The 72,089-nt window shown below is 40.1% G+C and overlaps 1 long non-coding RNA gene and 1 other non-coding gene across 2 annotated transcripts; one reads left to right on the forward strand and one right to left on the reverse strand.

Annotated features, from left to right (window-relative positions):
* Positions 1–24,556: 24,556 nt before the first annotated feature.
* LOC117276088 (small nucleolar RNA R71) lies at positions 24,557–24,660 on the forward strand. Its single transcript, XR_004506309.1, has one exon. It is a non-coding gene; the product is annotated as a small nucleolar RNA R71 (small nucleolar RNA).
* Positions 24,661–44,002: 19,342 nt separating this feature from the next.
* Positions 44,003–45,884, reverse strand: LOC117281800 (uncharacterized). The gene is made up of 2 exons (XR_004512427.2): positions 44,714–45,884; positions 44,003–44,384 (listed from the first exon to the last, which is right to left on the reverse strand). It is a non-coding gene; the product is annotated as an uncharacterized lncRNA (long non-coding RNA).
* Between the last annotated feature and the right edge of the window lie 26,205 nt (positions 45,885–72,089).

Raw genomic sequence — 72,089 nt, forward strand, 5'->3', positions numbered from 1 at the left:
GGTAATGTCATTGACTTCTGTGTTAGAGTAAGTGAGCGGGTTGTGAAATATGTGAGGTACTTTTGAGTCAAATCTTGAGGCGAGGATGTTACGTTAGAGTGCTTAATATATTTTAAATATTCTTGGTGTGATGAGTAAGGAGAGTTGTTTAAAAAGGTCGTGTTTATGTCGTGTCTATATGAAGTGTAGTTTGATAACTCGAGGACGAGCCATGGTGTAAGTGTGGGGTGTTGATGGTAGGCTATAATTATGCATTTTAATCGCTTATTGCACTCTAGTTCACTACACTTTACTTGTTTTGAGCTTTAATTGATAGTGTTTTGCACTTATTCTTAGTAAAAGCCCAAGGGATTAAGCCGGGATCGTATTCGGGGATCGAGAACCAAGTCTGGACGTCAAAAATCGAGATTCAATCCGTACTCTGAGAAAAGTAAATAACCGCGGTGTGTGGGGCGGTGCGTGGGGCACCGCGGCTGCCTATTTCTCTAGTACTTGTCAGAACCAACTCTCTGGATTTTCCCAATAATGCCCCGCATGGCGCGTCGCCCCATGCGACGCGCCTGTGTAATATTTACATAGTGAAAATCCAATTTCGGCTAGGAAAATATGATTTCGTCTAGACCCAACCCTACTTAGTATAAATACATGGAAAAACGTTATTTTCTGGACTTTTGACACATATTCAACCTAAGGAGGCGAAGGAGGATTTGGAAGAACACAAGCACAAGGATTTTATCATTCCTTCCTCACTCAAGACACGAGTTTGGATTGAATTTATATTTTCCTATACTTTAATTTTATATGTGATGAATTGCTCCATATCTTTGGAGTAGTTCTCTTCAGGGTTTGATGGATTTGGTGTATTGATGATTTTTTTGTGGATTATAACTCTAGTTTTATGTATTGAAGTGTTTTTGGATGATTTAACTGTTGCATCTATATCCACTTGTTCTTGTAATCGAGAGAAGCATAACTTGCAATGTCTTTGCATTACACTGTTGGTTGAGTTCATTAATTCTTCTTAGTAATCAAAAGAGGCGAGTTGAATCATTGATTAAACCTACTTAGGAGGATAATCGAGAGAGGTTCTTCTAAAGATCAATCCACTACGCATTCTTGCATATCTTCATATGCTTAACTTGGTTCATCTTGTGAGGTTAAGACTTATTCGAGAGAGGCGTTTTTGCTGAATGTTTGAATTAATAATTGAGTGAATTCGAGAGACTCTCTTAAACGTTAGAAGTGAATTACCTAGAGTTAGATCCCAAATAATTATCTTGCACCTATCCTATCAACCCCTATTTTCTCCCATTGATAACTTTCTTGCTTACCTTTGTTGTGATTGTCATTAGTCAACAGCTTTAGATTATTAGTTAATTGTAGTTAGAAATCATATAAACATCAATTGTTCATTCTTTTGGATAGTGATCTAGCTAGAAACTATGAGAATACTGTTTAAATCCAATCCTTGTGTATACGATATTATACTATACTATATTTGATTAGCGAGCATAATTTAAGTGTGTGTTTCGAGCACGTCATATGGGCTCATGACTTGTACTACCAGTTCTAAGGATACTTGCATTAAAATTGGTTGTAGCTTATTTTATATATATTGTTTATTTCACATTTTAGTTGTAACTTATATTATCTGGCTTACCTAGAGGATTATGTTACGTTCAATCATGACTTAGTGGGATATTGGGTCATGAAAGGTTGGTATCATAGCTCTAGGTTCATAGGTTCTACGAGTCGTGAGCATGTGTCTACTACAGTCTTCCGGATCGATATGATGACGTCCATACCTATCTTTGAAAGGCTATAGAGCATTTACGAAGCTTCCCTTCTTTCTTTCCTTATCGTGCGTCCCTGTTTTAGCTTGAAGCCTGCAATTATGATTCTTCCTAATCGTCACTATGTGATGCTGAGCACCAAGTATCAGTGTGCACCGACGGTTTGTGATGTTGTGGATGGACTACAAAAGGGTTATGGATGCTTGATTATTGTCGCGATGTTTTGTCTAATATTAGAAGAAGATGCACTGATAGATCTTTCATTTGTTAATTTGTGGAATGAAGCGGATTCTTGTATTTGGGTGATGAGTACGGACTTAAGATGGATTAATTGGTTACCTAATTATGATGACCATGGTGGGGTCATGTGAAGGTGTTGATTTGAGGCTAGCCGGTGGGCTATCTCAATCGTGAAGATTTGAGGTCGTGTGTCTCGTATAAGGTTTCTATTCAGAGGAATGCATATATTATCATTTCAAAGTATTTGAGGAAGTTAGCATTATGGTCACCACTGAGAGTATGTACTTGCAGAGTCGTTGGAGTGTTTTATGACTGGAGTCACATGGGTTTATGAATTATTCAGCTGATTAATAGTGCGAGACTGGGGCAGCTACAAAGGAAGAGTGTTATCGGTTACAAGCGATGCATTTTATGGCTTCGAGTCAAGTGGAGGAGCTTGTTACCGACGATCGGATTGCATGGTCATGCGTTATATTAGTTCTTGGATTAGGATTGCCTTGCAGATTGACTATGATTTGAGAAAGATTTCATCGAGGATGATTTAGAGCAAGGTGAATGACTGCCGAGAAGGTTCGGATGAGTTCAAGACTCATATGTGCTATTTAAGGATTTTTCGGATTTGTGTCTGGCTAGGACTTGAGATCTCAATTAGATGGTGTATAGACTTGCGGTACTTCTATATCATTATCGACGCTACATGGAAGTATTAGAGAAATGCAAGAAACGTCTTCGGGTTCGCAGAAGGTTCCTTTAGAGCGACCATTTCGGGTTCAGTTACTTCTAGGTATGGCAGTCTGTATGACTTGGGTGAGTTAGAGGGAAATTAATCTTTATGATTTGATTATGTGTTAATGGGTTTCGAAGAATTCACAATCGTTATGGCAACAATTCGAAGTTGATGTCTTTTACGGGTAGAGAGGGTGTGTTGAGTGTGGTGATGACCTCCCCGATTGAGTTAAATGGAAGATTCTTGGTTGATTAGGTATTCCACATGCTTGTGGTTTAGAGTTGATTATGAGGTTTTCTTATTTTTCGTAAATTAGCATGATGGTTGCGGTGTGCCGTGTGAAGTCGGATGTTGCGAGTACAAGGTTGTGTTTTACTTTCAAAAGGAAGGTCATGAGGTTTAGAGGGCATGGACGATTTAAGATGTTTAAGAGAATGCTGGAACTATTTAGTATCGCCTAAGGAGTGTGTGTATGTTTGGAGACGCATTGTATTTTGACTTGCGGATGCTTGACTAGTGTTACGGTGATCGCCTGGTTTTGAGCTACCGAGGTTCAGGTTTTGCTATGTGGCGCAGAAGATCTATGTGAGTATTTTCCGTAAGATGATGGATTATGAGTGATGTATCTTTCATTTGATTAGAGGAGTTGGGATCAGATAAAGATATTTCAGTATTCATGAGGTATAGAGACTGGATGATCTCGTAGGCGGACTATTCCTTAGTTACGAACTGTTTAGATATGATAAGAATTGGATAGCTGAGGGTATGTATAATAGATAGGTTGCTAAGGACTTGGAAGGTTATATGTCTGTTTAGGAATGATCGGATTTGGTTTGGGGGCAATTTGTATGCCTAATGAGGATATGTATTCCATATCAGATCGGGTTTGCTCACTCTTACACAATTGTTACCGTAGGTATATCAACGAGCGGAATGGATGTTATTTGTGCCTTGGTCTATGTTATGTGTTTCTCTCTTATGCTAGGACGGGTTGTGACGCTATTTGGTGATTCGCACGCATTATACAATCTTGTTTAGGCCTTGTGGCGATATATTGGGAAGATGTGTCACGACCCAAAATCTCACATGTCATGATGGCGCCTATCGCAATACTAGGCAAGCAGACAATTCACAAATAACCACGCAACTTTAATTTTAAACATACTGAAATAAAATTAAATAGTAAAAATCTCATAATTTACTGATTAGAAAATACCGCAACTCAATACAAAATCTCCCAAAATTCGGGTGTCACTAAGTACATGAGCATCTAAATGACAACATAGCCTGACTGCTAAAACACTGTCTAGAAAGATAAAATAGTACAAATAAACTGAAAAGAAGGAGAGTCAAGGTCTGTGAATGCCAAGGCAGATACCTCAATAGTCTCCAATAGATAAAGCTCCAAAGCTAGCAACCGCCGTACCCGGAAGTACCTGGATCTGCACACGGAGTGTAAAGTGTAGTAAACTTTGGCCTGAAAGCAGTGACGATCTCAACAGATACAGTCCAAATACAAATTTTAAACAGTATAGAAATATAGACATGCTTTCAAGTTTAACAGTTTAAGTTCAACAGGGATGAAATATTCCAAGTGTGACTGATATGAAGAATGATACATCACAACACCTACATGTCAATTACACATGCCAACTGTAATGCAACACAATGATAAAGTCATATGCATACTCTCAGAGTATTAACTCTCACTCAACACGCTCAATCACTCAGTCCTCCCAAATCACTCGGCACTCGTGCTAGGCATTCGCACTTAGTAGGTACCTGCGCTCATTGCTGGTATGTCAGACTCCGAAGGGGTGAATCCTGCCAAAGCGCTAATATAAGCCAATCATGGCATGGATCAAGAAAGCCAGTTGCGGCGTGCAGCCTGATCCCATAAATATCACTCACAATCAGGCCATCGGCCTCACTCAGTCATCAATCTCTCCAATCTCTCGGGCTCACAAATCTCATGACAATCAGCCAAACAATGATAATATAATGTATCAATATATTGCAACGAAGGCTGAAATATGATATGCAAATGATAGATGTGACTGAGTACATAATTGCAAATTAAGCAAGTAATTCAACAATAAAACGACCTCTGTGGGTCCCAACAGTACCAGCATATAGCATAAACATGGTTTTTAACATGAAGCACAGTTCAATCCTCTAACACATGGAGAATACGTGGATAATACCAAGATTATATGACTACACAGTTCCGCGGAATCAACCGAGTCACAATTTCTACAGTGCACGCCCACACGCCCGTGACCCATCATGTGCGTCACCTCAACACCAACCACATAACACGTAATTCAGGGATTCATACCCTCAGAACCAAGTTTAGAAGTGTTATTTACCTCAAACTGTGTAATTCTCTACTCCAACAAGCCCTTGTCTCGCGAATCGGCCTCCGAACGAGTCGAATCTAGCCACAAACAACTCGATACCATCAACAAAAGTAATAGGAATCAATTCCATATGATAAAGCTAAGTTCTTTAACAAAAGTCAAATAGTCCACTTAAAAGGTCAACCTCGGGCCCACATCTCAAAATCCGATAAAATTAACAAAATCCAAACACCCATTCAACCACGAGTCCAACCATACCAAAATTACTCCATTCCGATCACAACTCGACCTTCAATTCCTCAAATTAAAGCCTATGAGGTTTCTACAATTTTTCCCAAATTTTCCAACCCAAAACACTAATTAAATAATAAAACCAATGACAAATTTATGTATATTAACCAAATCCGAGTTAGAATCACTTACCCTAATCAATTCCTTGAAACTCCCTCCAAGAATTGCCTCAATCCGAGTTCCCAAAGTCCAAATATGAAATAATACTTTAACCCAAATTTTTTAAATCTTATATTTTGCCCAGATGTTCCTCTTCGCGGACGCGATCCAACTCACGCGTTCGCGATTAACTCACTCCCCAAGCATTGCGATCGCAGAACCCTTCTCGCGAACGCATAGCAGAGATTCCCCAGCTGCCTATAACACTCGTCGCGATCGCGTCTCCTTCTCCGTGATCGTGAAAGAGGACACCAGCAACAGAAAAATCAACAGTTCCCCAAAGTTTAAAATGCGCCGAACATGATCCGGATCACACCCGAAGCCCCGGGACCTTAACAACACATGCCAACAAGTCCTAAAACATCATATGAACTCGCTCAAAGCCTAAAATCACATCAAATAACACTAAAACCACGAATCGCGCATCGATTCAAGCCCAATTAACTTATGAACTTCTAACTTCAAAAACTAATGCTGAAACATACCAACTCCGATTGACCCCAAATTTTGTACACATGTCATAAATGACACAATGGCTGTATTCCAACTTCCAAAACCAAAATTCGGGACTGGTAACCACAAAGTCAACTCTCGATCAAACCTCTCAACTCTCCAAACTTCAACTTTTTCAACTTTCGCCAATTCAAGCCAAAAACATCTATGGACCTCCAATTCAATATCCGGTCACACTCCTAAGTCCAAAATTACCATAAGGAGCTATCAGATCCATCAAAACTCTTTTTTGAAGTCAATTACACATAAGTCAATATCCGGTCAACTCTTTCAACTTAGGCTTTCAACCTTGGAATTAAGTATCCCAACTCAGTCCGAAATATCCCCGGAACTAAACTAACTACTCGCCAAGTCACATAACAATAAATGAGCATGAAATAAGAAATAAATGGGGGAATGAGGCTATAATACTCAAAACGACCGACCGGGTCATTACAAGATGGCTCCCGTGATGTTGATTTGCTTATTGTACCTTAGCTATGTTTTGACGAGCGCAAAACACACACTTAAATATGCTCGCTAGTCGAATATAGTATAATATAATATCGTATCCACAGGGATTGGAGTTTAATAGTATTTTCGTTGTTTATAGCTTGGTTTCTATCCAAGATGATCAACAATTAAGAATTATGTGATTAAAAACTAAAATTAACTAAGAATCTAGAGCTAATTGACTAAGACAATTGCAACAAAAATAAGAAATAAAGATATCAATGGGAGAAAATAGGGGTTGATTGGATAGGTGCAAGATAATACTTTACAGTTGTTGATTGGGAATTAACTTGTAACGACCCGGCCGGTCGTTTTGAGTATTATAACCCTGCTTCCTCCTTTACTGCTCAAATTGTACTTTATAGATGTTGTGTGAATTGCAGGGGTAATTAGTTCGGGTCCGGTGAGGTTTTGGAATGAATTGGAACACTTAGTTCCAAGGTTTAAAGCTTAAGTTAAAATAGTGACCGGATGTCGACTTATGTATAAACGACCTCGGAATTTAATTCTGATGATTGTAATAGCTCCGTATGGTGATTTTGGACTTAGGAGCGTGTCCGAAAAATTATTTGGAGGTCCGTAGTGGGATTAGACTTGAAATGCCGAAAATTGAATTTTTGGGAAGTTTGACCGGGGAGTTGACTTTTTTAATATCAAGGTCGGAATCCAATTTTGGAAATTTGAATAGCTCTGTTATGTCGTTTATGAATTGTGTGCAAAATTTGAGGTCAATCGGACGTGAATTGATAGGTTCCGGAGTCGTTTGTAGAAACTAGAAATCTCAAAGTTCATTAGGCTTGAATTATGATGTAATTCATGGTTTTAGTATTGTTTGAGGTGATTTGAGGGTTCAACTAAGTCCCTATGATATTTTAGGACTTGTTGGTATATTTGGTTGAGGTCCCGAGGGGATCGGGTGAGTTTTGGATGGTTAACGGATCATTTTTTGGCCTTGGTGAGATTGTTGATATTTGTTGTTGCATTTTTCGGATTTTCTCTTTTGCGTTCGGGAGTGGACCCTCGCGTTCGCGAAGAGGAATTTGTGGCAGGCAGGATTTACTCTTCGCATTCACGAGCAGGTCTCGCGTTCGCGAAGAGAAGATGGGTTGTGCATCGCGTTCGCGCATGAGATATCGCGTTCGCGAAGGGAAACATAGTGGGCTTGGGTTTTGCCTTCGAATTCGCGAAGGGGAGCTCGCGTTCGCGAAGAAGGGATCTTTTAAACATCGCTTTGCGAAGAGCAAATGTTGGGAAGCACATTTTGTGCTTCGCGAACGTGAGGGACATGTCGCGTTCGCGAAGAAGAGAGGTCTGGACAGAAAGTTTAAGTTCAGAAAATGGGACTTCGTCCCATTTTACATTTTTAACGATTTGGAGCTCGGATTAAGGCGATTTTTGGGAGATTTTCAGAGGAAACAACGGGGTAAGTGTTCTTAACTCAATATTGGTTAAAATTACCCGAATCCATGTTTGTTTTTATCATTTAATTGATGAATTAAGTTGGAAAAGTTTGAAAACACATTTAGATTAAATTGAGGATTTGAAGGCTGAGTTGTGGTCGGATTTGAGTAATTTTGGTATGGTTGGACTCACTGTTGAATGGGGGTTCGGATTTTATAAGTTTTATCGAATTCCTAAATGTGGGCCCCACGGTTATTTTTGGGGCGTAATTTTGGATTTTGTGAAAATATTAGTATTTTGATATGGAATTAAGTCCTATAAATTTTGTGGGCTGAATCAAATTAATTGTGGTAGATTCGAGCCGTTCGGGAGTTGATACATGCATAATGGGATTTCTGGAGCATTGTTTAGCTTGCTCGATATTGAATTCGGCTTGTTCGAGGTAAGTAACTCTTCTAATCTTGGAGTTGAGGGTATGAACCCTGAATATATGTATTTTGTGAATTGTTGGGAGGTGACGTACATGCTATGTGACGGGCGTGTGGGCGTGCACTATAGAAATTGTGACATAATTGTTTCTGTGAAATTTTATAGTTAAATAATCTTGGTATTTTCCATGCAGTTTTATGTGTTAAAGAAATTGAGCTAAAAAGCATATTAAAAATCATGTTGAGGTTATGTGCCAGTATTGTTGGGACCCACAGAGGTCATATTATTGTGAATTATTGTGTTAAATTGAAAAATTCATACTCAGTCATATTCATTTCATTGCATATCATAACTCAGTTTTATGACTGTATTTTGATGCATATAAATGTTTTGGGCCGAATGCCCTATTTTAATGAGATGCCCGAGTGGCTTGAGAGGTTTATGACTGAGTGAGGCCGAGGGCCTGATTTATGATGCATATTCATGGGATCGGGCTGCACGCCGCAGCATGTTTCATATTTATGGGAACAGGTTGCACGCCGTAGCATGTTTGATATCGGCCGAGGGCCTGATTTGTGAGGATGAGTGTGGATCGGGTTCTGCCCGCCTGCAGCATATTTATGACTGAGTGAGGCCGAGGGCCTGATTTGTGAGGATGAGTGTGGATCGGGGCTGCCCGCCTGCAGCATACTTTATTATTATAGCACGTGAGTTATCCGTGCAGCACGTGAGTTGTCCGTGCAGATTATAGCGCTGGGGCTGTAGGAGCCCCTCCTGAGTCTGTACACACCCCCAGTGAGCGCAGGTACCTACTGAGTGTGAGTGCCGAGTGACTGGGAGGCATGAGTGATTGTGAGGTATGCCCGAGTGGCAAGAGTGATTGTGAGCTATGCCCGAGTAGCACGAGTGACTGTGATATTTTGCCCGAGGGGCTGTATATGAGTGATGTTCTGCCCGAGGGGCTATTTATGATCTTATCATTGAGTTGCATTGCATTGGCATGCACACATGACATATATGCATAGAGATGTATTTTCTCACGTTGTACTGCATCACATCATTCATGATTTTCACATATTATTGAAAGATGGCATAGTGATGCATTTTTTTTACACGAGTTATTCGGAAGGAAAATGAAACATCTTATTTACTATTGACAAGATTTTGGGAGAAATTTATTGTTTTCAAAATATTCATATTTTTGGCAACTCCAACAAATGATTTGGTTTATTGTTTCACTGATGTATTTGAAACAAAGAACTACTATTTTTGAAATCATGATTTGGCTGGGTATTTTATCCCTGAGTTACTTCTGGCATTATTTGCTTTATGTTGTAATAGATTGTTTTGGACTATTGGTTTTGGACCCGACCTTGGTGGAAGCTCGTCACTACTTTCAACCTACGGCTAGGTTTGTTACTTACTCAGTACATGGGGTCGGTTGTACTGATACTACACTTCTGCACATTGTGTGCAGATGTTGGCTGTTGTTGTTGCTGTGCTCAATGGTTGAGGGACTTCAAGATGTACCTGCGTTCCTGTTGTAGCTGCCTTTTGTTCAGGGTAGCCTTAGATTTATAAAAGCTCTGTTTATGTATTATTCAAACAGACTATTTATTATTTCATTTCCGCTTTGTATATTCTATTCTTAGAAACTCATGATTTGTACTACCAGTTCTTGAGGAATGTATAAGGTTAAGATAATTATTTACTTAAATTTCTTCAATAATTGTTATTGGAATTGGATAGTTGAAAGTTGGCTTACCTAGCGGGTTGGGTTAGGTACCATCACGACTAGTTGGATTTTGTGTCGTGATAAGGTGGTATCATAGCTCTAGGTTCATAGGTTCTACAAATCATGAGCAAGTGTCTAGTAGAGTCTTGCGGATCGGTATGATGACATCCATACATATCTTCGAGAGGCTATAGGGCATTTAGGATATATACTTTCCATTTTTCTTTCCTTATCGTGCGAGATTGATTCAGCTTCAAATATAAACTCCTTGAATTCCTTCCACGTATTCGTATGCACACATGAGCGCTCAGTATCAGCTGTGCATCATCGGATTATGATTCTATGAACGAGGTTCGAGGTGAGTATTCTGTGTTTTGGTGATGGGCCAATCTAGAGGACTTGAGGCCAGGTGTAGACCGCAGCTTAGGCTCTGTAGCTTCAGTTGTAACCTGTACATTTAGATTCATATGTCTGGTAATGACCCTACAGAGGAATTTGTGGCTCGATGAGTTGTGGAATGGCGGTATGATGGGTATGATGTGACCGCGGTATGTGTTAAGACGATTTGAATGTGACGAGAAGTGTTTCCTTGAAATGTAAAGAAATGGCCATGGGATGCTTGATTTTCGTTTTAATGTGATGCATAGTCTCGAGTATGAATGTTTTGAAGGATCTTTTATATTGTTAAATTATGGGGTAAATTAAATTCTCATATCTAGGTAATGAGTTTGGACGCAGATTGTCTAAGTGATTGCACAGTAATTGTGACTGCGAAAAGATATAACAAGATACCAGATTGAGGCTAAGCAGGGGGATTATCCCCTGCGGAGTAATCTATGTAGGAGTATTTCTTATGATGTGAGTGGAGAGTTTCTTTTCTTGCCGACGGGGTGTATGGGTGGAGATTTGAATCTGAATCTGGTTGAGAAAGTTGACTTGTGTGTTAAGAGAATGAATACGAGCTTAGCGGATGATTGAGTTATTTTTATGGTTGGCGTTGTATGAACTTGGGAAGAAGTTTTGTTGGACTGACTGTGGCATTATGGCAGTAAGAGAGTATTGGTATTGTGAGTTATGAAATATTTTAATCTATGGCTTTGAGCCAAGTGGGGGAGTCTACTATTGACAATTTGATCTCATGGTTAGGTGTTAAATTTTAATTTTGGTCTGAGGCATACTTGTGGGTTAGCTATGACTTGCAGAAGTTGAGATTGAGGATGACTCGAATAAGGAAATTTCTGGTTAAGGATTATATTTCACGTATGAGTAAATGAAATTCGCGGGATGAGTGAGTTGTTATTGGTGAATGATGTAGTGCGCATGGAGTATGAATTTGATATGTGGTGTTAAAGTAGAGTTACTTCTTTAAGTGTTGTGGTGCTAATGGGGCACGTGTCTTTTGGCCTATTTGGGCGGTGCAATTAGATTTGAGCAAAGTGGGTGACTCCCGAGAAAGAAAATTTCAGTAGGTTTGAGAATTATATATAGCAAGTGAGAATGTTTCCGGACTTGTGTATGGATTTTACATTTTTGTGTAAGGAAGGTAAGAAGAACAATTTCAAATTCACGTAAGGTAATTCTCAGAGTGAGTGTTATAGTTGTAGTATTTTTAAAGGTGTTTAAGAACAATACAATTGCTTTTGGGTTGTAGGGCGTTGTGGTTCTATGCTAATGTTTGTGGGGTAAGTTGTGGTTAAAGATCATGGTATTTTAGCATGAAGAAGTATCAATCTGAAGACAAATTCGGAAGGGACTTGGAGAAATAGGACAGCTTGGTAGTAGGTTGGATCAGTATGGTAATGGATATGATCGGTTCTTTGAGTGCTTATGATGTGGGGGTTTTCTACAGGTGCTTTGTGGCAATACACCTGGACTTGGCGACCTGCGTGGCTTGGTCGAGTTAGAGGAATTTAGTTTTAAGGGCTTGATTATGTGCAAATGGATTTCAAAGTATTCTTGATGGTTTCTACCGGTGTGGAGAACGTGTTATGTATTTTGATTTCCTCCTGGAAAGAAGCAAGATAAAGGTTTCTAACTAAAATGGTATGTAAATTATTGGTGACTCAAAGTTGATAATAAGATTCTTGTGCTTTTCACATGATGGCAATATAGATGTTACGTGTTGTATGAAAGCTAAATTTTCATGTACAAGGTGGCAGTACAGTCTTGAAGAGAAGGTAACGAATGTTGGACAACATGGACGATTTCAAATAACTAGATAAATACTATTACTACTTGGTGTTGTATGAGAAAGGGGCGGACTTCAGAAGGCGCATTGTATTTTTTTGCTTACGGATGTATAAATAAGTATTGCGGTACTCACATGGTTGATAGACTGCTGATATTCAAATTTTATCAAATGGCACGGAAGAACTTTTAAAGTATTTCTCATAGTATGAGAGAGTTATTAGGCATTCGGGCGGTGGAGATGGAATCAAATATGGTGATTCGCGTGTTCTATGGATTTGGAGATTGGGAGTTCTCAGGAGCGGATTGTTTCATGGTTGTGGACTGTGAAGTTGTTGCCAGAGCTAGCCATATGATAGAATGTGTTATGATTCAGTCATTATGGATTTTCAGAAGTATTGTTATCTATTTGTGGGTACCCCAAGTTGATTTGGGGGTCCATAGGTAGGCCCAATTAAAATGTGTATTCTATACCGAGCTGGAATGGTTGGCTCCATATTGCTATTATTGAGGGATGTGTCATTTGGTTGATGTCGAACTTATTCGTGTTCTTAAATGATCTATGAGTTATTCCTTTATGCTACGAGGAGTTGTGATTCATTTGTTATGTGCATAGATGGTGCGGTTCTATTTGAGCTTTATAGCGGAATTTGAGTGTGATGAGTAATTGGGTATTGCATGATCGATAGTGTAATGGTTATGTCCTTTCAAGTTTTGTGTGGTATTTTTGTCATTTGCCTCTCCGTTGTTATTAAATTGGAGCAGGGTGGCTCGGAGTATATAATATAAACCACGTGTTAGAATCGGGTGATGGTTCTACGGTGTATGATGAATTTTTAGCATTTCATTGTGGAAGTACTTGTTAATCTGGTGGGGCAGTTCTCTTATTTGAGCCATTTTCCATGACTGGGTACATTTGAATTGTTGCGTATTAGTGCACGAATGGCACGAGTTGTGGCTCCGAGTTATATTGGTACGGTATGTCTGTGGAGCAGTTATGTTTAGTAATATAAGGACATTGGACCTGGAATGGGTACTATCAGGTTTAATTTTGGTATATTCAGGAGTATAATATTGAAAGTCGGTTCAGAAAGTGATTATGGTTCCGGTTGGGGCAAGAGACCTCCATGACTTGTTGGTCTGATAAAGGGTTACGAGATTCTGCGTGTTTCTTTTATTATCAACAATGTACGAAGGTTTTGGGATGAGGTTTGATTCGATATGGGTTTAATACCAGTATGCGGTTGGTTTTGGAGTAGTCACTGTGATTAGGAATGGTGCTATGAGCATGCGAGTTGTGTAATATGCTGGGTGATTATATCCGTGGTTATAGTTATAGCTCGATGCAGCTTATTCGGACATATACAGTGTGTAAATGTAAGATTCGTGTCTTGAAAGAAATTTTAAAGGTTGGAAATTAAACTCCAAGGTTTATGGGCTAAGGTTAAATTAATGATTTTCAGTTGCATTGTGTAGTCAAGCCTATGTGGGATAGGGTGACGTGGGTTCACCCCCGGGTACGTGTGTGGTAAGATGGAACAGTGATTTGATGTCTTGGAAACAACTCTTGGCACGTTCGAGGACGAACGTATGTTTAAGTAGGGGAGAATGTAACGACCCGGCCGGTCGTTTTGAGTATTACAACCCCGCTTCCCACTTTACTGCTCAAATTGTACTTTACAGTTGTTGTGTGAATTGCCGAGGTAATTGGTTCGGGTCCGGTGAGGTTTTGGAATGAATTGGAACACTTAGTTCCAAGGTTTAAAGCTTAAGTTAAAATAGTGACCGGATGTCGACTTATGTATAAACGACCTTGGAATTTAATTCTGATGATTCCAATAGCTCCGTATGGTGATTTTGGACTTAGGAGCGTGTCCGAAAAATTATTTGGAGGTCCGTAGTGGGATTAGGCTTGAAATGCCGAAAGTTGAATTTTTGGGAAGTTTGACCGGGGAGTTGACTTTCTTGATATCAAGGTCGGAATCCGATTTTGGAAATTTGAATAGCTCTGTTATGTCGTTTATGTCTTGTGTGCAAAATGTGAGGTCAATCGGACATGAATTGATAGGTTCCGGAGTCGTTTGTAGAAACTAGAAATTTCAAAGTTCATTAGGCTTGAATTGGGATGTAATTCATGGTTTTAGCGTTGTTTGAGGTGATTTGAGGGTTCAACTAAGTCCGTATGATGTTTTAGGACTTGTTGGTATATTTGGTTGGGGTCCCGAGGGGCTCGGGTGATTTTGGATGGTTAACAGATCATTTTTGGCCTTGGTGAGATTGCTGATATCTGTTGCTGCATTTTTTGAATTTTCTCTTTCGTGTTCGCGAAGAGGAATTTGTGGCAGGCAGGATTTACTCTTCGCGTTCGCGAGGAGGTCTCGCGTTCGCGAAGAGAAGCTGGGTTGTGCATCGCGTTTGTGCATGGGGTATCGCGTTCGCGAAGGGACACATAGTAGGCTTGGGTTTTGCCTTCGCGTTCGCGAAGGGGAGCTTGCGTTTGCGAAGAAGGGCCCCGTTAAGCATCGCATTCGCGAAGAGCAAATGTTGGGAAGCACATTTTGTGCTTCGCGAACGCGAGGGACCTATCGCGTTCGCGAAGAAGAGAGGTCTGGACAGAAAATGGGACTCCATTTTTAATGATTTGGAGCTCGGATTGAGGCAATTTTTGCGAGATTTTCAGAGGAAACAATGGGGTAAGTGTTCTTAACTCAATATTAGTTAAATTACCCGAATCCATGGTTATTTTTATCATTTAATTGGTGAATTAAGTTGGAAAAGTTTGCAAAGTCTCTTAGTTTAAATTGAGGATTTGAAGGCCGATTTTTGGTCGGATTTGAGTAATTTTGGTATGGTTGGACTCGTGGGTGAATGGGGGTTCGAATTTTGTGAGTTTTTTCGGATTCCGAGACATGGGCCCCACGGGTTATTTTTGGGGCGTAATTTTGGATTTTGTGAAAATATTAGTATTTTGATATGGAATTAATTCCTATAAATTTTGTGGGCTGAATCAAATTAATTGTGGTAGATTCGAGCCGTTCGGGAGTTGATACATACATAATGGGATTTCTGGAGCATTGTTTAGCTTGCTCGATATTGAATTCGGCTTGTTCGAGGTAAGTAACTCTTCTAATCTTGGAGTTGAGGGTATGAACCCTGAATATATGTATTTTGTGAATTGTTGGGAGGTGACGCACATGCTATGTGACAGGCGTGTGGGCGTGCACTATAGAAATTGTGACATAATTGTTTCTGTGGAATTTTATAGTTAAATAATCTTGGCATTTTCCATGCAGTTTTATGTGTTAAAGAAATTGAGCTAAAAAGCATATTAAAAATCATGTTGAGGCTATGTGCCAGTATTGTTGGGACCCACAGAGGTCATATTATTGTGAATTATTGTGTTAAATTGAAAAATTCATACTCAGTCATATTCATTTCATTGCATATCATAACTCAGTTTTATGACTGTATTTTGATGCATATAAATGTTTTGGGCCGAATGCCCTGTTTTAATGAGATGCCCGAGTGGCTTGAGAGGTTTATGACTGAGTGAGGCCGAGGGCCTGATTTATGATGCATATTCATGGGATCGGGCTGCACGCCGCAGCATGTTTCATATTTATGGGAACAGGTTGCACGCCGTAGCATGTTTGATATCGGCCGAGGGCCTGATTTGTGAGGATGAGTGTGGATCGGGGTCTGCCCGCCTGCAGCATATTTATGACTGAGTGAGGCCGAGGGCCTGATTTGTGAGGATGAGTGTGGATCGGGGCTGCCCGCCTGCAGCATACTTTATTATTATAGCACGTGAGTTATCCGTGCAGCACGTGAGTTGTCCGTGCAGATTATAGCGCTGGGGCTGTAGGAGCCCCTCCTGAGTCTGTACACACCCCCAGTGAGCGCAGGTACCTACTGAGTGCGAGTGCTGAGTGTCGAGTGACTGGGAGGCATGAGTGATTGTGAGGTATGCCCGAGTGGCAAGAGTGATTGGCAGGTATGCCCGAGTGGCAAGAGTGATTGTGAGGTATGCCCGAGTGGCACGAGTGATTGTGATATTTTGCCCGAGGGGCTGTATATGAGTGATGTTCTGTCCGAGGGGCTGTTTATGATCTTATCATTGAGTTGCATTGCATTGACATGCACACATGACATACATGTATAGAGATGTATTTCCTCGTGCTGTACTGCATCACATCATTCATGATTTTTCACACATTGTTGACAGATGAACATAGTGATGCTTTTTTTTTTACACGAGTTATTCTGAATGAAGATAAAACATCTTATTTATTATTGGCAAGATTTTGGGAGAAATTTATTGTTTTCAAACTATTCATATTTTTGGCAACTCCAGCAAACGATTTGGTTTTTTTTTCACTGATGTATTTGAAAGAAAGAACTACTATTTTTGAAATCATGATTTGGCTGGGTATTTTATCCCTGAGTTACTTCTGGCATTATTTGCTTTATGTTGTAATAGATTATTTTGGACTATTAGTTTTGGACCCGACCTTGGTGGAAGCTCGTCACTACTTTCAACCTACGGCTAGGTTTGTTACTTACTCAGTACATGGGGTCGGTTGTACTGATACTACACTTCTGCACATTGCGTGCAGATGTTGGCTGTTGTTGTTGCTGTGCTCAATGGTTGCGGGACTGGAAGATGTACCTGCGTTCCTATTGTAGCTGCCTTTTGTTCATGGTAGCCTTAGATTTATAAAAGCTCTATTTATGTATTATTCAAACAGACTATGTATTATTTCATTTCCGCTTTGTATATTCTATTCTTAGAAGCTCATGATTTGTACTACCAGTTCTTGGGGAATGTATAAGGTTAAGATAATTATTTACTTAAATTTCTTTAATAATTATTATTGGAATTGGATAATTGAAAGTTGGCTTACCTAGCGGGTTGAGTTAGGTGCCATCACGACTAGTTGGATTTTAGGTCATGACATAACTCTAGTTAATTCACTTCTAATGTTCAAGTGAGTCTCTCAAATTCACTCAAGTATTAGTTCAAACGCTTAGTAGAAACGCCTCTCTCGATTAAGTCTCAACCTCACAATATGAACCAATTTAAGCTCGGTGAAGATATGCAAGAGTTTGTAGTGGATTGGTCTTTAGGAGGACTCCTCTCTCGATTATCCTCCTAACTAGGTCTAAACAATAATTCAACTAGCCTCTTTCGATTACTAAGAAGAGTTAATGAATTCAACAAACAAGATAATGCAAATATATCACAAGCATGCCTCTCTCGATTACATGAGCATGTGAATATAGATGCAACACTTAAAACACCCAAAATGATTCAATGCATAAAAACTAGATTTAATACCCATAAACAAATATCAATACACCAAATCCATCAATCCCTAAAGAGAACTACTCCATGGATATGGAGTAATGCATCATAAATAAAAGGAAAAATATAAAACGATCCAAATTCTTATCTTGAGTGAGGATTGAATGATGAATCCCTTGTGCTTTCACGTCTCCACCTTCTTTCTAGCCTCCTTTGGTCTTAGATGTGTCAAAAGTCCATAAAATAACATTTTTACATGTATTTATACAAAGTAGGGTCGGGCCCAGAGGAAAACACATTTTCCTGCACGAACTGGGATAATAACTATGTAAACATTGCACAGGCACGGCGCATGGGGCGACGCGCCATGCGGGGTGATTGTGGGAAACATTAGAGAACTTGTTCTGATAGGCTTCCGGAAAATTTGGGTAGTCGCGGCTGTGGGACTGTCTCTGAGTACGGATTTTTCTTGCTTTTTGCTATCCCGACGTGGTTCTCAACCCCCGAACGCGATCCAGACTTATTCCCTTAGGCTTTTACTCAGGCTTCAAAGCTCCAAATCACTCGAATTCATTCCATAAAATCTACATAGCTCAGAATCACTCCTACAAGGCATAAAATACACAAATAGTGCAAAACACTAGCGATTAAAACTCAAACTGAATTAAAGTGCATTAAATTGGAGTGTAATAAGCGACTAAAACACGAGATTATAGCCTACCATAAACACCCCACACTTAACCCATTGCTCGTCCTCGAGAAATCAAACTACATGTTATATAGACACGACCTTTTTATACAACTCTTCTCACTCATTACACCAAGAATATTTAAAATAGACTAAGCACAGTAGCGTAACATCCTCGCCTCACGATTTGACTCAAAAGCACCACGCGTTATTTATAACCCGCTCACTTACTCTAACACAGAGGTTAACGGCATTACCTTCCTTCGTGAATTAAGTGCCCTCACAACAATAGAGAGTAGTTCCACACACCATCAAATTTAACAACAATCAGGAACTCAATATAGATACTATTCACTCACTCTCAGAAATAAAATTCATATGCCACAAAAAATGAATCATAGTCTTGCCCGTAGTGTACTACTCAATTAATCGAGCTCATTCAGTCAAGGATCAAGTAGGACTTTAATAGGTTGTAATGTAGGCTGCGGGATGGATAGGATACATTTCGATATAAGAGTGACTCCACCTCCCTAAGCACTTTAATTCATACATTTCATTGTTCAAAACCCCACACTTATGTCAAACCATAACTCCACCTTCACATCAATATACATTAACTCCACACTTATTTGAGCACAATTACATCAAAAGTTACTACTATCATGGAATATTTTACACAATCATACAATTAACTCTTTTATCTTTTTTCTTTTTCTTTTTATTTTTTTTTTTCAATTCAAGTGGCTCTTGCTTTTTTCAACACAGTGCACCTTTCTCCTTATTTCATTAGTTCCACTCAAAAGCCAAACCAATCACCCCATACTTTAACTTTTACAAAGTTCATATCAAATTCAAGTGCTCACGAGAGGTACAAGGTGCAAATAGATGGTCAATTCAAAAAAAATGGGTAGGGCTTGTAATGTGGTTGCCAAAGAAACAGGATTACAGGCTCAAAGGGGTTAACTACGATACATAACAATTAGGTGGGTAAAAGCATATAACTGGCTCAACAAAGAGATGCCTATATCACTTCCCAGACAAACAAAACTACTATTTCGCGTCGCAAACACACGGGGCAAGTTCTAGACATCAAATGTAATGAACAGAATACACCAAAACCTCACGCACACATGGCACATAACTCACTCAAGATTGGATCATCAAGACACTCTAGTCAAAGCAGTCAAGCAAGGTTAAGATCATCCAGTTTAAGGTGTTTATGAAAGAGTCAAAACCTGAGCCTAAGCGTCACAACTAAAGCACTCACTATTCTCAAGGCATAATAAAGTCAAGAGACATTGCTTCCAATTTAAATCATAACACCAGGTTTCCTACTATTCTACAAAACCAAAAAATAACTACACCCGGTTCAAACAAAACCCTTGGAAAAGAACCGCGGCACAAAGAAATACCAAGGGAGAATTATTACACTACCTAACAAAAGAAAATATTTTTTGTCTTTTTCTTTCTACTTTAATCCCTCAAGAAACCTGACAAATGATATCCATCATCGGGAAAATCGAATTTTTTAAAAAGTTTTATGATATTTTCAATTTGTTTCCATCTCTAACTACTACAACCAACAAAACGAAAACTAACATAGATACATACAACATACAACTATCTACCACCCCACACTTTAAGTTGTGAAATGTCCCCATGACACATAATTAAAAAGCATAAGGTAGAGGAAACTTCCCTGAATCTCTAGTCATGGTCTGAATCAAAGTCGGGTTCCATTCCACGCGCCCGAACCAATGCACACATCCATGCATACAGCTTCTTCTCATCCTTCTTGGGGTACACCCCACACTTATCTTTTCCATTCATTGTAGCCTTTTCTTTCGAACCCTTCACCTTCCACTCAACACTTGCAGTTGGCTTCTCCTTTATCACCCCTGTTTTTACATTCATCTCAAAAGTCACAGTCTCCTCACCCGCTCTAAGCATGAGTCTTCTCTTGTGTATGTCTAAGATTGTTCTGCCTGTTGCTAAGAATGGTCTTCCTAAGATTAAAGGGACCTCCTTATTCTCCTCCACATTCACTACTATAAAGTCTACAGAAAATACAAACTTATCTACCCGCACTAAAACATCTTCCACTGTCCCCTCGCGTATGATAGTTGTTTGGTCTGCCATCTGCAAAGATATTGGTGCAGACCTTATCTCTCCAAGCTTATTCTCTAATTTTCTATAAATAGACAAAGGCATTAAATTAACTGAGGCACCAGAATCACACAAAGACTAATCAAAATTAAGAGTGCCTAACGAGCAAGGTATACTAAAACTCCCTGGATCTCCACACTTCTGTGGGAGTTTCTTTTGCAAGATTGCGCTGCAATGCTCTGTGAGCTTGACTACTGATGTCTCTTCTATCTTTCTCTTCTTTGTCAGGATTTCCTTCATGAACTTAGCATAAGTTGGCATTTCGGAGAGCACTTCATCCTCGAATGTTTAAACTTTCAAGATGTACATAACTTACTCATGTATATATATCTTCTCGGGCTATACTCCAATGAAACAAATATCAGGCTCTCACGGGGTCAGGACATCGTCCCTCTATAAAACTACTTCATAATTCATTCGTCACCTACAATTCTGTTAATCTATCTTCTAGGCGGTGACACCTACTAGTTGAAATCTTAATAATCGGGTTCATTACTTTCTATTCCATTATACTAACTTTCCAAACATCTTGCGTACTATATGTTGTTTCCTCCCTTGGGCGTTAGCGCTATCAGAGTCTAACTTCTTAATGTCCTAGGTTACTCCCCTCTCATCCCTTAGTCCATTATCCCCGGGTCCTTATGTTGCTTTTCAAGCTAGCCTTGGTTTCCCTCAACCCTTCAGACATAATGAGAAATAAGATCGAACATTACCCGTAGTCACAGTACCTGACGACTCTTCCGGTGTAGCCTTTGGGTCCTGATGGCCTGCCAAAGCATACATACGGTTTGGACTACCGCCGGAGCTAGATGCTCCACCCCTGGCTCTACCTCTACAAGTTGATGCCTGAGGGCCTCGCTCTAGAGGGCATACTGAAGAGGAGGAGACTGTTATAGATCTGGTGGTCTGAACCATCTCGCTTATGTCCTTCATACGACAATCCCTCATGTAATGACTAGGGTCTCCATAGGTATAACATACATTAGATCCCTGACGACATTGCCCAGAATGAGCTCTACCGCATTGACTGCACCGCGGAGGAAGCGCCCACATCTGCACTAAATTATTCCGACTCTGAAAATCAGAAATTCTCGAGCCCTGGCCTGATTCAGAATAGACAGATCCCTCATAATGCGGCCTCTGCAACTATCGAACACTATTAACAGGATATGGTAGCATAGGATCGCCCAAAAAATCCTCAGGTTGTCTAGCAGACCTAGCCTTCTTACGCTGACCCTCATAACAATTCTCGTATTGCTTCCGTTTTCGATCCTCCAAATTCTTAGCATAAGCCTGGATGCGGGAAATATCCATACTATCAAGTAGAGCGGATGTGAAACACTCATTAATCAGCTGCGGCCCAAGCCCTACCACAAACCGATGCACTCGGTTATTCATCTTAGCCACAATCGAGGGGGCATACCTCGCCAAGGAATCAAACTGGAGACTATACTCCCGCACACTCATATTCCCTTATTTAAGAGATAAGAACCTGTCTACCCTTGCCTAACGAATCTCTGCCGGCAAGTAATGATGCAAGAAAGCCCCTGAGAAATCTTCCCATACTGCTGGAGGTGTATTTGTCCCTCTAGACAATTCCCAAGTTTCATACCACAGAACCACAACATCTCGCAATCGGTAAGAGGCCAACTCTACTGACTCAGTATTTGATGTATGCATCACCCTCAAAGTCCTCTGCATCCTATCAATAATGTTTTGTGGTTCCTCATCCTTGTTGGATCCGATAAACACTGTAGGGTCCGGGTTGATGAAGTCTCGAACTCTCGCGATAATAACACTGTCAACGTAACCAACACCTGTACCTACCTGATGCTAAGCCTGAGCGGCTACCAATCTAGTCAACAACTGTACTGCACTCCGCATATCCATATCCTCATCCTGAGCAATAGGTGGAGGTACTGGGTTCCTCCTAATTTACCCGGGTACTGGCAAAATCGGAGAACTATGCGAGGGTGTCACACTTCCCCTCGGGGCCTCACTCTGGCCCTCACTAGACATTGATGCTCTACTCATGCCCTCATCTGCCACTAGGTTACCCTTCTGACTAGTTGTAGCTTTCCTGGTCATAGGCATCGTTGTATATATAAAACAAGTCGAAGGTCAGGGGCTTTATTCCCTACGACTTTTCTCTATTGCACGATCTAATATCAAGAAGGAAGGGTAACCGGTCCCTAAGTGCCCTTTAGTTTCCTGTTTATACAACGTGGTGCATAACACATTTATAAATAAGACTCCACTAGACACAGCTTGCATAAAACTCTAGGACAGATCAGCTTTGATACCAAGTTTGTCACGACCCAAATCGGAGGGCCACGACTTGCACGCGGTGCCTACTCAACCGAGCACCATGTACCTTATCCTTCTTTACTACAACACTCGTCACGGGCCATGATAGGCCACATCTATATATATAATTAACTATTATAACTTAACTAACATAACTAATTCAAAAAGATTTATATAGATACATAGCCCAACAAGGCCGTTGTCATGTCATACCTAAAACTATACACAGGACATTGTGTGCAAAACCTCTAAGAAAATATAACCGTAATATATAAATCGGGACAGGATTCCCGACATCCTCATAAAACAAAATAACATATATAGAATGTGACTAGGGCAATACTCCTGGAGGAAGTGGAGCTCACCAACCAAAAGCTATTATCTGGAGGCAGCCTATAGTGGATGGTCCTCACCTCGCCTATCTACACCTGCGTGGCATGAAACACAGCGCCCCAGGAAAAGGGACGTCCGTACGAAGAATGTACCGAGTATGTAAGGCAGAAATGAAACGTAATAATAAGATACTATCTCAGGGAGGGATAAAAGTCAATTTATAACCTCTGACTTGTCGTTGAGGGCCATAATATATAGAATAAGACCCATCTCGTATATATAAATAAAACTATAATATAGTAGTTCTGATTACATCATTCTCGTGACATTAACTTCATAATTGATCAGTGGTAACTGCCCGACCGGCCGTAGGACGGTGGTAAATGCATGACTGTGAATGGCAAATTTACATTAAATTATTTCAACATATCCATAAATCACTCAAATTGCTTGTCCAGCTTCTCTCTATAAAGCTTTTAGGGAAAAGGTAAAGCAGGCATATGCTCGCTCTCATTAGATTCCTCCCTTCTCGAAGTTTTCTCTTTCTTCTTTTTCTCAGCTACCTTCTTGCCTTTCTTCTTCTCATCAACTTCAACTTTCAGTTGCTCCCCACTTTCTTTTTCAGGTACTGCCTCTTTTGGATAGGGGCGGGCTCTTTCACTATTTGTCCACTTCTCAAAGTTATAGCATTTACCGTCTCCTTGGGGTTTCTTTTAGCATCAGCTGGCAGAGTACATAGGATTCTCTCAGATAAGATTGTAGAAATTTGTCCCACTTGCTTCTCCAAGTTTCGCATCCCTGTGCCAAGTTCTTTGATAGCTGCACTATGAGTATCTAACCTCTCATCTGTCTTGACAATAAAAGACTTCATCAGATCTTCTAGCCCGGGCTGATTGGATTTTTGAGGTTGAAAGTGCTGCCTTTGCTTATTTTGAAAGCTTAAAGCTAACTATCCCTATAATCTGGAGTTGTTTTGTTGCCATGCATTTGCAGTACCCCCAGGTGAACTCCATAAAAAACCGAGGTGCTTCTAACCCATTGCATTGAAGTTATAATTCCCCACAGCATTTACTTCCTCAAATGAGGCCTGACACTCATGAGTAGGGTTTTCTCTTCCACATACATCACAAGCTTCGTTATTCTCACTTTGTATTGAAGCTAAGGTCAGCTTCCTTATCTCTTTCGCCATGGAATCAAGTTGTACCTGCACAGATGTGTTAGCATCAACCTGGTGAACACCATTCACCCTTCTTCTTTCAGCACTTTCAGAGGGCCACTGATTTGCATCTTCAGTCAATTCATCAAGAATAGTGACTATTTTCTCTGGCGTCTTTATCATCAAAGGGCCTCAAACTGCATTACTCAATGTTATACGTGAGGTCGGTGTCAAACCATCCCAAAAATCTTGGAGTTGCATCCAGAGTTCAATTCCGCTATGTTGACACTTTCGAACTAATTCCTTGAACCTCTCCTACGCTTCAAAAACAATTTCAGTCTCTTTCTGGCAGAAGTTATGGATTTTACTTCTAAACTCGCCCGTCTTAGCTGAGGAGAAATATTTATCAAGAAATTTTCTGGTCATCTCCTCCTATGATCTAATTGAACCCTGGGGCAAGCTTCTAAGCCACTGCTTTGCATCATCTTTGAGTGTGAAGGGTAATGCCCTTAAGTAAATTACATCTTGTGAAACACCATTGTAATGGAAGGTGTTTATAATCTCCTCGAAGTCCATCAAATATGCATTTGGATCTTCGTTTGGCTTTCCTCTGAAGACACAACAATTCTGAAGAGTTTGGAGCAACCCTTGCTTCAATTCGAAATTGTTCGCCGCCACTGAAGGTGGTCTAACACTTGATAAGCCTTGGTTGTAGACCGGTCTAGCATAATCGCCAAGTGGTCTCCCAGCACCCAAAGGTTGATTCGGAACAATTCTCTGAGCCCTCTCCTCCTCATAAAAAAGTTGTGTATCCGAAGATTTATTTTCTCGGCATCCCTTGCAGATTTTTCTCTTTGCTGGGCTGCCTCTCTTGCTGCCAAATCAACATTATCATCATCTCCTACCATAATTTCTTTGGTTGAGGATTGCTTAACCTTCTCTAAATTCTCATGGAGATTTCTTTCCTTCCTCAGTTGTCGCAGTTGTTTCTCGATTTTCGGTTCATATGGTAGCACTTCCTTCCTAGAAGATTGAGTCATGCACCAACTTAACCTGCAGCATGCGCACGGTCAAAGAACACCAAGCGTAAAAAGGAAAAAATAAAATAAAATAAAAGAAAAATTCCTGAATTAACACTACAAACTATTTCAAACACTATTGATTGCCAATCCCCGGCAACGGCGCCAAAATTTTGATGCGCGCAAAACACATACTTAAATATGCTCGCTAGTCGAATATAGTATAATATAATATCGTATCCGCATGGACTGGAGTTAAATAGTATTTTCGTAGTTTATAGCTTGGTTGCTATCCAAGATGATCAACAGTTGAGAATTATGTTAAAAACTAAAATTAACTAAGAATCTTGAGCTAATTGACTATGACAATCGCAACGAACGTAAACAAGGAAGATATCAATGGGAGAAAATAGGGGTTGATTGGATAGGTGCAAGATAATTGTCTAGGATTTAACTCTAGTTAATTCACTTCTAATGTTCAAGTAAGTCTCTCGAATTCACTCAAGTATTAGTTCAAATGCTTAGTAGAAACTCCTCTCTCGATTAAGTCTCAACCTCACAATATGAACCAATTTAAGCTCGATGATGATATGTAAGAGTTCGTAGTGGATTGGTCTTTAGGAGAACTCCTCTCTCGATTATCCTCCTAACTAGGTCTAAACAATAATTCAACTAGCCTCTTTCGATTACTAAGAAGAATTAACGAATCCAACCAACAAGATAATGCAAAGATATCATAAGTATGCCTCTCTAAATTACATGAACATGTGAATAGAGATGAAATAATTAAATTACCCAAAATGATTCAATGCATAAAAACTAGAGTTAATATCCATAAATAAATATAAATACATTAAATCCATCAATCCCTAAAGAGAACTACTCCATGGATATGGAGTACTTCATCACAAATATAAAGAAAAACATAAAACGATCCAAACTCTTATTTTGAGTGAGGATTGAATGATGAATCCCTTGTGCTTTCGCTTCTCCACCTTGTTTCTAACCTCCTTATGTCTTAGATGTGTCAAAAGTCCATAAAATAATATTTTTACATGTATTTATACTAAGAAGGGTTGGGCCCAGATGAAAATACCTTTTCCTGCGCAAACTGGGATAATAACTCTATAAATATTGCACAGACGTGTCGCATGGGGCAACGTGCCACGCGAGGCGATTGTGATAAATTTCAGAGAGCTTGTTCTGATAGGATTCGGGAAACGTGGGAAGCCGTGGCGCGCCACGCGCCTCCCTACGCGCTGCGGCTTTAGGAGTTTCTCTGAGTACGGATGTTTCTTGCTTTTTAGCTACCCCGACGTGGTTCTCGACCCCCAAACGTGATCCCGGCTTATTCCCTTGGGCTTTTACTCAGACTTCAAAGCTCCAAATCACTTGAATTCATTCCATAACATCTACATAGCTCGTAATCACTCCTACAAGGCATAAAATACACAATTAGTGCAAAATACTAGCGATTAAAGCTCAAACTCAATTAAAGTGCAGTAAATTGAGGTGTAATAAGCGACTAAAATATGAGATTATAGTCTACCATCATGTTTGCCTCTTTTTCCGAATTCGTTATGTATATTTGCCTCCCTATAGTTATATTTGTTCACTTTATCATGCTTGATGTTGATGCACATGTGTTTATTGAGCACGAGCATTTGGCTCAATGGATATTCCACGTAAATTGATATGATTTCATCGGGTTGTGCTCCTCAACTGTAGTGTGTGGGATCGGGTTGCATGCGGTAACGGTACTGTGATTATATGTGATTCCTTATGCTTATTTCATATGTTTTGCTTCTACTTTGTGGAAATAGTTCAAAGGAAGATGTCAATACTACCCTGCATATTTAACTTTCTTGATAGCCTTCTTAATTGACCCTCTTACTATTATCTATAATATCTAAGTTATTACTTGTTTGGTGTACGGACCACGTCGTGTGGTGCTCTATGTGGCTTTGGTGCGACTTGTCTGTTGGGATGCATATATTGGGTGAAATAAGGTTTCTGACTATATTATTTGCACTATCGTATTGGGATAAGGAATGTGTGGAAGAATAATTTTATATTACCGCTCAGAATTTGGCAATGGTCCTGGTCGGATGAGGGAGCTCCTCGACTTATTGATTTCATAGTGGTTAAGATTTTGTGCAAGAATCCCTTATCATTAGCAGCGTTAAAAATTTTCAAAATGAGGTTTCATTTGATGTAAAGTATATTGCCGGTATTAAATTTGGTAAAGAGCAGTTATTGTGGTCGGAAGTTATTGTTGTAAGTGCATGACTTAAGTGGCACATCGTGTGGTTTGATCTTAGTAGTGTATTTATGGCTTGATGCAGTTTGTTGGGATGGATATAGTGCATATGTACAAGGATCAGATCTTATAATGGATTTCAGATGTTTGAGACTGAGTTTTAATATTTATGGACTAAGGTTCAAGTAAGGATCTTCAGCTAGGTTGTGTTGTTGGGCTCATATGGATTGGAGTGACGTGGGATCACCCATGGCCATGTGCAAGGTGTGTTTATGCAGTGATGGCTTTGGAATGACTCTTGGCACGTTCGAGGATGAATGTATGTTTAGGTGGGGGAGAATATAATGACTCGACCAGTCGTTTTGAGCATTTGTATTCTGTTCGGTGGTTTAAGGTCATCAGTAGCTTCATGTGTTGTATTACGACTTATGCGTATCGTCGGTTTTAGTTTTTGAGTGGTTCGAGATTGTTTTGGAAGAATGATTGTTAATATGAAAGCTTTAAGATGAAAGGGTTGACAGAGTTTGACTTTTATGAATTTGACCTCAGATTGGAGTTTTTATGGTTTCGTTAGGTGCGGATGGTGATTTTGGATTTCGACGTATGTCCGGATTTGCATTTGGATGTTTCTAGAAGGTTTTAGCTCTATGTGGAAAAGGTTGGCAATTTGAAGGATTGGAAAGTTCATAGGTTTGAACCGAAGTTGACTTCGGAGTTATCGGGCTCGAATTATTTTTTTGAAAGACGGTTCATTGTATCATTTGGAACTTGTGTGCAAAATTTGAGGTAATTCCGAGTTGTTTAGAGGTGTTCGGCATAGGTTTGGAATTTGGAAATTCTAAATAGTTCAGTAAGCTTGAATTGAGGTGTGATTCGTAGTTTTGATGTTATGTTACGGGATTTGAGGTCTCAAATAGGTCTGTGTTATGTTTTGATGGGGTCCCGAGGGGCTCGGTGTGTTTTGGATCATTGGTAGAGAGACTACTGTGAAAATATTTGAGGTGATTCCGAGTTTAGAAGTGTTCGGCGTAAGTTTGGAATTTTGAAATTTGAAATAGTTCATAAAGCTTGAATTGAGGTGAGATTCATAGTTTTGATGTTATGTTGTGGGATTTGAGGCCTCAAGTAGGTCCGTGTTATATTTTGGGACTTGTTGATATGATTCGACGGGGTCCCGAGGGGCTCGGGTTTGTTTTTGATCATTGGTTGAGAGACTAGCTAAGTTAAGGAATTTGGAGTTTGAACATGGTCACTATCGGGTCAAGACGACCTCTTTTCGGTGTTTTGAGTGCGCGAACAGGTCCATAGCGTATTTTATGATTGAAATGCATATATGGTTTGTGTCCGGGAGGTTCAGGATGATTTTCTAGGGGTTTCGGATAATTTCGGTGAAGTTTGGAATTGATGGTGCTGGTACTTCGCAATTGCGAACTTTTTGTTGCAATTGCGAACTCTGCATTTGCGAAAGTTTGGTCACAATTGCGAACATGTGGTCACAATTGCGAACTTTTGGTCGCAAATGCATCATCTGCAGCTGGGTTAAGAGTTGGAATTTCTAGATTTTAGCCCATTCTTTCATATTTTTAACCCTTGACTCGGTGAGAGGTAATATTTGGAGAGAATTTTCACATCTAACTATTGGGTAAGTGATTTTGACTCAATTTCTAAATTTTATCTTGATTGCTTATGGATTTAACTTCTAAATCATGAGACTTGAAGAGAAATTTTGAGGATTTTTGACTATGTTTTAAAAATATAAATTTGAGATTTGAGAGTCGAATTGGACTCGGATTTGAAAACCAAATACATATTTGGACTCGTGAGGCTATGAGTAGTCAAGATCTACCCTTCTACTCGGGTTTTGATAGTGCGGGACTGGGGATGACTTTTGTTGACTTTTGGGGAATTGTGTAAGGATCCTAACTTTATTAATCGGAATTGGTTTCTCTTGCATTATTTGATATTGTTAAGTCATTTTTTGATAGATTTGAGTCTAGCAGAGGTGAATTTTAAGGGAAAGGCTATTTTGAGTGTTGAATTGGCCTAATGTACTTGCCTAGCTTTGGTTGAGGGAACATTTCCTAATAAAATGATATTGTGGGGGTGATGTATATGCGAGGTGACGAGCATATATGCATCTGCGAGGGGGAAATTATATTCTCCTCTGTACCTTGATGAATTTTGTGATTCTTTTGCCTTAGGTTTTACCTGATTTCTGTGATAATATGAGTACGGATGTCAAAACTAGAGATCGTGCTTTAGGCTATTACTGTTTGATTAATTTGATGGACTCTTTGTGAAACCGTTGAAGTGCAAATTTGTTCGTAACTATACTAAATCATGAATACATCGCTACGACTGTTATCCTTGAGATACTTGGGTTCCACACTTGAGTTGAAGATCACTTTTGAGATTTGTTGAGACACTTGAGCAACGGGGTTCTTGAAGTCTATTGAATTATTTAATTGTGCAAGAGTTGTGATTCTCGTTCATGTGGTGTATATTGCTTAACCACTCTTCTTGATGTTATCTATGTTTACTACCTTGTTTTTTGTTGATGTATATATATGCTTGGTGAGAAAGAGTGTAAAGCACGAAGGGTGATGTTGTGCCATTGTTATACATTATCATGTGAGGAAGAGTGTAAAGCACGAAGGGCGATGCCGTTCCATTTCATATACATTATTATGCACGAAGGATAACACCGGGCTATTTCATTTACATTATCATATGAGGACGAGAGTAAAAGCACGAAGGGTGATGTGGTGCCATTGCATTAACATTATCATGTGAGGACGAGAGTAAAAGCACGAAGGGTGATGTCGTGCCATTGCATTAACATTATCATGTGAGGACAAGAGTAAAAGCATAAAGGGTGATGTCGTGCCACGATTTTTATATTATCATGTGTTCATGGCGCGAAGGGTTTTTCCGTGCATGCGAGGATGAAAGACATACATTATATTGTGATATTGTTTCCTTGCGTATATGTTTATACTTTTATCCAGAGTTGTTACTGTTGCACCTATATTTTCTATGATGCTTGTGGTTGTCACGTCTTTGCCTTTTTCCTTATCTGCTACTGTTCTATCCATACCTTCTATTTGTTAATTATTGTTATGTTCATGTCTACCTTCTTTTTTGGTATATGTACATAGGCCTTTTGCACATTTGTTGTGATCTCATCTAAACCTTCTACTTCACTAGCTGTTGAAATCTATGTTTTTCTACCTTACTTGTTGTCACTACTTTTGTGCCTCCCATCTCGTCTGTTACCGTTTTCCATATTCTTCTGACTTGTTTATTACTATGATATGTGTACTTTCTACTCCGTAGTTACTATTATTGGCATTCCTTCTACCTAGATAGTACTGTTATATATATGCTTGATGAGGATAAGATAAATGCACGAAGGATGTTGTCGAGCCATTTGATTTGACATACACACAAGTATTTGGTGAGGATGAGATAAATGCTCGAAGGGTGTTATCGTTCCATTTGATTTGTTATCTTGAACACATTCCTCTCATTATGAAAATTTGTGGGTTTACTATGTTGACTAGTGGTTATTGTTTCAACCACATGACATGAGCTGTTAGAGAAGGTTTGGTTGTGATATGAGGAACTTAATCGTATTTCTTTTAGCTAATCATTTACTACTTCTTGTACCTATTCCTGTAATCTACTTTGTTATTTCTAGTATTGTTTCTATTACAAATTTAACAGCACAAGTTATACTAGTGAGCATCTTTGACCTAGAAACCTCGTCACTACTTCACCGAGGTTAGTCAAGATACATATAGGGTACATAGGGTCGGTTGTACTCATACTACACTTTTACGCCTTCTGTGTATATCTTGGAGTTGCTCACCTATGGAAGACAGAGCCTTGCATTGAAGGCATACCTGTGTTCCATATCGAGCTACCTCTTGTTCATGGTAGTTTAGCTTTCATCTCCATTTATGTAAACTTCAAACAGATATTAGATTTATTCTTCATATACGCTTTCTAAATATGAATCATAGGGGCTCATGACTTGTACTACTAGTCCTTGGGGTAGTTGTATTGAAATTGGTTTTAGCTTCTTTTATATATATTGTTGATTTCACAATTTAGTTGTAACTTATATTGTCTAGCATCCCTAACGGATTGGGTTAGGTGCCATCACGACATAGTGGGATTTTGGGTCATGACAGGTCCAGTCAGTGATTATAGACTTATTGGTGTGATTGGATGGGGTCCCGGGTAACTCGGGTGAGTTTTGGACCACCCTGAGCATTTTTGAAAGTTGCAGATATTTGCTGGTGTCAGGCCCTTTTTCGTGATCGTGGAGGTTGGATCATGATCACGGAGTGCTTTTGAGTTGGGGAGGATTTTTCTTCCCCGCCTTCGCAACTTTGAGGAGGCGTTCGCGATGAGTGAAGAATAATGGCTTGCGCATTCATGAAGGAGTGGAGGCTGGGGATGGTCATGTGCTTGGGCTTCGAGTTCGCGGGAAGGGAACGCAATTCGCATTGACCTATGGAGTTGTTCATCATGTTGGGGTGCTGAGGGTCACGTTCGTGAAGGTTACCACTAGGCATACTTATAAGTGATGTAATTTCGCAATCATACCCATTCTCTCATATTTTGAACCCTAGACTTCGAGAGGTGGAGATTTGTCATGAACCCAAAATTCCACCAATGGTCATAATGGCACCTAACCTCTAAGACTAGGTAAGCCAATCACACAATAATAAAAAATATTTTAATATGACATAATAATTCATAATTTTAAAGCTGCGAAGTAAAATTTCAATAAAGCCAAAACATGAGTACACAAGCCAAACTTCCCAAAATCAGGTAATACAGAGTCATGGGCTCTAAATAGAATACCTAGCGAGTCTCAATAAGTACAATATTTCTTGAAAGAAAATACAACAGTATAAAATAAAAGATGGGGACTCCAAGGATCAGTGGCATCTATGCAGCACTACCTTGAATCCTCTCGATATGTCACAAGCTCACTCACGAGGTGTGCTACCTCCAGCATCTGGATTTGCACAAAAATGTACAGAAGTGTAGTACGAGTACACTAAAATCTATACCCAGTAAGTATCAAGATTAATCTCGGTGAAGTATGACGAGGTCCAAGTCATGTGATACTCACTAGTTAAAGAACCTATACAATATATATTAAAAACTGGCTACAAAAATATATATAAAGGAGTACAATATCAACAATCTTGTTAAGGCAGGTGATAAAAACTCAACGTAGAAAAATCCATTTTTGATAAACAAATCATCAAGTAGAAACAGAGGCATATGTCACCTCATACTCCATATTTCGTCACAATAACAATATCTACCCTTATCGCTTCGTAGTAAAAATATCCACCCTTATCACTCCGTAGTAATAATATCCACCCTTATCACACCGTAATAATAATATTAACCATTATCGCTCCGTAATAACAATACTCACCCTTATCGCTCTATAATATCGATATCTACCCTTATGGTTCTGTACCCCAACACAATAACAATATCACTCACAATCGCACGGCAGAAACCTCATGCCAACACCCCAATTAATCCGCCCAACAAGTCCACATGTGTCATAATCACAAAAATGCAAGATAACAAATTATCATCAAGAGGCATATCCTCATAACTCATCAATAAAGTGAACAAGGACATGATAATAATTAAAATGCGGATTGGGGCTCAACATATGAAGAATGACTACGGCTAAATCAATTTAGCAATGATTTCACAAATGCCCATCTTGGCCAATTAGGAAATTATAATCCTAAAACATGATCTCTCGCATGAAAGAATAAGCTCGCGTAGTCATACAATGAATTATACATGTATCTGTCACGACCCAAAATCTCACATGTCGTGATGGCGCCTATCGCAATACTAGGCAAGCCGACAACTCACAAATAATCATGCATATTTAATTTAAAACATACTTAAATAAGCTTAAATAGTGAAAATCTCTTAATAACTGATAAGAAAATACCACAACTCAATACAAAATCCCCCAAAATTCGGGTGTCACTAAGTACATGAGCATCTAAATGATAACATAGTCTCACTGCTAAATCACTGTCTAGAAAGTTAGAACAGTAACTAACAAGTGCAGAGTGTAGTATGAGTACAACCTACCCAATGTACTCAATAGGTAACAAGACTAACCTTGGGCTGAAAGCAGTGACGAGATTAGAAAGGTACAGTCCAAATCCAGAATACAACAGTATAGATATGGCAGGAAATACGACAGTAATATCTCAAAGAAACTCATAACGAGATACTACACAATACAGAAATGTAGACATGCTTTCAAGTTCAACAGTTTAAGCTCAACACAGATGAAATATGTCGAGTATGACTGACATGAGAAATGTTACATCTTTATATCTACATGTCAAATAAACATGTCACATGTAATGCATCGTAATGATAACCTCACGTACTCCCTTTCTCAGAGTACTCAATCTGACTGTCTCACCTCTCACTCATCCCACTCAGTCACTTAGCACTGTACTGTACCTGCGCTCACTACTAGTATGTTAGACTCCGGAGGGGCGGATCCTGCCCAATCGCTAATATAAAGCCAATCTCGCTTGCTACGGTGTGCAGCCCGATCCCATAATAATAAAGCAAAAAAGTTCTGCTGCGGCGTGCAACCCGATCCATATATATATATATATATATATAAAGCCAAGAAGGCTTACTGCGACGTGCAGCCCGATCCACAACCTCTCTTACAACACGGCTCTCAGGCCCCAACTCAGTCATCAATCTCTCCAGTTTCTCAGGCTCACAAATCTCATGCCAATAAGCTCAAACAATGATATATGATACAACAATAAATAGTAACAAAGACTGAGATATGACATGCAAATGATGGATGTGACTGAGTACAAAATTGCCATTTAAGCAAATAATTCAACAGCATAAAGGACCCTAGTGGGACTTAACAGGATAAACATATATCCTAGATATGATTTCTAACATGGATTGCAACTCAATTACTCTAACACATAGGGATCACATGAATAGCAGCAAGGTTTGATGACTACACGGTACCACATAATCGACCAGGTCATAATTACCACGGTGGACGCCCACACGCATGTCGCCTAGCATGTGCGTCACCTCAACACCAACAACATAACACGTACTTCGGGGATTCATACACTGAGAACCAAGTTTAAAACTGTTACTTACCTCAAACTGTGCAAATCCCTACTCCAACAAGCCTTTGCCTCACGAATCGGCCTCCAAACAACCCGAATCTAGCCACAACAACTTAATAAAATAAATACAATCTATATGAATCAATTCCTTATAATAAAGCTAGGTTCTTTAACAAAAGTCGAAAAGTCAACCCCGGGCCCACGTCTCGGAATCTAAAAAAATTAATAAAATCCAAACACCCATTAAACCACGAGTCCAACCATGCCAAAATTACCAAATTCCGACACCAAATCATCACTCAAACCCCCAAATCATACTCGCCAATCCATAGTCCAAAATTCCACCTTAAGAACACATAATCTAGGTGGGAAATTCAATGGGTATTCAATATTAATAGATAAAAATGACCAAAAATTGCATACCTCATGAAATCTAGTGAAAACCCCTTAAAAATCGCCTCAATCCGAGCTCCTAAAGTTCAACAAAGAAGAAATTACTCTAGCACTAGTTTATATCACTTCTGCCAGCGAAACCGCACCTGCGGCCAAGAATTTTGCATCTGCATAACTGCTTCTGTAGTCGCACGTCTGCTTATGCAAAGAACAAGAGACACCCAACCTCACCCACTGTGGTCCCCTCTTCGCACCTGCGGGACCGCATCTGCAGACAAACTCAATGCTTCTGTGTTCCCAGCCACACTGCCCAGCTACGCTTTTGTGGAACACATCACGTAGGAGCGCGTCCGCTTCTGCGATTTTCTCCTCCGCACTTGCGCTTCCCAGCTTCCTTCTTCCTTTTCGCACATGTGCGCACCTAGCCGCTTCTACGGCTCTTCACCTGCGGCCAATCCTTCCGCAGGTGGGATGACACCAGACCTGAAGCATTTCAGCATAACTCTTAAGTCAAATTTCGATCTGTTAACCATCTGAAATCCATCTGAGGCCCCTGGGACCTCAACGAAACATACCAAAAGGTCCTAAAACACGATACGAACTTAGTCGAGGCCTCAAATCATATCAAACAACATAAAAAATATGTATGCGCCCCAATTTAAGCCTATTGTAACTAATGAATTTCCAACTTTTACAATCGATGTCGAAACCTATCAAGTCAACTCCGATTGACCAAACATTTTGCACACAAGTCATAAATGGCACAACGGACCTATTCTAACTTCCAAAACAAAATACCAAGCCTGGTAACCCCAAAGTCAACTCTCGGTCAACCCTCTCAACTCTCCAAGCTTCAATTTTCCCAACTTTCGCCAATTTAAGCTAGAATCATCTATGAACCTCCAAATCGATATCCGGACACCCTCTTAAGTCCAAAATCACTATACGGAGCTATCATAAACATCGTTCCAGAGTCATTTACACATAAATCAACATCCGATCAACTCTTTCAACTTAGGCTTCTAACCTTGGGACTAAATGTCCCAACTCATTCCGAAATATCTCAGGAACCAACCGACCACTCAGGCATGTCACATAACAACAAGTGAGGAAGGTTCATTAATAGTCGTGAATATATAAATAAATCGACATAATCTTTGATTGTACGTGATTGGCTATTACTACCATAACCATTATCAATTACTCAAGTAACGGATAATCAATGTAATAAATATTAGTAACGACTGAGAATTAAGTAGGGAAAAACAATTACATATTGTACCCTTATATAAACCCCCCTTACCATATCTTGTACAATCATCAAGGAATTCACGAAATCATACTGTCAATCACTTCACTTTTATTCTCTGCTATTTGTAGAATCTTGTTCTCTCTTCTTGGAAGGAAGCTGCGATTATCAATAACATTTTTCTTTCCTTATTCTCTCAATATTTTATCTTCATTATTTATTATTCATCTATATAAGGAAAAGTGAAGTAAAATTGGTTATTAGATACCCTAATTATTCTATTATTTGCTTTGACCACCAAAACTATTTTATTATTAAAACAATCACTCACAACCAGGTAAGACAGAAGCTATTATTTACATCCCATGGCAATTTGCTATTTTGTAAGTGTAGTGGTGAGATATACAATCAGATAAATTTAGATAGATCTTTAAAGAGTTACATTATACATTAATAGGTTTCCATCGGTGGTAGATTCAGGAACCAACCGACCACTCAGGCATGTCACATAACAACAAGTGAGCATAGAATAAGAAATAAATAGAGGAACGGGGCTATAATACTCAAAACGACCAGCCGGGTCGTTACATTCTCTCCCTCTTAAACAAATGTTCGTCCTTAAACGGGTGTAGAATCATACCTGGAGTCTCAAATAGGCATGGATATCTGCTCTGAATCTCTCACCCGGTCTTCCAAGTAGCCTCGTCGATTGGCCGCCCTCTCCAATGCATCTTCACTGAAGTTATATTCTTTGACCTCAACTTCCAAACATGCCGAACCAAAATCACCACTAGCTCCACATCATAAGTCAATTCCTCATCCAACTGAACCGCTCTGAAGTGCAAAACATGAGATGGGTCACCGAAATACTTCTGGTGCATGGAAACATGAAACACTAGATGAACACTAGATAGCCTAGGTGGCAATGCGAGCTTGTAAGCCACCTCCCCAATCCTCTCAAACACCTCAAAAGCCCAATATACTGAGGGATCAACTTGCCCTTCTTCCCGAACCTCATAACACCCTTCATGGGAAAAACTCTGAGCAGTACCTTCTCTCCTACCTTGTAGGCAACGTCATGAACCTTTCAATCAGCGTAACTCTGCTGTCTAGATTATGCCGTTCGAATTCGATCCTGAACCAACTTAACCTTGTCCAAAGCATCCTGAACTAAGTCAGTACCCAATAGCCTAGCCTAGCCTCACCCGGCTCAAACCAACCAACTGGTGACCGACACCGTCTCCCATATAAGGCCTCATACGGAGCCATCTAAATACTCGATTGGTAGCTGTTGTGGTGGAAAAACTCTGCAAGCGGCATAAATTGATCCCAAGAACCTCCAAAATCCATGACACAAGCGCGTAGCATATCCTCCAATATCTGAATGGTGCGCTCAGACTGCCCGTCCATCTGAGGGTGGAATTTTGTACTCAACTCAAACCGTGTGCCTAAATCTCGTTGCACTGCTCTCCAAAATTGTGATGTGAACTGCATCCCCCGATCTGAAATGATGGACACCAGCACACTATGAAGGCAAAAAATCTCGCGGATATAGATCTCAGCCAACCGCTCCAAAGAATAAGTAGTCCCAACTGGAATAAAATGCCCAGACTTGGTCAACCGGTCCACAATCACCCAAATAGCGTCAAACTTCCTCGAAGTCCATGGAAGCCCAACTACTAAGTCCATGGTGATACCCTCCCATTTTCACTCCGGAATCCCAAGCCTCTGAAGCAATCCGCGTGGCCTCTGATGCTCGTACTTCACCTGCTGATAATTTAATCACCGAGCTACAAACCCCACTATATCTTTCTTCATCCTCCTCTACCAACAGTGCTGCCTCAAGTCCTGATACATCTTTGCGGCACCCAGATGAATGGAATACCGTGAACTTTTGGCCTCCTCAAGAATCAGCTCACATAGCCCATTTACATTGGGCACACAAATCTGACCCTCTATCCGCAACACCCCATCATCCCCAATAGAAACCTTCTTGGCATCATCGTGCTGAACCATGTCCTTAAGGACAAGCAAATGAGGGTCGTCATACTGACGCTCTCTGATGCAATCAAACAAGGAAGACCGAGAAATCACACAAGCTAGAACCCGACTGGCCTCCGAAACATCTAACCTCATGAATTGATTGACCAAGGCCTGAACATCTGATGCAAGCGGCCTCGCACCAACAGGGAGAAATTCAAGGCTACCCATAATCACCACCTTCCTACTTAAGGCATCGACCACCATATTGGCCTTCCCGGGATGATACAAAATAGTGATATCATAGTCCTTTAGCAGCTCCAACCAACTCTGTTGCCTCAAATTTAGATCGTTTTGCATGAACAAGTGTTGGAGACTCCGATAATCCGTAAGTACCTCAAAAGACACACCGTAGAGATAATACCTCTAAGTCTTCAATGTATGAACGATGGCTGCCAATTCCAAATCATGAATAGGGTAGTTCTTCTCATGGGGCTTCAATTAGTGTGAAGCATAAGAAATCACTATACCCTCCTGCTTCAAGACACACCCAACACCAATCCGAGAAGTGTCATAATACACTGTATAAGAACATAATGATGAATGCAAAACTAGAACAGGAGTTATGGTCAAGGCAGTCTTAAGCTTCTGAAATCTCTCCTCACACTCATCCGACCACCTGAATAGCGCACCCTTCTGGGTCAACCGGGTCAAAGGCGCTGCAATGGGCGAGAAACCCTCCATGAAACGACGATAATATCTGGCCAAGCTGAGAAAACACCGAATCACAGTACTTGAGAATGGTCGAGGCCAACTCTGAACCGCCTCTATCTTCTTCGGATCCACCTTAATCCCATCAGTGGACACCACGTGCCCCGAGAACGCCATCGAACTTAGACAAAACTCATACTTGGAGAACTTGGCATAAAGCTTCTCCTCCCTCAACCTCTGTAGTACAATCCTCAGATGTTGTGCATGATCCTCCTAGCTACGTGAGTACACCAGGATATCATCAATAAATACTATGACAAATAAATTAAGATATGGCTAGAATACACTGTTCATCAGATGCAGGAATGTTGCTGGGGTGTTGGTCAGCCCAAAAGATATCACAAGGAACTTGTAGTGACTATAGCGGGTCCTAAATGTCATCTTCAGAATATCCGAGTCCCGAACTTTCAACTGGTGATATCCAAACCCCAAATCAATCTTGGAGAACACCCTAGCTCCCCGAAGTTAGTCAAATAAACCATCAATGCGTGGCAAAGGATACTTGTTCTTAATTGTAACTTTGTTAAACTGCCTATAGTCGATACACATCCGCATAGTACCATCCTTCTTCTTCACAAACAGAACCGGTGGACCCCAAGGTGACACACTAGGCCTAATGAACCCCTTATCAAGAAGATATTGAAGCTGCTCTTTCAATTCCTTCAACTCTGATGGTGCCATACGGTATAAAGGAATAGAAATGGGCTAACTGCCCGGCACCATGTCAATACCAAAATCAATATCCCTGTCGGGTGACAGGCCCGGCAAGTCAATAGGAAACACATCCGGAATGTCTCGCACTATCGGAACAGAATCAATAGTAGGAGTATCAGCATCAACATCCCTTACAAAAGCCAAATATGACAAACACCCCTTCCCAACCATCCATTGGGCCTTCAAATATGAAATCACCCTACTGGGAATAAAGTCCAGAAAACCTCTCCACTCGATCCTAGGTAACCCCCGCATCTCCAACGTCACGGTCTTAGCGTGACAATTTAGAATAGCATGGCATGGGGACAACCAATACATACCTAGAATCACGTCAAAATCAACCATACTAAGCAATAAGAGATCAACTCTAGTCTCCAATCCTCTAATATTCACCACACACGACCGATACATACGGTCCACAACAATAAAATCACCCACCGGAATAGATATATGAACAAATGAAACTAAGGACTCATGGGGCATATCCAGATAATGAGTAAATATGATGATATATACGAATAAGTGGAACCAGGGTCAAATAATTTAGAAGCATCCCTGTGGTATACTGAAACAATATATGTGATCACTGCATCTGAAGCAACGACCTCTGGCCTGGCAGGGAAAGCATAGCATCGAGCCTGACCGCCACCTGATCGGCCTCCCCCCTCTGGGGTAACCTCTAGCTACCTGAGCCCCACCCCGAGTTGGCTAGGCAGGTAGTGAAGTAAGTGGTGCAGAAGTCATAACCTGACCCCTCTGCTGAACTAGACCTCCCAAGAAATGGGGACAATACCTTCTCATATGTCCAAAGTCCCCACACTCATAGCAACTCCTATCTGTCCATGGTGGTGGAGACTGAATCTAGCCTCGAGAACAAGAATAACTACTAGGAGAACTTGGCACATATGAACCCTGAACCGATAGAGCACGAGATGAGCTCTGAGTTGGGAGGACATTGATAGATGACTGACTCGGACAGGCACTGTATGAACAATGGCTAGCTGATACACCACAATGAACCGTAAGAGCCATCTAAGCGAGCCTATAAGGACGACCCTTACTGTGGTGGGACTGACCCCCAGAAGAAATACCGCTGAAACCACCCAAACCATGAGGCCTCTTGGCCTCCCTCTGCTCACGCTCCTGACTACGGACCTGCTCTAGTCACCGAGCAATATCAACCACCTCGATGAACCTAATACCTGATGTAATTTCTCGAGTCATAACAAAGCGCAGTCCATAGTTGATGCCATCAATGAACCTCTTAATCCTCTCCCTCTTTGTGGGAACCAACCAGATCGTGTGACGAGCCAACTTTGAAAATCTCATCTCGAACTGGGTCATGGACATACCCTCCTGGCGTAGTTGCTCAAACTACCTACGCAACTCCTCCCTGCGGGTCACTGGTACGAACTTCTCCAAGTAGAGAACAGAGAACTCGTGCCATGTAAGTGGTGTAGCATCGGTTGGCCTGCTCCGCTCATAAGCCTCCAAGTAGGCTGGTCTGGTCTATTACTCTTTCATTGTGTCTATTTCACTCTAGGGGGTTGGTTCACAGGTACAACCTTTGTAACTTCATTGTATACCCGGTTTGTAGCATTGATATTTGTGCTCATATTATTATAGAAATCAAGTAAAACATGAGGCAAACAAAGCACACGGTTTAACAAAACACAAAGAATCATATAATCTACCCCGAACATGGATAACCCTGACATATGCACATACGCTCATCACATCACATATGCATCACACCGGCATGTAGCAAATAATATCATGTTATTAGGAAAACTTTCTCTAACAAAGTTAGACAAGACACTTACCTCATTCCGAAATAATTTTCACAATTCAATACTGTCTTCCTTAGAAATACTCCTCAAAATGATCAAAATCTAGTCAAATATCATTTAAGGAAGTCAAAAAATACTAAAGGAAACATCCCCAATCAATAAAGGTTCAATCATTGACGAAATCCCAAAAGTCAACATGGGCTCACATGGTCTAAATCTGAAATCGAGACTAAATTTCGATGACCATAACCCTATAAAGCCAAATATATAATTTCTTTCGAAATTTGATCTCAATTTGAGGTCTATATCTTAATTTTACAAAATCCCTAAAGTCTACCAAAAATCCCAATTTTCAGCCTATGAAATCTTAAATTTGATGATGAAACTTCAGGAAAAAGTAATGAAAATTGAATTAAAACAAGTTAAAGTTACTAACCTATAATGTTGGGAAGAAATTTCTTTTAAAAATCGCCTCTATGGAGTCTAGGTCTCAAAGAATTTCCACATTTTACCCAGCTGGCCTGCTCGCCTCACGGTAAGTGGTTGTTCGGTCATTGACACTAGAGACTGTTAGGTTTCCAATGACATTCTCGCCGTACTAGAGGAAGAAGACTAGAGTTGATAAGAGAAGGATAGTGATCAGCATGGTTAAGTGTTGCTATCGAAGAAACTCTTTCTTCCATGCTTCACAGTCAAATTTAAAAGAAAATTCTTGAGAAACGATTTCTAAAACTAAAGGTTCAGGCAATGGTTCGTTTTGATCCCTAGCGTTGGAAGAAGATCTAGGAGTGGATGTAAATTTAGCTTTGGAGGAAGAAACTTTGAAAGAAGAAGAATGGTTAGAAGGATTTTTCTGAGAAGATGTGGTGCTCCGGCTCAATATGGAGCCTAGGCTAAGAAGCCTGCCACCTCTATTCCTACTTCTGACCGGAGCAGTAGAAGGAGAAAGTTCATCCACTATAATAGGACGCGAAGGATCAAACGATGAATAGGGGTTTGAAGATCATGAAGCCAGTATTAATTGTTAAGTACAACAAAAGCACGAAGGGAAAAGGGAGAGTTGTAGAGAAGACTTAGAAGAAAACGAAAGAGAGTATGAGAAGTTTTGGAAGATCGATGCATGATGCGGTATTTATAAGGAAGAGGCGTCATCATGAACCATCATTATGGAGCCGTCACGTCGAGCTAACACAACCGTAGAAAACCCTAAAAAGCTGCTGCAAACTGCAGAGCCAATCACGATAAGGCACATTTCTCGAGTATTAAATGGAAGAGACATACGACTCTTCGCTCCTGAAGTAAATCATAATGATATCGGGAAAGGCGGCAAGGCATTCCCTCCATAAATAAACTTACCGCTTCCTGAATATTCAATTAAGAATATTTAAAATGTGGGGGGACTATCTGTATTGGTAAAAAAATAAACTCGCAAACTTGCCACATGGACTAATGGTATGTTGACAGTTGGTATAAGGGTCAAAGGGATAAAGAAGAATGAAGGTTAGGGAAAGCATGAGTAAAACACCCATGGGAACGCTTGCCAAGATACTGTGCGTGACAGTTGAAAAACAAATAGGCATGAGATGGATAATTAAAGACCACAAGTAAGGAAGGTTCATTAATAGTCGTGAATATATAAATAAATCGACATAATCTTTGATTGTACGTGATTGGCTATTACTACCATAACCATTATAAATTACTCAAGTAACGGATAATCAATGTAATAAATATTAGTAACGGCTGAGAATTAAGTAGGAAAAAACAATTACATATTGTACCCTTATATAAACCCCCCTTACCATATCTTGTACGATCATCAAGGAATTCACGAAATCATACTGTCAATCACTTCAATTTTATTCTCTGCTATTTGTAGAATCTTGTTCTCTCTTCTTGGAAGGAAGCTGCGATTATCAATAACATTTTTCTTTCCTTATTCTCTCAATATTTTATCTTCATTATTTACTATTCATCTATATAAGGAAAAGTGAAGTAAAATTGGTTATTAGATACCCTAATTATTCTATTATTTGCTTTGACCACCAAAACTATTTTATTATTAAAACAATCACTCACAACCAGGTAAGACAGAAGATATTATTTACATCCCATGGCAATTTGCTATTTTGTAAGTGTAGTGGTGAGATATACAATCAAATAAATTTAGATAGATCTTTAAAGAGTTACATTATACATTAATAGGTTTCCATCGGTGGTAGATTCAGAATTTACACACTATAGCTTCTGAATTGTAAGTCTGTTATGAAATACATATCTAACTTTACCTATGTGTTCACAAGCCAAAAGCAATGAGTTTTGTCGAACACATAGAATCCATGTTACATCCGCCACTGTTTTCAATGCCCAATAATGGGCGGTTAATGTTCAATTGATAAATCAAAATACCAAACATGAAAAGCATATTCCTGATTACAACCGTATGGGTTAGAATTGAAGTTTCAATAGGAAAAAACAAAGCAAAAGAAAGGGGGTGGGAGGAGAGATAAAGTAGAAAAGAAGAGAAAATTACCTAAGAACAAAGCTAAATATATATTCAATCTTTACATACAAGACAAACAAATCTCTTTGTGCTATTCTACTTACAATCACCAGTATATCATCTTCATCGATCATCTGCAAAACTCCTGATGTCGTTGTTGGAATCATCTTCAGAATCCAATCTCTTTCAAGTTTAATTCCAGCTGATGTTGAACCCATTGTATATAGTCATTTATCCTGATAAATATGAGAAATAGCAGTGTCGATAAAACAGTAAAGTAAATAAAGAGGGTAGTTGAGAATTAGGGCTTTCAGCAGTTGATAAATTTCAGTTTAAACTCTCTTGATAATCCGAATGAACACATTTAAAAATCTTTTCTTATCAATTAAAAATAATTGTACAAAGTCAAATTCAGAGGATTGGAGCAATTTCCACACAAATATAAATATATATGTGGAAAACCACTAAAATTTCGATAGGTGTTATATTTTGAACCCTTATTTCAAAAGTACAATAAGCCAAATGCTAAGAACTATAGATCAAAATTTCCAGAACAAGAAAATACCCGATATACATTTCATCAAGAAGGAGCCGATGATGTTAAAGGCATCTCAATTTCTTGTGAGGAGCTGATTGATGCACCACCATCTTTGCTTCCATGAGAGAAGTTAATAGATGCAGCACCAAATTGTACATTTTTTCCATCACTATTGTTGTGCTGAGAATTTGATCCATTTGCCAATGAAACATTTCTGGCCATTCCAGAATTTGCCATGGTGGGTGCCCTGGATGCCCGTCTAGAAATCTGGCGATTATCAGTGCTGCTAAAGCCACAACATCTTTTTATGCATGTATACATGTAAGTAAAGAGCCAAAGTAGCCATGGAAATCCAATCAAGATTAGAGCTATTGCGGGAAACCAAGGTTGAGATAAATTTGGCACAAAAAGGTAAAGAAAAAGGAAAATCCCACCAATAAGTACACAAATACATAACATGAAAGAGATTAGAGGAACCCTCAGATCCCCCTCCCTCTCAATCATTATTGTTGTTCTTCTTCAATTCGCCTTTCGCAGTTAGATCGAAGGAATTAGCACCTAGAACGAGGGCGCGGGTTACAGGTGACCATTATACTAATAGCGGGAAAATTAACAGTATCCGATGATATTCAGGGAACAATGTAGAATGAGCAAGGATAATAATTCGGATTTGTGACAAGTGCATAAAAGAACTTTACCCAATTCTACCAATGTAGAACGATTACTACTTTTTCTCTCTACAAACACCTCTTTTCTTCTTCCAAACACCTCTTTTCTTTTTTGTGCACCTTATTCTCCTTCTCTTTTATGCTGATTCAGATTTTTCCTCCTCCTTCTTCTCCAATGGAATTTATGAAAACACGATCTCGTTCTTTGAGTATATATTTTTTTGTTGCCGTCTTTTGGGCTGAGATGCCAGAAAAAAATAATTGGATGTAATGCAGAAGAGAAATCAAGAAGAGCGTTAAAGGTGGAAGGTTGTTTATGAGAATCAGATGGTAAGGTCGTTGCATTTGAGATTTACATGCAAAAGGAAGAAGAAATCATGCATGTCTTAACGGCAATTTAATATGCTACGCTAATCTATCCTGAAGGAGAAGAATTGGTTTTTTGTCACATTGACGGGTTTATTAAACTTAGATCGGTTAAAGGAATAAACTCTAAACAAGCCGAGCATGTTATATTTTTATGAGCTAAATTTGGCCCTCCTACGCCTAATGTCACGACTCAAAATCCACTATAGAACGTCGCCGTTGGGCAAGCCAACAGCGAACTATCATGTTAATTGTTCATTTTATTACTTTCGAAATCATAAATTTTATTAAGGGAATTTACACCTTTAAATTCATGGGTACATACATAATTAGTATTGCATAGAAAAAAAAAGATGATAATAATATGTAAACCCGTAAGCATCAACTAGAATATTCCAAAACCCGTTGTCACAAGTGCATGAGCATCTACTAGGAAGTACAATAATAATACAACATCTGTGTAGAATACAAGATAGACAGGATAATATAAATAGTTCTGATGGAGACTCCGTATGCTGCAGATCGTAACATGGGATGCAGCTCACCGTGAAGTTCCCGCAATAGCTGCGCCTTTACGCCCAAAAGACCATCAGAAGTATGTACATGCACAATAAGTGTAGAAGTGTAGCATGAGTAAGTATCAAGCCTAACCCCGGAGAAGTAGTGACGAGGGGTCGACATCAACACTTAATAGTGGTCCAATAAATCAAGTACAGTAGAAAGTAAACAAGTATGAAGCGTGGTAATTAAACAGTGAAAACAAATATAGGCACATGATACGATCCTCATCTGAACAGTAAACACAAGTCCTCAAATATGGGTCACCTCCTCTAATGGAGTATATAATATGGTCCCCACCAGATAGGTCATCACAACTCAAGTCAGGAAAACTCACAGATACAATCTCTTCTTGTCAAATATTACGCACGATTCTGCCGAGGCGAACGGCCCGATCCCATAGGAGTATGATACATGATACTGCCGAGACGAACGACCTAATCTCATAAGAGTGTGTTACATGATACCGCCGAGGCAAACGGCCCGATCCCATAAGAGTGTGGTACATAATCCTGTCGAGGCGAACGGCTCAATCCCATAAGAGTGTGGTACATAATTCTGCCGAGGCGGACGGCCCGATCCCATAAGAGTGTGGTACATAATCCTGCCGAGGCAAATGGCCCGATCCCATTAGAATAAGAAGCTTTAACGGTCCTTGACCCACTCACAAATATACGTGTGAGTTATGAAATTTAAGGAAACCTTTCGATGAATACGCACAACGCGAGAGAAATTCGTAAGGGAAGCATAATTTTCTGATGCTAATCAAGTAGCTCGTCGAATATCTAAAAAGCGAGTACGATACTCTACGCTAGTCTAGTCTCATAATAAATATAAATTAAAGCATTTAAATAGGCAATGACTCAAATAGTATAATTTAAATATGGTGTTAGTTTAAGTCTACCCGGATAAAATCAGAAATGCTAACATACGCATAGACACTCATCACCTTATATGTGTGTAGCTCCAACAACATGTAGCACATAAGAATATAGTACCTACGGGGTAATTTTTCCGTCACAAGGTTAGACAGGAGACTTAATTCGCTCTAAAGTTCCATAACCGGCTCCAACACCTCTCTAGCACCTCAAACCAATGCCCATCGATCTGAAACTAGTCAAACAATCATGAAAACCAATAAAAATATACTCCAACATCATAATTAATTAAATTATAACACTTCCCAACTCTGCTCGAAAACTCAACAAAGTCAATCCTCGGGCCCACATGCCCGAATTCTGAAAATATTTGAAGATAAACATTACCCATAACATCATGAACTCAAGTACATAATTTATTCCCAATTCCATGTCCAATTCATGGTAAAAATCCAAAATACAATTTCTAGGTTTTGTTTCAAAAATCCCTCAATTTTCCACAAATTTCTATGTTAAATCCTTATTAAATCCATGAAATTAACTTACAATACGTGAAAATTACTTACCCTGCAATAGATGATGAAAATCTCCTCTTCAAGATCTCCAAGCATCGCCCAACCAAGAGAAAATGAGAGAAGAGTGAGTCAAATCCCGTACTTAACAAAGCATTCTGCACAGCGATTATCGCACCTACGGCTGAACAATCGCACCTGCGGAAAAATCCATCGCAGGTGTCTTTCCCTCTAAGGCCAGCCAAACCGCTTCTGCAAAAACGTTTTGGCTTCTACGAGCCTTCACTAGTCCTGCCCAACTCCACTTCTGCGGAGGATTTAACCGCGCCTGCGGAAGCGCGCCTTCGCTTGAGCCTCCGCATTTGCGGAAGGCCATGCCCCTTCGCCTCTTGCTTCTACGCTCCACTGCCCACATCTGCAAGCTCGCAGGTGCATGGATTCCTTGCACCTGTGAATCCAACCAGCCTCAATCCCATCCGCTTCTGCGACCCCTGGGCCGCTTTTGCGGTCTCGCACCTGCGGCCAAAACCTCGCAGGTGCGATCACACTAGAAGCCTTAAGCTTCAGTAATTCTTTAAGTCCAAACTCGATTTGATTCCAATCTGATACGCACCCGAGGCCCCAGGGACCCCTATCCAGCCATACCAACGCATCCTAAAACATGATACGAACATTGTCGAAGCCTCAAATAACGTCAAACAACATCAAAATTTATGAATTGACGGCCAAAACCATTTTTTCAACTTTCCAACTTTCAAACTTCGCCAAATGCGTCCGAATTATACTTAGACATCCCAAAATGACACCAAACTTTACGTGCAAGTCATAAATCACAATACAAACCTATTCCAAGGCTCGAAATCCCAAACGAACATCTATAAGCACTAAAATGCTCCCGGGCGATCCGATACTCAACCCGAACATACGCCCAAGTCCGAAATCATCAGACGAACCTATTGGAACCTTCAAATCCCGATTCCGCGATCGTTTACTCAAAGGTCAAACCCTAGTCAACTCTTCCAACTTAAAGCTTACGAATTGAGAATTTCCTTCCGCATCAACTTAGTTCCCCTGGAATTCAATTCTGACCACACGTACAAGTCATAATACATGAAGTGAAGTTACCCAAGGCCTCAAACCGCCGAGCGACGCACTAGATCGCGAAACGACCGGTCAGGTCGTTATATTCTCCCCCACTTAAACATACGTTCGTCCTCGAACGTGCCAAGAATCGCTCCGTAGATGCCCAAAATTACTGTTTAACACCTCGTGCACCTGCCCGTGCCACCACAATCCATGTGAGCACACTAGCTCGAGCCACACTGAAGATCCTCCCTTTTTGTTTAGCCAACAAGCCTTAGGACCAAATTCCAACATCTGAATTTCTCTACAAGACGTGATTCTAACGTACGAACACCGTATCCATCCCCACACACTGAACCAAAACATGATCATGCATCCATGTTGATATCCCATCATGCACCGCATAACTCATTTGCCCATGGTAACCTCATCTAAGCACAACCACTGCAAATTCACTAATCCGATGCTCGTAGTATACCTCATAATGCATATAAGCCCTTATCCAACCCTAGCAGTACCACAATGATGAAAATGACACATAGAAGCTTATAACTACCCGCCAAATCAAAATTTCCTGGAGTTCCTCCGTTTGACCAGAACCGTTACCTGATTCTGAACTAAATAGTGAAATTTTCTCTTTAATATACCTTACATAAATCTGATCACACCGATTTCAGGTCCAATAACCTCGTCTCACCCAGTACAAGCTGCTCAGACAATAAGCCACCTCAGACACTAACTAAAATCTCATATGACACCACCAATGCACCGACAAACTACAACTCGAATATGACACACAAGGAACAACGAACTCTGGCAAAGAACTACCCAGCCCGCGTAATGAATAAAATGGTTGAACAAATGCTATGAACCTTTCTCAGAGAATGAGAAACAAAACACATGAAAATAAGTATAGGGAACTGCACTCAACATCTCACTATTGCGGCGTGCAACCCGATCCACACATGATACCGTTGTGTCGTGCAACCCGATCCAAATACCATGCCCGTAGTGGTGTGCCACCCGATCCTCATATAACGATCGATAAAGAAATACCCATCAAGCCATAATGTTCATACCTATGAAATGCCCGAATATCGACCACAAGCACTTCAAGTGAATGAAAATGACCTTGGGGAGATGGATAGTACCATACACTACAAAACCCAAGCACGACTAAGGTGCAACAAACAACAAGCTACATAGGGCCACAAGACACGCGTGGATAATCAAGTCGCCTTGCAACCTATATGGAATAATACAGTAGCACTTGAAATAGACGATGCCAGGAATATCATCCACTACACCCGAAGAACTATCCATAAGCAAGGCTATGCTGAATGAACACATCCGACCTGATGTAGAGCATACATTCACGTTAGATCTACCGACGGACCTCAAGTCGAGTATGATCATCCCATACCGGGCCAATAACCTTTCAAAGATCCACAATGACCATATTCATAACACATACGAGTAGTCGACCAATCCGGAACAATCTTCCATAATCCATAACAAAAGGAATAGAATGCCCCTCAGACATACACTCTCCAATCCGAAATAGTACCGGACCATTCATACCCAATTTCAGTCTCTAATAATTCAAATGACTGACACGTCACACTTATATGATCTTCTTGTGGGATGTACTCCCACAACCTTCCGCACCAGGTAGAAAAATCTGAACATCTAAAATCTTCCCCCTGCTCTTCCGGGCTCGTGACCTTATTATCAAAACTGAACCGCAACCCTGATCCTCAACTTCTGATCTCCATACTGCTTACTGCACATATCATGCTGCTACTCGAGAGTACAAGAATTTCATTATAATCACTTGAACCATAAGTAGAGTTAACACTTCATCAGCTAGAACCCCTTTCACCCAACTCATTTAAGAAGAACAATTGCAACATGTAACCGAATTCCCATAACCGCAGAACCATGCTGATTCAAGTATAACTAACTGACTCAACTTTTTCCAATTTTACTCGACTTTCCCTTGGAATAATAGTCCTATTCAAACACATAACGGACCTCAAACATCATTCATCCCGAGTGACCCAAATCACGAGACCATGCCGTCCCGATACCCATAGACCATCTCATATCCTCCTCGTGCACTCCATAGTATGTCCAACCGATACGCCCGTTCTGAAAGACCTCCTACGAATTTGAAGTTATTTCTCCCATTTCTCTAACACTACATCGTAGACCCGATGATAACATAGTATTTCCCCAAGTATTCTTCACACTTTGCTGCAAAACCCAGTCATCAGCCACCTAACGAACCCAAAATCTTTAAACACTGCACTTTACTTCTTGAACCCACTAGAACCATTATTGAGAGTCACTCACTCTGACCTGGTCCCGAATATATAACCAAACTCTAGCGTTCTGCTAGCACATGAACACTTCCAAAGAAGCAACAGGATGAATTCTTTTCCTTGCATATCACATCAACGAAAGCATAAATTCTGAGCCATCCCCAACATTTGCACATGAATCCATAAGGCAAAATGTAACACATATACGTCAAATATTTCCTCTTGGTCATAACTAATCCACCAATGCACAGATAACCAAAAACTACACAGGCACACTACCACGTGGCTCACTTATAGACGGTGGGCTTCCCCACTTAGCCTTACACTACAACTACATAGATCCAGACACCACAACGACCTCTTCTTCCTAGTTACCATGATCTCACATCATTGCTCAGCCAAATTTCTCTTAAGTACTTGTTGGACAAATCATACGCATCCCGAATTATCAGCCACATTCGCACACTCGACCTCCTAACAGTCGTACCATCATCATCAAGCGATCCAAGCTCACATCGTCGTACATGCATCCCATGTTGGGCAGAAAGTAGAACTCTTTGTAGGAACCTCATCGAAACCACGCAACCACTAACCTGCTCACAGGAGATAGCCCACATGTGTAACCTCTTATCGACCTCCTCAAACGCCATTGCTACAGTTACGTCCATCATGAAATCAATAACCTCCCTAGGTCCACACTAATCCGCCAACCGTAAGAATCCCTTCATTCATTAACATCACCCGAAGGTCCAACAACATGTTTGAAACTCGAAGTCAAATTGCATCTAAGACAATGATCGGATACTTCACTTTTTCCTACATTCCAATCAATCCCTTCTCGCAACATTAAAAATTCCTAAGCATAGAAACCCCCTCAGAGATCATCTCCCTCGAATCATCAATACTGGAAATGCCGATTTGATCTTGAAGTCGCAACACACAACCAGCTCTGATAACTTCCTCTTAGGTTCCATCTCACAATACCATGCCCAGAGGCAAACAAATGAAAACCAACATGCCGATGGCCTCAATGCATTCAATCAAGGATGGCGACACAACAATATTAAAAAGAATTCCACCAAATTCAAAAATATCAAATCTCGACCATAGAAAACACCAACACTGGGCTGAAATGACAAAATGCCCCTCCACAAGGTGACGATAATAGCCCACTCATATACGCCGGGAGAAACACCCTGCACCACATCTGCAGTACCATTACAACTCATCGATGCCCAAGTGATAACCAGCGCTCAACTTCGTATAAGAATGAGTATGAGGAAATAAAGGCATAAACTTCAATGGGATCAAATCTCAAGGAGGAATCAAGAAGGGAAGTGCTCCTAAGAGCCTTGTAGCCTCTCAAAGATAAGTACATACGTCTCCGTACTGATCCGAAAGACTCAACTAGACTCTCTCATGACTCGTGAAACCCAAATGAACCTAGAGCTCTGATACCAAGCTATCACGACCCAAAACCCACTATAGGCCATGATGGCGCCCAACATCGCCGTTGGCCAAGCCAACAGTGAACTATCACGTTAATTGTTCTTTTTTATTACTTCCAAAATCATAAATTTTATTTAGTAAGGAAATTTACACCTTTAAAATCATGGGTACATACATAATTAGTAATGCATAAAAATAAAAGGTGATAATAATATGCAAATCCGTAATCATCAACTAGAATATCCCAAAATCTTATGTAACAAGTGCAGAAGCATCTACTAGGAAGTGAAATAATAATACAACGTCTGTCTGGAATATGATAGATAGGATAATGTAAATAGTTATAATGGAGACTCCGTATGCTATGGATCATAACATGGGATGCATCTCACCGTGAAGTCCACGCAATAGTTGTGCCTTTGCGCCCAAAAGACCACCAGAAGTATGTACCTGCACAATAAGTGAAGAAGTGTAGCATGAGTACGTAAATCAACACATACCCAGCAAGTATCTAGCCTAACCCCGGAGAAGTAGTGATGGAGGGTCGACATCAACACTTACTAGTGGTCCAATAAATCAAGTACAGTAGAAAGTAAACAAGTATGAAGCATGGTAATTATACCGTGAAAATAAATATAGGTACATAATACGATCCTCAACTGAACAGTAAGCACAAGACCTCAAATATGGATCACCTTATCAAATGGAATATATAATATGGTCCCCACCAGACAGGTCATCACAACTCAAGTCAGGAAAACTCACGGATACAATGGCTTCTTGTCAAAAATTATGGATGATTCTGCCGAGGCGAACGGCCCGATCCCATAAGAGTATTTCATGAAGTTGCCGAAAAGAACAACCCGATCCCATAGGAGTGTGATACATGATACTGCCGAGGCGAACGGCCTGATCCCATAAGAGTGTGTTACATGATACTGCAGAGGCGAACGGCCCAATCCCATAAGAGTGTGGTACATAATCCTGCCGAGGCGAACGACCTTATCCGATAAGAGTATGGTACATAATGCTGTCGAGGCGAACGACCCGATCCCATAAGAGTGTGGTACATAATCTTGCCGAGGCGAACGTCTTGATACCATAAGAATGTGGTACATAATCCTACCGAGGCAAATGGCCTGATCCCATTAGAATAAGAAGCTTTAACGGGTCCTTGACCCTACTCATGTATATACGTGTGAGTTATGAAATTTAAGGAAACATTTCGATGAATACGCACAACAGGAGATAAATTCGTAAGGGAAGCATAATTTTTTGATTATAATCAAGTAGCACGTCGAATATCTAAAAAGCGAGTACGATACTCTACCCTAGTCTAGTCTCGTGAAAAATATAAATTAAAGCATTTAAACAGGCAATGACTCAAATAGTATAATTTAAACATGGCGTGAGTCTAAGTCTACCCGGACAAAATCAGAAATGCTAGCATACTCACGGACACTCATCATCTCATATGTGCTCAGCTCCCACAACATGTAGAACATACGAAAATAACACCTACGGGGTAATTTCCCCCTCACAGGATTAGCCATGAGACTTAATTCGATTCAGAGTTCCATAACCGGCTCCAACGCCTCTTTAGCACCTCAAACCAATGCCCATCAATCTGAAACTAGTCAAACAATCATGAAAACCAATAAAAATATACTCCAACATCATAATTAATTAAATTATAACACTTCCCAACTCTGCTCGAAAACTCAACAAAGTCAAACCTCGGGCCTACATGCCCGGATTCCGAAAATATTTGAAGATAAACGTTACCCAAAATATCACGAACTCAAATATATAATTTATTCTCAATTCCCTGTCCAATTTTGTGTTCAAACTCCGAAATACAATTTCTAGGTTTTTCTTCAAAAATCCCACAAATTTCAAAAAATTTCCATGTTAAATCCTTATTAAATCCATGAAATTAACTTACAATACGTGAAAATTAATTACCATGTAATAGATGATGAAAATCTCCTCTTCGAGAGCTCCAAGGATCACCCAACCAAGAGAAAATGAGAGAAGAGTGAGCCAAATCCTATACTTAACAAAGCATTTTGCCCAGCGATCATCGCACCTACGGCTAAACAATCGCACCTGCAGAAAAGTCCATCGCATGTGTAGTTCCCTCTAAGGCCAGTCAAACCCGCTTCTGCGGAAAATTTCTCGCTTATGCGAGCCTTCACTGGCCCTACCGAACTCCGCATCTATGGAGGATTTAATCGCACCTACGAAAGCGTGCCTGCGGAAGCGTGCCTGTGCTTGAGCCTCCGCATCTGCAGAAGGCCATGCCTCTTCGCCTTTCAATTTTACGCTCCACTGCCCGCATCGGCGAGCTCGCAGGTGCAGTGGATTCCTCGCACCTGCGAATCCATCCAGCCTCAATACCATCTGCTTCTGCGACCCCTGGGACACTTTTGCGGTTTTGCACCTGTGGACAAAACCTCGCAGGTGCGGTCACACCAGAAGCCTTAAGCTTCAGCAATTCTTTAAATCCAAACTCAATCCGATTCCATTCCGATTCGCACCTGATGCCCCTGGGACCCTCATCCAGCCATACCAACGCATCCTAAAATATGATACGAACTTAGTCAAAGCCTCAAATCAGGTCAAACAACATCAAAATTTACGAATCGACGGCCAAAACCTTTCTTACAACTTTACAACTTTCAAACTTCACTGAACGCGTCCAAATTATACTTAAACATCCCGGAATGACGCCAAAATTTACGTGCAAGTCATAAATCACAATACGAACCTATTCCAAGGCTCGGAATCCAAAACGGACATTGATAACACCAAGGTCCACTTCAAGTCAAACTTAGCAATTTCTAAAACTTTCAAAATGCCAACTTTCCACAATAAGCGCTGAAATGCTCCCGGGCAACCAGATACTCAACCCGAACATACGCCCAAGTCTAAAATCATCATACAAACCTATTGGAACCTTAAAATCTCGATTCCAAGATCATTTACTCAAAGGTCAAACCCTAGTTAACTCTTCCAACTTAAAACTTCCGAATTGAGAATTTCCTTCCGAATCAACTCTGAACTTCCCGGAATTCAATTTCGACCACACGTACAAGTCATAATACATGAAGTGAAGCTACCCAAGGCCTCAAATCACCAAACGACGCGCTAGAGCTCGAAAGAACCAGTCAGTTCGTTAAACCTAATGTATAAGAGAACATTTAGCATGGTTGTACATTTGATTTAGTACTATTCTATAATTTCGCCATCCTCTTATATATTCCAAGTAATATTCTAAATTGGTCGTGTTTGAATCTTACGCTATTTTAACCTTATTCTGATTTATCTTGTCTTTATATTATACTCTTTACTTTATTCTCTTCTTATTTACAGATGGAAAGGAGAACCACAATAATGCTGATATATTTTTTCTATTGTCTTCATTTTTATTTTATTTACTCCCATGTTGAACTATTTCAGAATTATAAATTCCAAATAAATTTTAACTTATTTATTTTGATTTAGAGGGTGTTTGGATGGGTTTTTGAGCTGGTCAAATAAGCTTTCAAGTTATTTTTATCTTGCTTTGGTATTTTTTTATTGGCGAAAAAATAGACTTGCCACGTGGACTAATGATATGTTAACAGGTGGCATAAGAGTCAAAGTGATAAAAAAAGAATGAAGGTTAGGGAAAGACTGAGTAAAAGACCATGGGATCACTTTACAAAGATACCATATCTGACAGCTAGAAAGAAAGAGATAGACGTGGGGTGAATAATTAAAAACCACGATGAAAGAAAGTTTATTAATAGATACGAATATGGAAAGATGTCGACATAATCCCTGATTGTACATGATTGACTGTTAGTACTACAACCGTTATAAATTACCCAAGTAACTAGCAATCAATGTAATAAATATTAGTAACGGGCGAGAATTAAGTAGGGAAAAGCAGTTACATATTGTACCCTTATATTAACTCCCCTTACCATATTTTGTATGATCATCAAGTAATTCACGAAATTATACAATCAATCAGTTATTTTATACTCTGTTATGTGAAGAATCATGTTCTATCTTCTTGGAAGGAAGTTATGATTATCAATAAGATTTCTTTTCCTTATTCTCTGGATAATTTATTTTCATTATTTTTTATTCGTCTATATTAGGAAAGGTAAAGTAAAATTGGTTATTAGAAACCCGAATTATTCTATTATTTGCTTTGACCACAAAAACTACTTTTTGGTTAAACAAATTGGTTCCGTTACCGGAAAATCTAGTAAACTATTGGTTATTAGAAACCCAAATTATTTTATTATATGCGTTATCTACAAAAACTACCTTTTGGTTAAACAAATTGGTTCTGTTACCGAAAAATCTAGTAATCTTTTTACTTTCTATTTATATATTTTATCTTAAGCAACAACTTATGTCTGCACTAATGAAATTGTTCAGGTTGAGGATGGACAACAAGAAAGAACTCCTCCACACCACACACCCACACATACGCCACATCGTTCACGAGAAAAATCATCTATCAAATCTGCTAATCTTAACGCTGGACAACAATAACATGAGAAACAGTCAAATGAGCAAGATAACCTAAAGCAATTTATCACACAACACATAAGTGAAGCTTTGCGTGCTTTTGCAAATGGTTTATTGAGTGTTGTTCAGGCGACTCCACCACTAGTTAACACAACTGTGGAAAACCCTCCTTCAAGACTCGAAAACTCCGTAAGTGGGGAAATACCAAATACTTCTGAAGTCGGAGGGTCAGGTACGCAAAATAATTCTAATTTACAAAATCTAGTACTGACCGTGCAGAAACAGCTCAAGGAACAAAATGAGCAGATAGAACAGATACCGGGAGTACCTCCTGTGATTAAAGGAGTGTATATTAACAAGCATTTAGAGCAACCATGGAAACCAAGTGCAGCACTATTACCAATATTGAAAATGTTCAAGATGCCCGATATTCTCAAGTATGATGGTACTACTGGCCCACGAGATCACGTCACTGCATTTACTACAGGAGTCAAGGGCAACGATTTAACCAAGCAAGTAATCGAATCAATGTTGGTGAAACCCTTACGAAGGGGGCAGTAACATGGTATTCTCTCTTACCTGAAAATACAATTGACTTTCTTGCTGAGCTTTCAAATTCATTCATAAAAGCACATTCGGGAGCTCAAAAAGTAGAGAAAAGAATGGAAGATATCTTTAAGGTAAAGCAAGGGAGTACAGAATTGCTCAAAGAATTCGTGAATCGATTCCAGCGAGAAAGAATGATGTTACCTCGTATACATGATAATTGGGCAGCAATGGCATTTGCAAGTAAATTGAATGAGAGAGGTTCATAAGCCACGAGAAGATTTAAGGAAAGCTTACGGGAATTTCCTGCAACTACTTGGAATGATGTTTATAACAAGTACTAAACAAAGTTACGAATAGAAGAAAATATGGTGTCCCAACCTAAAGTGGAGGAGAGGTTCGGGCCTAGGCTCTCAGAATTAGAAAGAAGATCCGGAAAAAATAGGTACGAGCCTTACATGGGACCTATAGGATGAGATCTTAGGTCAAAGCCAAAACAGGCACGGTTTGATGAGAGATCAAGGCAGAAGGAGGCAAGTTCTTCTACTCGATTTGGAAAGGAACGAGATATAACAAGGAGAAATGATCAAAATTCTCGATAAAAAATAGGAGATTACAATTCCAAAGTTAGTACTTCCGAGTTGGCAGCTGTGTGAATTCCATAATGATCATGGTCACAGAATAGCATATTATAGGCTCCTACAAGCAGAGGTTGATTATTTACTGAAAATACATTATCTCACTGATCTATTTAGTGAGAAAAGAAAGCAGTCTTATATGAAAAACAGGCAAGAACCACAAAAGCCCCCATCGCCAAAAAGGACGGTGAATGTTATAACCGGAGATGAGTAGGTCAAGGGAGTTACATACACAACGAGAAAAAGAACACCCAACATCTCAGCGACCCATGGAAAGCGTATTCGGTAAGTCTTGGAAGGAAACAACATAACATTTGATGATGAGGATGCAGATGGCTTGTTCATCCCTCATAATGATGTGCTGGTAATATCTTTATTTATTCATGATACTAATATCAAGCAAGTTTTGATTGATCTAGGTAGCTCTATAAATATCATATTATTAAGAGTGATGTATGATATGCAAGCGACTAATCATGTAATACCCAAGGATCGATCTTTCTCAGGGTTCGACAATTCAAGTGCTATAACAAAGGGAAAAATTATGTTATCAACATTCATTGAGGGCGTTGTGAAAGACACCAAATTATAAGTGGTGGATGTATACATGGCTTATAACATAATTTTAGGAAGGCTATGGATCCATAAAATGGACGCGGTGCCATCAATATTACATCAGGTTATCAAATTTCCATCACAATGGAAAATTCGTCAGATCAGGGGAGATCAGCAGGCGGCACGAGAAACCAACACGGGTTCTGTGGCAAGCGCAACATCTAAAGACGGAGATGAAAAATAGCAACTACAGTGTCCAGTTGAGGAGAATTTATTTTCTACCTCAACTGGAAGTGCACGAGGCCAAATGTGATCCAAGAACCGGAGGAGAACAAGACGATTAAAACAACCATGGAAGAACTTGAAGCTATTGTATTATTCGATCTCTGGCCCGGCAGAAAAGTCTATGTTGGAAAAAACTTAAGCCCGAAATTGAAAGGTAAGTTAATTGAGCTTTTGCGCACTAAAGCTGATTGTTTTGCCTGGTCGCACTAAGATATGACAGTATCCTACCGGAGGTAATGACTCATAAGTTAAATGAATATCCATTACATCCCCCGGTGAAGCAAAAAAGGCGAAAGCAATGAGTGTTCAAAAATCATGTAATTCAAGAGGAGGTGCAAAAACTTCTGAAAATTGGTTCAGTTCAAGGTAAAGTACCCTCACTGGTTAGCTAATATTGTTGTAGTGCTAAAGAAAAATAAATAATATCGTGTATGTGTAGATTATACTGATCTAAATAAATCATGCCCCAAAGATTCATTCTCTTTTTTGCATATTGATAAAGTAATTGATTCTACTGCTGGCCATAAACTTTATGTTTTTTAGACGCTTATTCTGGATATAATAAAAAAAATTGATCCCCTAAATGAGGAAAAACTTCTATTATTACAGACAGGGGGACTTATTGCTACAAAGTCATACCTTTTGGTTTGAAGAATGTTAGAGCTACGTATCAGAGGTTGGTGACCAAGATGTTCCAAGAACATTTGGGGAAGACCATGGAAGTCTACATCGATGACATGCTAGTGAAATCGGCACAAGAAGAAGACTATCTCATGCATTTGAATGAAACTTTTGAAATACTCCGCAAGTATAATATGAAATTGAACCCGGAGAAATACGTCTTCGGCATGGCCTCAGATAAGTTTTAGGTTTTTTGTCTCTAACTGGGGGATCGAAGTAAATCCAGCTCGGATTAAAGCGATCGAAGAAATACTGGATATGCTCACGAGTAAAAAGGAAGTAGAAAGGTTAAAAGGGAGAGTCGCAGCTTTGAGGAGATTCATATCTAAATCCTCATAGAACTGTTTTAAATTATTCTCATTATTGAAAAAACAAAATCAATTTGAATGGAATGATGACTGTCAACAAGCTTTAAAAGATTTGAAAGCATATCTGTCAAAACCTGTTACACCCCACACCTAAAATAAAGCTTGGCAAACTTGGCTTCTAGCGCAGCAAATTGGTCGGCGATGCGTGTGAGGGCAGAATGGGATTACACATTTAATTTGGCTCATGCCAGTTGTCCCACTGGGTGCTACAACCAAGGCGGGGCGACCCATTTTACATGTGAAACCGGCAAAATTCCCTAGGCATTGTATCGTATAAAAAGGCAGTGCAACCCTCTTCTCCCTCATGCTAGAAGATATCACCCATATTAGTTCTCCCAAAATGCTCTTAAACCCCTCTAGAATTTCCAAATCACTCTAAGGCAGTCGAAAGAGAATCTTGTAGGATTTAGCGCTGAGGAGCTTGGAATTGGAATAGTCACTAGAAAATCTTTTATCCTTTTTTTTATTGATTTAGGAGATTCGTTGGAGGCACAGTAACTATCATAGAAGCGTAGCTAGTTCTGCAAAAAGTTATGTAAGGCAACTTTCTTTCTTGGCATGATTTGGTGTAAGTCTCTCTCTCTCTCTCTCTCTCTCTCTCTCTCTCTCTCTCTCTCTCTCTCTCTCTCTCTCTCTCTCTCTCTTCCTCTAAAGGATTCCTGTATTGTAAGGATTTGGTTGTTCTGAGTCCCTCTCGATGTCGTTGTCCTTGTTCTTGTACATTCTTATCGATAGCAGTTGGTATCCCGAGGTCGGAACATATGATTTATTTTGAGTTTAAACTTAATATCTATTGAAAGTGATTCTGCATTGCACTTATATTTATATGTATCTATTTTACTTTATCGAGCCACACTATAGACGGCCAGGTACGACACCTATTGCGCAACCACGGATCAATTGGGTATGATGAGTTACAATGTGAGATACTATCGAGCTCTTGTGTGTCCGGGTACGATCGAGTCCTCTATGAAGCCGGGTACGGAGTGATCTGATATGAAATATCACTGAGCCCTTGTGCAGCCGCACACGATCGAGTCCTTTTGAGAATTGGTATGCCAAGTTCTATTGAGGCTGGGTACAATCAAGATCCCTTGAGGCCAGGTACAATGTGATAATAATATGATACTTTACCAATTCTTCTACGAGGCCGGGTACGATATGAATGATATGCCCCGAAAGAGTGGCTGAGTATTACTATATTATAATTAATGCATGGTCTCCATGAATGTATTAGCCTTTTGAAAAATGACTTGCATACTTTAAGTTCTATAGTTTATGCCTCTGATGGCTTTGTCTTCGGTATCTAGGTTGAAATCATGTACTCATATCTCTTATGTTATGTCTCTGATTTGCATGATTTCTTAGTCTTACATACTCAGTAAATTTTCCGTACTGACGTCCTTTTCTCGGGGCACTGTGTTCATGCCCACATGTATAGATAGACCCAATGACGTCCCTCCCCAGTAGGGTGTTTGTTCCAGCTGATTGGTCGTTGCACTCCACTTCTTTGGATTAGCTGTTCAGAAGTCAATAGGTACCGAAGCAGATGTTCTAGTCATTTTAGGTACGGTGGGGAATGTCCCGACCACGTTGTGTATATGTATATTTCTTTTGGTACTCTTATAGGCTTGCAGACTATAGTTTAGTGGTATGTAAAAGAGTGGGTTATAACGTTGTTGGGTACAACTATGAATATGTATAAAATGTCAATGTTTCTTTTGCAAGTCAGTTGTACACGTTTATATTTTGATATTAGTACTTGGAGGCCTCGTTGGCCCAGATTTTATGATTAAGAAAAGCAAAGAATGGACGTCGGTTTGCACAGGCCTTTGGGCGTTGTCTGCTAGTCGCACCACCCAAGGTTGGGGTATGACAAACTTGGTATCATAGCAGGTCTGTCCTAGGGAATCTGCAAGCCGAATCCTAAGTCACTCCGCGATTGCGAGCCAGGTATCAAAATTGCGATACCTAAGGCCCCCCTGCTATGCTCGCAATTGCGAACCTACTGTTGGCAAAAATGATACCTGAAGCATCAACACACCTCATTCTGCATTTTCAGTCCAAACACTTTGATACATATCCGAAACTCATCCGAGTTCTCTGGGCTCCAAACCAAACATTCAGAAAAGTCTAAAAACATCATACGAACTCGCTCGCGTGATCAAAATACAAAAATAACATCTAAAACTATGAATTAAACACTAAAACGCATGAATTTCAAAGTAAAGTTTAAGAATCTCTAGAATTACAACTAAATGTTTGAATCCTACCAAATCAACTCCAAATGATACAAAATTTTGCATACAAGTTCTAAATAGCACAATAGACCTATTCCAAGTCAAAAAATAAAATTCCGAGCTCGATAGTTAAAAGTCAACCTACGGTCTAACTTTTTAACTTCAAATTGCCAATTTTGGGCAAACAACACAAATCAACCTACGAACATCCGAAATCAATTCCGAGCATAGGACCAAGTCTGAAATCACGATAAAAAGCTATAGGATCCATCAAAATACCGTTCCGGGGTCGTTTTCTTAAAAGTCAAAGTTTGGTCAACAATTATAACTTAGGCTTCTAAGTAAAGAATCAAAGTGTCTGAATCAACCCAAAAGCTTCCCAAAATGAAATAATCAACCACACAAGTCATAAAACCATAAACACACATATGTGAAGCATAAAAAAGGTCACGGGATGCAATCACACAAAACAACTGGTCGGGTCATTATAATTAATTTATTAGGCTTGAATTGGGGTGCGATTCACAGTTTTGATATTGTTTTATGAGATTTGAGGCCTCAAGTAAGTTCATGTTACGTTTTGGTATTGGTTGGTATATATGGACGGGGTCCCGGGGGCCTCGAGTGTGATTCAGATAGGGTTTGAATTCATTTTGGACTTAGAGGAACTACTGAAGAATTAGACTTCTGGTGTTTTTGCATCTGCTGTGGGATTAGCCGCATATGCGGAGCCGCAGGTGAGACCTTTGTTGTGAAGGTGCGAGGTTGGCCAGGCTGGGGGTAGTCCGTAGATGCGCACATGTTTTGGCAGAAACAGATGCGCTTCTGTGAGGATGGGTCCGCAAAAGTGGAGTTGACTGAAGTAACAAGGATAGTAGATGTAGAAGGGGATCCACAGCTACGAGAGTGTGATCGTAGAAGTGGTTGGTTGGGATTTAAATAGAGTTTGCAAGTGCATGGTTTTGATCGCAAAAGTCTTGTTGATGGGTATGTTGCACACCATACTTATAAACATGAGGCTACAAGATATCTTGGATGAATACCCTTCTTTCTGATCTAGATCATGCGATAGAGCTAACTCATAAGTATTCGCTTCTAATCCCTATCTTGTTTATGTTTGTAGAGATGCCTACCACAAGAAGTCAGGAAATTGTTTAGGTATAGATGAAAAAGCAGGAAAAGGTACCAGTCAGGTGCCACCTGCCCTTATGGGTCAACATGGACCACACGATGAGGTTGGTACTCGAGTTTCGGGGACAACTCCACCACCCCTAGAACAACATAGAGAAACTAATGTACCTCCTACTCCTCCTCTAATTGTTCCTGAGCAGGATTTAGATATGAGAAGTGCAGTACTGTTGTTGACTAGATTAGTGGCCTCTCAGGCCCAACGACAAGCCCCCAACACTTCAGATAGAGAAGTCAGTATGAGAGTTCAGGATTTTATTAGTTTGGACACCCTGCTATTCTCGGGAACATACCCAAACGAGGATCCCCAAAATTTTCTAGATCAAATGCAGCGGACCTTACGATTTATACATGTCACTGATACTCAATCCGTAGAGCTTTCCTCTTACACATTACGGGATATAGCTGTAACATTATATGAGACTTGGGAACAGTCTACGAGATCTGTTGCCCTAGCAACAGGATTGAGGGAATTTTCTGAGTCATTCTTGCAATAGTATTTGCCCGTTGAGCTCTGCCATGCAAGACAAGATATATTCTTACGGTTGGAGAAAGGTAATGTAAGTGTCCGGGAGTATAACATGCCATTTAACGCCTTGTCTAGGTATGCTCCTACAGTTGTGGCTGAGATAAGTGACCGAGTACATCGATTTGTGGGCGGATTGGGACCACATCGGATAAATGAATGCACTACAGCTTCATTGAATCTGATTATGGATATTGCCCATATCCAAAACAATGCGCAAAACTTGGAGGATCGTAAGAGGCAACATCGAGCCGCTCAAGGGCATGACCGAGGCCAACATAACAGAGCCTGGTCTACAGGTGATATGAGAGAGTCACGAGGTGAGTTTAGACCTCCATTTCCCAAGCATCCATCTCATCCGGTCCCTAGTGCGACATCACAGTTCCAGAGTTAACATCATGATCAGGTCACCTACTCCGATCAGGGTCTGAATCCTTGAGGATAGAGCTCACAATATAGTGGAGACCCTAGTAAGATAAAGAACCTGGTGCCACATTGTGATCGATGTGGTCGAAATCCCTTTGGACATTGGTGCCAGGGTTTAGATTTGTATTATTCTTGCGGGCAGCCTAGTCATATCATGCGCTTTTCCCAGCAAGGAATGTGGGGTGGCATAATGCCACCAACGGGATCAGCAACAACTTCTTCATCGATATAAACTTCTCGTGAGAAAGGTATGCAATTGTTGATGGGAAGAGGTAGGAGTAGAGGTGGCGTGACTTGCTCAGGCAGACAACAGATTCGCATTTATGCATTGTTAGGGCGGCATAACCTATAGTCATCACCAGATGTGGTTACAGGTATACTATCTGTATTCTTCATTTTTGTGTATGCTTTGATAGATTCAGGTTCTACCTTGTAGTATATTACTCCATTTGTTGCTGGTAAATGTGGTAAAGAACCTGAATTGTTACGACAACCGTTTGAAGTGTACACGCCCGTGGGCGAGTCCGTCGTTGTTAAGCGGGTATTCAAGGTTGTGATGTGATGATTCATGCTCACCATACCTTAATTAATTTGAATAAGTTAGAGATGACAGAATTTTATATTATTATGGGCATGGATTGGCTAGCCTCTTGTTATGCTACAGTGGATTGTTGGAAGAATGTTGTTCACTTTAACTTTCCGGGAGAGCCTGTTATTGAATGGAAAAGTGATGTTGCAGTGCCAAAAGGGAATTTTATTTCTTAACTTAAGGCTTGAAAGATGATCAAGAAAGAGTGTTTCTATTATTTGGTGAAAGTGTAGGATGCGGAGGTAAGGCCTCCCGCCCTTAAATCGATTCCGGTTGTTAGTGAATTTCCCGATGTGTTCCCTGACGAGCTCTCGAGTATTCCACCCGAGAGAGAGATCGAGTTTTCCATCGACGTACCACCCAACACACAACCGATATCTATTCCTCCGTACAGGATGGATCCTACCGAGTTGAATTAGCTAAAGGATCAGTTGAAGGACCTTTTTGATAAGGGCTTTATCCGACCCAGTACTTCCCCGTGAGGAGCCCCTATACTATTTGTTTGAATGAATGATAGTTCATTAAGGATGTGTATTGATTACCGACAGCCGAATAAGGTAACCATTAAGAACAAGTATCCGCTCCCGAGAGTCGATGATTTGTTTGATTAATTGAAAGATGCTAAGTATTTTTCGAATATCGATCTCGGATCTGGGTATCATCAGTTAAGGATCAAGGAAGAAAATGTTCCAAAGACAGTCTTTCAGACCAGGTACAGCCATTACGAGTTTCTCATTATGTACTTTGGCCTAACCAATGCACCAGCGGCCTTCATGGATCTGATGAATTGGATGTTCAAGCAATTTTTGGATATCTTCATGATCGTGTTCATAGACAATATTTTGGTGTATTCCCGATCAGATGTAGAGCACGTAGAGAATTTGCAAAAGTTCCTACGCATGCTCTGGGATCACCCGCTATACGCTAAGTTTTCGAAATGCGAGTTCGTGCTAACCTCGATGGCTTTCCTTGGGCATATAGTATCGAGTGAGGGTATCCAAGTTGATAGTCAAAAGATCAAAGCCGTTAAGAATTGGCTAAGGCCCACAACTCCTACCGAGGTACGTAGCTTCATGGGCTTAGTCGGTTACTATCGAAGGTTTGTGGAAACTTTCTCATCCATAGCTGCTCCATTAACAAAGTTTACCCATAAGGCAGTAAAATTCTGGTGGACCGATATTTGTGAGAAGAGCTTCCATGAGTGACAGGTTAACCTCGGCGCCAGTTCTAACTCTTCCTGAAGGACTCGAAGGCTACGTTATATAGTGTGATGCCTCTAGAGTGGGATTGGGCAGTGTCTTAATTCAACATGGGAGAGTTGTTGCCTAAGCTTTGAGACAACTAAGGAAACAGGAGCAGAATTACCCAACCCACGACTTGGATCTAGCAGCTGTGATATTTGCCTTGAAGATGTGGCGTCACTACCTATATGAAGTGCATGTTGACATATTCACCAATCACAAGAGCTTGCAGTACATATTCAAACAATGGAGTTGAATTTAAGACAGCAGAGGTGGCTAGAATTGTTAAAACACTACGATGTTGATATTTTGTATCACCCGAGGAAGGCAAACATTGTGATTGATGCATTAAGTCAAAAATCCATGGGCAGTCTGTGGCACGTGGAAAAGCATAAGTTGGAGATGACTAAAGACTCGTACCGGTTAGCTAATTTAACTGTACGGTTGCTTGATACCGGTGGCAGAGGAGCCACAGTTTGAAATTCTGTCAAATCCTTACTAGTGTCAAGGGGCTCCGAGAGTAGATCATGGTGGAGATTCATCGGTCCCGATATTTTGTTCATCCAGGGTCGACCAAGATGTATCAAGATCTTTGACAACTATATTGGTGGAACAGCATGAAGAGGGGCATTGTTGAATACATCACTCAGTGTCCAAATTGCCAATAAGTTAAGGTTGAACATCAGAAATCGGGATGGTTGCTACAAAATATGGAAACTCCGACCTGGAAATGGGAAGTGATCAACATTGATTTCACTACCAGATTACCATGATCACGCCGAAGATTTGATTCCATATGGGTCATCGTGGATAGACTCGCCATGTCAACTCATTTCCTACCAGTTAATACTACCTTGTCAGCTAAGGATTATGCTAAGCTATACATTAAGGAGATAGTTCGACTCCATGGGGTTCCGTTTTCCATCATATCAGACAGAGGTGCCCAGTTTACGGCTAACTTCTGGAGGTCATTTCAAGAAGGATTGGGTACTAGGATCAACCTTAGAACAACTTTCCATCCACAAACAGACGGCCATGCCAAACGAACTATTCAAACACTCGAGGACATGTTATGAGCCTGTGTTTTGGACTTCAAAGGAAATTGGGAGGATCATCTACCACTCATCAAATTTGCTTACAACAACAACTACCATGCTAGTATTCAAATGGAACCGTATGAGGCCCTATATGGATGGAAGTACAGATCTCCTATCGGCTGGTTTGAAATTGGTGAAACAAAGTTATTAGCTCCTGAGTTGATACAATAGGTTGTGGAAAAGGTGAAGATGATTCGAAGTCGATTGGTGGCCACCCAAAGCTGGCGAAAATCTTACTCAGATAACCGACGACGAGACTTGGAATTCCTGAAGGTGTCACCTATGAAAGGCGTGATGAGATTTGGTAAAAGAGGCAAACTCAATCGTCGGTATATTGGGTCATACCAAATTATTCAAAAAGTCGGTCGAGTGGCATATTAGCTTGAGTTGCCCCCATAATTGGAAGCAGTGCATCTGGTATTTCACATATCTATGCTCTGAAAGTGCTTGAGTGATCCATCTTGTATAACCCTTATTAAAGATATTCAAGTTACGGAGGGTCTATCTTACAAAGAAGTTCCAGTGGCTATCCTAGATCGTCAAGTTCGTAAGCTGCAAAAATAAAGAGGTAGTTTTAGTTAAAGTACTTTGGAGGAATGATAATGTAAAAAAGATGACATGGGAAGCTGAAGAAGACATGAAATTCAGGTACCCCCATTTATTCCACACTACGAGAGGCAACAATAAGACTACCATGATGGGCACAACCCTAGATAACTAAAGAGGGTTGCAAGGAGTAGCTACTCTATAACATTCGAGGACAAATGTTCAGAAGGGGGGATGATGTTACACCCCACACCTAAAATAAAGCTTGGTAAGCTTGGCTTCTAGCACGGCCAATTGGCTAGCGATGTGTGTGAGGGGAGAATGGGATTACACGTTTCATTTGGCTCGTGCTAGTTGTCCCACAGGGTTCTGCAATTGGGGCAGGGCGACCCATTTTGCATGTGAAGCCGACAAAATTTCCTAGCAATGGTATCATATAAAAAGGCAATGCAGACCTCTTCTCCCTCTGTAATGACCTGACCGGTTATTTTGTGTATTTGAGCCCCGTTTATCCTTTTGAAGTTCCTTATATGTGTATTTGTGGTTTTATGACTTGCGGGGATGTTTGGTTTCATTTTGGGGAAGTATGGAATGATTTGGACCCTTTGGTTCTTGGTTTAGAAGCTTAAGTTGAAAATGGTGACCTAGGTTTGACTTTTGTGAAAATGACTCCAGAACGGTGTTTTGATGGCTCTGATAGGTTTGTATTGTGATTTTGGACTTGGGCATATACCAGGAATTGAATTTGGAGGTCCCTTGGTTGATTTGTCTTGTTTTGCCGAAAGTTTGCGATTTGAGGTTTAGAAATTTCCTTAAGTTTGACCGTAGGTTGAATTTATGACTATTGGGTTCAGAATTTAGTTTTGAACTTGGAATTGGTCTGATTTTCTATTTGGAACTTGTTTGCAAAATTTGGTGTCATTCCGAGTTGGTTTGGTAGGATTCAGACGCTTCATTGTGATTCTAGAGGTACTTGAGTTTCCTTTCGAATTTCATGCGTTTTGATGTCCGATTCGTGGTACCAGATGTTATTTTGGTATTTTTATAGTATGAGCGAGTTCGTGTGTAGCCCCGAGGGCTCGGGTGAGTTTCAGATATTTTTCGAGTTAGATTGAACTCATTGTTTTAGGTTACTGGTGTGCTAGTGCCTTAGGTATCACAATTGCGAGCACCAACATCGTAATTGCGAAGTACACAGGGAGGGCTCAGGTATCGCATTTTGTGATGCCTTACTCGCAATTGCGAAGAAAAGCTTGGACTGGGTAAGTGTAAGGCCCCGTAAAATTTCGCAAAGGAATTGAAGGTTTCGTGGTGCCGAGGTAGGCTTATTGTTATGGAAAGAGGGGGCACAAGAAGAACAAATTCTCTTAGGTTGGATACACCCATCCCGATCTGCTCGATATGCGGGCGAAAATATTTTGCGTCATGTTGTGAGTATGCTCAGAAGTGTGTTAGGGGTGGTAGATTTGGGCAATTCCAAAGGTCCATACAACAAGCTGTTGCAGAGATTGTTACTCCCGCCATGAAGGCTTGGAGGAAGACTAAAGGGAATGCTTATGATGTATGCAAAAAGGGTAAATATCAGGTAAGTGGGGTGAGTCAGTTTAACCAACCCCATCCTCATTGTGTGAAGTATATGAGATGTCATTCGGGGGTGTGTCACTATGGTACTAATGTATGTTTTGGATGTGGAATAGAGGGGCATCAATTAAGGTACTGCCATGTCAATCTAAAGTCATCAAATAAGTCATTCCTTAGTACATCATTATGAATACCGCATTATTTTCCTTGTTGTATATGTACATCCATATTGAAGAGGCCTACGTAAATATGGTCTTAACCAAAACTTTGAATCACAAAACATTGCATATACCTACTCTTTGAACGAGATGCATTATTCGGGAAGCCACTCTATCACAAATTCTCTTATTTACATCCTCTTGAGGAATTGAGTTCTATAAGTATTTCCTTGAATTGAGTTATAACCCTATGCCGATACTTCCCACTTGCTTCCCTAAATTCTCAACAAGGGACTATACCTGATGAATTTCTTACAGAACCTTTTGATTCAAATTGATAACATCTGCTCACTTGTGCCTATGCACGCACCACCATAATATTTACCTATGTGGTATCAAATCTAATGTAAAGCAGCCTAGTGTTGAGATCCTTCTTGAGCCACTCTTTTTCTCTCCGGTGTATGTGCCTCCTATGGTTTTAACAATCACTTTGTTCCTTTGTGTATATTATCATGAATCATTTTCACCGTCTAGTCACATGAGAGCATATTGATTTGAAAGACAAGTTCGTCGTATCTCTAGTCCTCTCACATAGGATCAACTATTGGCAAAGGTTAAGTTGTGAGAATGATAATAATCTCACAAGTGTTTAAATTCTTTTTCATCCCCATGGGCTTGTGACATAGATTCCTTGTGTCAGTTAATGTTAAGAGCGTAATGTAATTTCATGCATTTTGAAACCCATATCACATTCAGGGCGCCAAAATATTCTCATTTCGAGTTGAAATGATTTTCCCTACACTCTAGGAGACGACTGGTGTCATGTACTTGGCCATTTCTCTTTGAGGCTTACTATTGCCGAACAAGGCACATATGAAATGAAACAATTATTATTGTCCTTTTCATGACTCATAGTCTTCCAAGAATAACTGACGCTAATGTCTTTATCCTTCCAATTATGCTTCCTATATGTCACATGTCAAAGAAGAAGCGTCATCCCGTGATCAAATATATTGGATAGGAAATTTTATGGTCATATTGAAGCTAACACATCTTAGACTAATTGTTAGAGGTCGCCAAAGGTTTAGTTTGGGTGTTCGGCATAGAGATTTAGAGTTGAAGAAAGTGAACGGGTTATTCTCAATATTTTCTCCATAAGGATGCTATGTGAATTGTTAATAAAGGTAAAGTATGTGTAGTCACATTAGGCCTTATGAAATCTTGAAGGAAATAGGCCAAACTATGAGTATCATGTTTCCCTATTATTGTCCTCCGTGTACCCGGTGTTTCATGTGTCTATGTCTAATGAGGTAATTGGAAATCCTTTGTATATAATTTCGGTGGAGGTTATTGAAGGTGAAGTTAATGGATAGTTAGCTTATGAGAGGTACCTAGTTGTCATCCTTGTTAGATAAGACTGGACGTTGGGATTGCCTACATTAATATGTTATGGCGAAGTCTGTAAGTCGAAGAGGCCACCTTGAGGGCCAAAATTGTTAAGGAAATAAAATGTTCTCACTTGAGTGTATAGTCAAATGATTGTGATTTGAAAGGTACTTTCTATGTGTTATGATTTAAATATGTGCAGCTCATGTCCAGATATCACTCTTGATAATATAATGCATATAATGATGAGATTAGTGATGTTGATATACATGGTGATGCTTTATAAAGTTGTGGATGTGTTGATAGGTTGATTTTGCGGATTCTCTGACATGTGGATAGGCCCAGTTATAGGGGAGACTCTGGCAAAATTTTTGGAAATTTAGGGAGTTAGCCAAATTTTGAAACTACTGGTGTGTGTGAATTAACATTTGGTCCACATTGAATGCTAATGGCGGATTTTGACCCTAATTCGAGGATGAATGATCCTAAGTGGGGGAGAATATAAGGCCCCATAAAATTTGGCATAGGAATTTAAGGTTTCATGGTGCCGAAGTCATTTCTGCGGCCCACTATGCGGTCGCAGAATCACTCTGCGGACCGTATAATGGCCGCAGAGTGAATCTGAGGTAGGGCAGCTTGGAGAAAGATCTGCGGTGCATTATGCGACCGCAGAATAGGTCTGCGGGCCACATAACTAGCGCAGACCTAGGCAGGCGACCCCAAGTTTTGGGCACCAATTGTGCAGCCGATATGCAGACCGCATATCATTTCTGTGATCACATATGCGACCGCATATCCTGTTCCGGAGCTTCATTTTTGGGTTTTTATAACCTGACCCTACTTCGTTAAATAGACGATTTGTACCATCCTTTGAGCAAAAAATCTAATATTTTGAGGGTTCGAGAGTGCCTTAGAGTGGGAGAGAGTTCTTTAGAAATTTGTTCTTCAATTCTTGCTCGAATCTTGGAATATTAACAAGAAAAA

This window comes from Nicotiana tomentosiformis, chromosome 8 (genome assembly GCF_000390325.3).
Source record: "Nicotiana tomentosiformis chromosome 8, ASM39032v3, whole genome shotgun sequence".
Classification (NCBI taxonomy): domain Eukaryota; kingdom Viridiplantae; phylum Streptophyta; class Magnoliopsida; order Solanales; family Solanaceae; genus Nicotiana; species Nicotiana tomentosiformis.